This window comes from Falco peregrinus, chromosome 4 (assembly GCF_023634155.1).
Source record: "Falco peregrinus isolate bFalPer1 chromosome 4, bFalPer1.pri, whole genome shotgun sequence".
In the NCBI taxonomy this organism is placed as follows: Eukaryota; Metazoa; Chordata; class Aves; order Falconiformes; family Falconidae; genus Falco; species Falco peregrinus.
The window spans coordinates 46,363,315-46,416,021 of record NC_073724.1 but is presented as its reverse complement, the minus strand read 5'-3'; the positions used below and the strand labels follow the sequence as shown (position 1 = coordinate 46,416,021).

At 39.4% G+C, this 52,707-nt stretch overlaps 1 protein-coding gene and 1 long non-coding RNA gene across 4 annotated transcripts; both read right to left on the bottom strand.

The window, feature by feature from the left end:
* Positions 1-8,981: 8,981 nt before the first annotated feature.
* Positions 8,982-51,628, bottom strand: RCAN1 (regulator of calcineurin 1). Of its 3 annotated transcripts, XM_055802466.1 has the most exons (5): positions 51,294-51,431; positions 18,244-18,435; positions 15,935-16,108; positions 14,785-14,944; positions 8,982-11,764 (listed from the first exon to the last, which is right to left on the bottom strand). In XM_055802466.1, exons 2-5 carry the CDS (start codon positions 18,328-18,330, stop codon positions 11,601-11,603), a joined length of 585 nt encoding a protein of 194 aa, XP_055658441.1. In that variant the 5' UTR covers positions 18,331-18,435; positions 51,294-51,431; the 3' UTR covers positions 8,982-11,600. The 3 variants fall into 3 exon arrangements, with proteins under 3 accessions (XP_055658441.1, XP_055658440.1, XP_013154394.1); XM_055802465.1 differs by lacking the exon at positions 18,244-18,435 and having other exon boundaries at positions 51,294-51,628; XM_013298940.3 differs by lacking the exons at positions 18,244-18,435; positions 51,294-51,431 and adding an exon at positions 16,776-18,206.
* On the bottom strand, positions 23,825-30,128 carry LOC129784320 (uncharacterized). The gene is made up of 2 exons (XR_008746898.1): positions 29,975-30,128; positions 23,825-26,907 (listed from the first exon to the last, which is right to left on the bottom strand). It is a non-coding gene; the product is annotated as an uncharacterized LOC129784320 (long non-coding RNA).
* Positions 51,629-52,707: the final 1,079 nt, after the last annotated feature.

Here is a 52,707-nt window from a genome sequence, read left to right as displayed (position 1 = left end):
ATGTGTTCTGGGGGAGGAAGGTGAAGTGCTGGGGCACAGGTCCAGCTGCTGGATCAGAGCTATTATTACAAACAGGATCAGTATGACAGTTCCTACAGCAGTACATTATATTGCCAGTGGGTATGAAGAACCTGGAAGACTCCTGCGTCCACTGTGAGGAGGCATGCGTGAGGGCACAGAGTGGTGGGAGAAGAAACGTGAGCCGAGCTTGCTTTAGTGCCTATGTCAAACTCCCCGTTTTGGTTCTTTCCTATATGCAGACTCCTCACCTCCACCTGCGGAATCTTTTGCCTCTCCTTTTCCTAATGAATTCATACAGGCCTGGCATAAGCCAAGGAGGCAGTGCAGGCATCCAGCTGCCTCGCGCTCCAAGCTGTGAGGTGACCCTCTCATGACCAAGAACAAGCGCAGTTTCTACTGGCCATCCCAGTTAGGACAATGGCAGAGTGAGAGTGTAGCAGAAGCCAATGTGTGACCTGAGACGCTTGACACTTGGCCACCCTGCTGAGCAGCCCGGTCAGTGGAAATGATGGTGGCAGAGTCCCAGGTGTGGTCTGGTGAGGCCATCTTCTCACCTGGGAACCACAGACTAGACAGAGGGACAGTGCACCTGCTGTGCTCACCCACTTCTTCCCCACACACCTGCTTTGCAGTTCTTGAAGTAGCTTGGATCTAGTCATGGATCAGGTCACAGATCACACAACCAACTCAAGTACAGCAGCAAACCAGCAAAAGACACTAGTGACACCTGCCAATGACACAAAACTGGGAGGAGTGACCGACACACCAGGAGGCTGTGCTGTCACTCAGCAAGTCCTGGACAGGCTGGAGAGCTGGGCGAAGAGGAAACTAAAGAAGTTCAACAAAGGCAAGTGTAAGGTCCTGCACCAGGGAGGAACAACCCCACGCACCAGCACAGGCTGGGGGTGACCGGCTGGGAGGTGGCTCTGCGGAGAAGGACCTGGGAATCCTGGAGAACAAGCAGCTGCCCCTGAGCCAGCAGTGTGCACTGGTGGCCAAGAAGGCCAGTGGGATCCTGGGGGGCATTAGGAGCAGCGTGGCCAGCAGGTCGAGGGAGGTGATCCTGCCCCTCTGCTCTGCCCTGGTGGGGCCCCATCTGGAGTGCTGGGCCCAGTACTGGGTGCCCCAGTTCAAGAGGGACAGGGAACTGCTGGAGAGAGTCCAGTGAAGGACTACAAAGATGATGAGGGGACTGGGGCCATCTCCCTTATGAGGAAAGGCTGGGAGAGCTGGGCCTGTTTAGCCTGGAGAAGACTGAGAAGGGGTCTTCTCAATGCATACAAATATCTTAAGGGTGGGTGCCAAGAGGATGGGGCCAGGCTCTTTTCAGTGGTGCCCAGAGACAGGACAAGGGGCAATGGGCACAAACTGCAACACAGGAGGTTCCATCTGAATATGAGGAAGAACTTGTTTACCTTGAGGGCGACTGAGCACTGGCACAGGCTGCCCAGAGAGGGTGTGGAGTCTCCTTCTCTGAAGATATTCAAAACCCACCTGGACATGATCCTGTGCAACCTGCTGTAGGTGAACCTGTAGGGTTGGACTAGATCAGGGGTCCTCAAACTTTTTAACCAGGGGGCCGGCACGTGGATGAAGTGGCAGGCAGTCATCTGCGGCTGCTTGGCTTCCCCCCCAACCCCCAGCGAGGGGGGACGGGACGGGGGGGATCTGTAAACACCGGGGGCCGGATTGAGGACCCTGGGGGGCTGTATCCAGCCCGCGGGCCGTGGTTTGAGGACCCCTGGACTAGATGATCTCCAGAGGCCCCTTCCAACCTTGACTGTTCTGTGATTCTGTGACAGCTAGTCTGTGTTCATGCTTCCTCCCAGTATCCTAATTCCAAATCAGTTCACCTGCTCCTAGGATATCCTTCTGCCCTCCCTCTGCCTCTTACCACCTTTTCCCATTACAGCATGCCACAGCATCTTCTGTGTTCTGCCTCAGTCTGACTGCCCCTTGCTCTTCCTTAAAATCTCAAAATAGAAAATTTAATGACAAAACCCACAGCTGGAGCAATGGGCTTCCTCATATAAAAGCTCTTCTTGAAAGCCTCTTCCATCTCTTTGAATGAAATCCTGTGCATGGCTGAGGAAATACAAGCCTGACCCTTTCAGCCTTTAGAATAACTCCAGTATAAGTGTATGTTAAGACAGTTTGGGCAGCTACCTTGTTTCAGACGGAGCCACCTTACACAGACTGGAAAAGAAATTACAGGCAAGGCTTTTCCTTGCAGCTTTTCTTTCTTTTTCCTGCCCCCCCCGCCCCCCCCGCCCCCCCCCCCCCCCCCGCAGAAAAAAGTCCTTCCAGGTGTCCTTTATCACAAAGTAGCCCATTTGCCTTCAGCCAGAATACTGCAGGTTATGACATGCAACTGTTTCCACCTTCAGTATCAGAACAAGGATGATGCTGCAATTCCCTCTCAAGACCTATATTAGCATGTGTATTCTCTTTGCAGACTCTCCCTCCTTTGAAGGAGGTACAGAGTACACACAACGAATCCAAAATACATGTTTGAGAAATAATTACTTGGCTGAACGGAAATTTCCTTGTAGCCTTTAGCATTCACTGGCTGTCTGTTTCTGCAATTCTCGAGAGACCAGAAACAGCATTTTTAGAAACATTTGAACAGGACATAAGATACCAGAGGGAAATTAAGAAGATACTAACAAACACTGAAAGATCTGATGCTTTCTAGAGAAATAAACACACACAAAATCTCCACAAACTTGCCCTGGTAAAGTGCCAGCTGACTGCTGATTTTTTTGTCCTTACAGTGCAGGGGATGAGCCAAAACAGGGGTGAGTCCCCCTGCCTTACCACACAGAAGCGTTTCAGCACCTGAACCATTTCAGTCAGTGCTGAGTGTAACAAGTGCCTCAGCACCTTGCTGCTTCAAGCCATGCCAGGCAAGCATGATTAAACCACTTCACAGAATGCACAAAATCTTAAAGAGTGGAAAACAAGAGGTACAAAGGGCTGTGCAACTGCTTTTTATGTCGTCATATGTGTCCCCAGTTCAAATAACCTAAATACATCGACTGTTATTTTACTTACCATAACAAAGGCTCAAACCAACACTGTTCAGCTCCAATTCTGGAAAAGGCCAAGAAAATTCCATACTGCAGTTAAAGGCACTTTACGTAGCTGCTCCTCCCTGTATTTGCCTGACTAACTTACAATTAAGAGATGCCTTTGGATGAATTTGCCTGTTTAAGTCAAATATACCCTGTGAATTAGCATCACTTTATATACTGGCCACAAAGAGCTGGGCATCTGAACTTCACCTTTTAAATTTGTAACCAGCTACTGTTCACTGTGCATCCTACACACCCTTTTAAAGCAAATGGTTTTAAGAAGAAATGTTGACAAAAATATTTTTAAAGTATTATGAGAAAAATTTCAAAGTATCTAATGGCTAGCAATTTTTACTCGCATTTATGTGGCACAAAGCTAGTCCAAGGCAGCTGGTAGAGTGAATGATAATGCCATACCAACAGGACATCCCAGATAGTTTCTGTCCTCTGGCATAAAATCATACCCCACTTTTAACACATAGCTTACTGCTGGTTATGCTTTGAGCTGGTGTGCTTAAATAGGAGGGTCGGATTAACACTGGTTTGAAAAGGTATGATATAAAGATATCTTCAAAATTACGAGCATTAACCATCACTGCAAGCCTGCAACGCATACCAGCCTTTTATAACTTGCTTTCCCTGTTACGTGAGCACCGCAGCGATGACTTTTTTCAGTGATGAAAAACTTCTCTCCACTGCACTCCAGCATCAACAGCCCACATACAAAATGCTTTATCATCTGGATTAACCCCATGTTACAGTATGCATGCTCAGTTGCATACAGGGATAGCCACAAAGTTACTCAAGTATTGGAAGCAACATTGCTGTGAAATACTGGCTACACTTTCCATGTCCTTTTTAGAGGTTATACAGCGCAAACAGAAACAAAAGTCTTTAAAACCTGTACTGCATCCTTGTGGCCTTCTAACAGGTTGAGCTGTGAAACTAACTGCTAGCTATCTTCCAGTAGTTAACCTGCCCTGAACATGAAGATTTCTTAGCGGGCACATTTTGCATATATGAACTTTTTCTCATGAGTGATATCAATGAAATTAAGCAGAGCACAGTGTGCCACACCACAACTCACAGCTCATGATTACCTTTTAATAGGATTTCACGACAAAATTTCCTATACACCACAGATATGTTTCAAATCAACTACATTCAAAGGGATCAGAGACAAGGAATACCATACTTTCACAATCTAATAGTGAAATTATTTCTTTTCCACATCTGCTGTTGCGATGGAAGCCTCAGCTGGAGGCTGCGTTTTCAGTTTTACTCAGTAGTATGCAATGACATTGCTTGATATTTAGCTCCACCTACGGGCACCTCCATGTACCTCTTCCATTCATTGAAATCAAACAAGTTAGTTGTGCCTTAAGGCTGTAATCATGCAAGTCTCCCCTATCCTCCACCCCCAAAGAAAGAAAAAAGTAGCTGCACAATTCCGTTGAGAACTGCATTCAGGTTAGGACGTAAGTTATTACTGAAAACATACAGTACACAGACTGGTTAATGGAAAGGATGGGAACAAGGGAAAACGGGGAAAAGAAAGCAACCCATAAATCTGCACCTTAGAAATGAAACAAAGATTCAGGATCTCATTTTAGACAATATACAAGATTACTTCCTTATTTTCCAAGGCATTCCTACTGACTGACTCTTTTAAACCAAGTTCTAGTATATTAAGCAGTGTTTTGACTTTTTAAAGTCACAATTCTGATCGCTTTCTCAAACAAAAGTTGACTTGCAAGCTATAACCTAATTCAAGATCTCCAGCTTACAGAACTTCTCCAGACCTCCTAGAACAGTTCGATATGAATTAGCAGCTCAGAGAACCATATACAATTTCACTTCTGCAGTGAATCACAAAATACAAAGCATGAAAGTCTCTAAAGCTTAAAAACTAAGTTCCTGTGAAAGTTACCCGAAGACTTGTAACACTGTAACAACGGCCACTCACTATGAGATGGTCATCTTTTAGTTTTTTAATAGGACAGATGCACTTTGTGAGAAAATCAGACCATTTTATTTCATTTTGCAGACAAGAGACACTATAAGGAAACAACACTAAGATGACTTCACCAAAACCCATTTAAAAGGCTGTCAGGTTTTGAAAGACGCGTTTTAAAGCTTTAGAAGAACTGTTACAGAAAAGGTTGAAAAGATCTTAAGGATCAGGGGACATAAGTGTATGATGTAATGGAGAGGGGAGAGTAACGACAGGATTTTGGCAGATCACAGCATAAACTTTCAATCACTGAAATGCAGAGAGCTCCAAGGGGAACTTCGCAACATGCCTAGATCTAGCCGCACCCCTAGGCACCCCAAAAAGCACAACACATTCCCACAAAAGAAATCAAAATAAAATAATGGTAACATCTACCTGAAAGACATCTCAAGGAGCTCTTTAGCACTTTTATAGGCTTGGTATTGGAGTAATTCCAAATATTCAGTCAGTCAAGAGATATAATGATACAGTGGCACAAAAAGACTCAAAGACAGATACTGAGGTACTGCAAAAAAAGTGGAGTAAGAGGTAGAAAACGTAAGCCCTATTCTGTCAAAACTTTAACTTGAATAGTGAGGCTTCAGATATGAAACTGAAGAAATCTGATTTGGAGAGAACGGAGTTGTAAGCAAAACACCAGCTACCCACCAAAATCCTCATTATCAAATGCAAGGACTCTGAGGTATAAGGAGTCTATCCTGACTAACAAGTTGAAAAGTAATTAATAAATGATACACATTAAAAAAAAAAAAAAAAAGAAAAAAAGAAAAAGAGAGAGATACAAGTCAAACTCGTTCCAGTACTCTAAGGCTCTTTGTATATTTGTCCTTGAACGAGCTTCTCCTCACTGGACTTGGGAAATGGTAGAGTACTACAGACACCACCAAAATTTCTGGAGATTTGGACAATAGTAGATAGCAGACAGCACTGCACTGAGTCTGACTTGTTCCCAAGCCTACAGAAGGTATCACAACACACCCTGTAAAATAGGGAATTGATTATGGCTTGGCCAGAGTTACAGATGCACGGCATCAGAACACAGTACAAAATCTGCATCAGTAAAATAAATGAAGTATAATCATGTATATGTGACAGTAGGAGACATGCAACACAGAGCAAACAGAAAATCAGATATAATTTCATTAGGATTACTAAGGAACACACCTTGGGCATTAGGTGGATATAGGAAAAGTCCTTAGTTGCACTTAGAGGTTTTGTTCAAGCAGGATGTGGTAGTAATGAAACTGCAACCAGAACAAATTCCTGGTACAATTTCAATGGCAAGAAAACATGCAGACACTCAAAGTGTAGGCAGGTCCACACAAAGTTAAAAATAAAAGTTAAGGACATAAAGGACCTGCTTGGTAGATGGCACACAACAAACTCCAATATGTAGGAAGAAGGACAAAAAAAAAGGTAAAGTGGAAGAAAGATTTCAAGATGGGACAAAAATATAAACTACCAAAAAACCCCACCTCAACAAATTCATTCTTTGAAAAGGATTGAGACTATGAGGTGCAAGCTATAAATACATAATCACTCTAAATACGGAAGTGGTTATTGACAGACTCTAAATCTAGCAGAAGGAGCAGCACCAGACTGAAAACTACTGAAAAATTTCCCATCGGTGCTCCACCCCGCCCCCCCCATGCTGTGCTACCAGCATACAAGACCTTTACAAAACCTTTGTAAAGCATGTAGCAACGTTCTGAAGCCACACACACTGAGCTGTGCCTACCCTTGGATAACAGAAAAAGTTATTTCAGAAAGCAGATCTAGGAAATGCTTGGAAACCTCGGACTTTCGATCTTCTGGAAACATGGAATAACATACGGAAGAAGGGCAGGGTGAGAGCAGGAAGCAACATTAGGAAGAACTGGAGCTTCCTGAGCTGGTCTTTGAGAACCAGAAAGTCCAAAACTGAACAGGTGACATGATTGCATGAAGTGACGAAGTGCCACTTGGAGCCTATGTCTCTTCCTCCACCTGTTCAACATTTCACCTTAAACTCCCATCATTTTCTTTCTTTTCATACCTCAGATGGAGTGTACCACAGTAAAATGCAACCGGCGGTTACTTAAAAAATAAAGGCGAGATGACAGAGATGCTATAATTTTAGGTATATAAATACAGACCAGGTAAGTGTCAAAAAAGCTTCAAGTGTAATAGTCACTACTTTATCAATGGAAATTTTGTCAGAGAAGATAAATTCAATCCTGCCAGATTCATCCTGTCACCTACTCATTAATCAACTCACCTTTAAGCAACTAAAGCAAGACCACAATGTACAGTACCTTGGGGGGTGTCTTATCTGTTTTTACTGGTGTTTTCTTCTTTTTAGACAGCCAATTATGAATTACTAAAAGCATTAAGCAGGAGTAATTTTCTGCTAAATGCTTCTAAAGTGTGTCGGGTAAGCCAGGATAAAAGCCATGATGATACAAATGCAACAACTGAACCCAAGACCTAGTGAGTTTCTGAACTTGGTCTATGTTTATAGAGTAAAGGTCCACCTCTTGCTAACATTTTGCATGTTTGGAACTGGGAATGTGTTTGGGACATACCAGAACAAGCAAGCAAGCTTTATAGATATAAATCACAATTTCAAGTTAAAGAACTTGTCTTCCCCAAGACATTCCTTCTAGTGTGACAAAGCAAACTTGACTAGGCAGATGATTATGCCTAGGGCAAAATCTGTGTGCTGTAACTGTTAAAATGGTATGAGAGAGAGTTGCTGGAGTTCATTACTTCCCCACCCTTGACAAGTCTGGACTAGACAAGAAGAACAACTAATACACTTGTCCAGTATTTCAAATATCAAAGTTACTACACTTGTTGCTGCTCTGAAAAATAAAACCCTGATTAGAAACAAACTTTAGTCTTTCATGTTGTTAATTCCCCTTAGTAACAAGTAAGGTCCTTAACGTACTAATGCACGCACAAACATGTAATGCAATGATAGAAACATGTATTACTAAGCTGGCAACAAGTCTTGCAAAATGACAAATACTAGTGATCACTTACAGATTTATGGAGATTGTGCATGCTATATTTATGCAGAGGGCAAATAATAGAACATGAGCCATACTTCCAAAAAGAAGAAGAAATTAAGTCTTCCACGTAAAGCAGGATGGCTCAGCTGGAATTGCTATTTCACCTTCTATCTGTTGTTAGGTCACTTAAGGACTAAGCTATTTCTATTACTCTGTGCAGGAATTCCCCTGGAGGGGCCTGCTATTGAAGAGCAGCAACACTTTGTTATTTCAAACCACTTCTGTATATAGAACAATTTCTTACAAACATCAATACCTCCAAGTCATAAGTAAAGAAGAATGATAAGCATGAATACCAGTAACTCCTTTCTGCCATGGAAGGACTTCTATCCTTAGCAAGGGTGAAACCTATGCATTTTTGCACAACATGTTTTGCAAGCCAAAGATGCTGTTACTACGTAAAGCCACTTAAATGCTGATAGATTTTCATATTTCAGAAGTTTTTAAAATAGAATTATTCATGTTGTAGAAGAAAACTGGTTAGAATATTATGAACGCACAGGGATTTCTATAGAATAGTAAGATGTTGATATCTTTATTAGGAAGCACATTAACTTCAGGCACAGAAGAATCAGTTTTTAACTGGAATATTCTGGACTATGTTTTATTCATTAGTAGATTCTCATACTTTGATTGAGATCATGCAAGTCTCTTAAGCAGAAAGCTGGAAAGGTTTTCTCTGAATAAATTCATTTGGTTGGCAAGGATATGACCTGGGACAATATTCTTACCTTTTTCAAATCAGAAATGTTTGGAAGCTTAAAGTTCAGATTTTGGCGCAAAATCTTCAAAGAGTTTCATGCATGAAATACCACAACATTTACAAGAAGACAACAAAATATTTTAATTTAAATATGCCCCATACTATACAACTGTATAAAATATTGACTAAGCATTCATTTGAACATTAAAAAAAAAACAAAAAACCCAAACAAACAGAAAAAGCAAGCAGCACACTGTAGTAATGATAACAGAAGGTGGCACAGGCCAGGATGTACAACCAGAAACACAGGCAAGTTACTGTCTCACAACCTTTGTTTATAATTACCACCAGAAGGGGAAAACACACTGTAACCATCCCAAGACTTCCCTGGTTTCTAGTGCCCACCTTATTAGGCAGATGTCAGTGTACTAAAATGATGAAAACCATATTGGTATTTAACATTCTGTTCCTTTTAATTGAAAGGTAGCACTGCTTTCTTAGGATTGCTAGGAAACAGAACAGCAGCTACCTAGGTTTCTAATGCAAAACTAATGCTTCAATTGGTAATGATAGAAAGACGTAAAAAGGACAGAACAGGAATTATTCCAACAATTTCAAACTGAATGAAATGAAACACTACATCCAGCAGTAATTTGAGAAGCATGGAAAAATACCTTGGAAAAGCTTAAAGGCAGTTGTGGCAAACCTACGAAGTTTCTCTCAGTTTTACTTATTGTGTGTTAATAAGCAGTACACACATCCAGCTGATTGTTACACCTCAGTAATACAAAATAACCTCATACACTCCCATGTCCATAAAACACAGCTCCAGCAATATATGGTATTAGCTCTTCTTGACACTGTTAACACTGAGATAGTGCCGCTTGAGTTAGGTCCAAGACAGACACCAAATACCAGTGTTTCTTTCAGTTCACAGGGCATACCAATCAAAACAAGATCATAACTGCAAGTGTCACTAAAAGTTCAATACATTCCTGCTCTCTGTAGACACAGGATATCAATTTCTACTTTGCTTTGTATAATGATGGGCCTTCAATAACACCACTTCTACACTGCGCCACAGCTTGGAATGGCCTCATTATACATCTTACTTCTTAAAATATGTATTTTTTATTTAAAAAACAAGGTGTGAGCCTGGGAATTTAAAGTCAATGTTTGCTTCAAATGGCACAGAATGAGTTTCTTTGTATTAATTCCAGCTACAAACTCATTCTAAGACCAACTGTGGCAAAAGCAAATCAACAGAGAACCATGCTTTGATTTCTAAAAACACACTGAGAAGCTTCAGACACCCCCCTTCTAAAACTGTAAGTGATATTTTCCCACAGATATCAGTTACTGTCTCTTAAAAAAAATACTGCAACTGTTTCAAAGTGAGGATCTCCATTTTAAAAAACAAGTAATAAAATACAATTCTGTCATCTTTCTTCCTCTAAACTTGCACGTCATGAGCTGTTGTCTTTAAACACTGACATATAAAAAACCCTAAAGCTTCTCCCACATAAACCCATTACTTAAGTATGCATCACTACTTGGCATTAAGCATTTCTAAATACCAGCTTAATTTGGAAGCAAAGCTAGCAAAGTTTATATCTATGGACAAAGCCGGTAGAAAAAGATACAAGTGTGCAGCTTGTAGAACAGTTCACGTCAGGAATGAATGAGGAAAAGGCACTCCATCCCTCTTCGCTGTTCTACACACTGCGTACAATTTTTCAATCACTGTAAAACCTCTGCTCGTAACAATGCAGATTCACATACTGAGTTGAGTTCACATCTCCCCATTACCATTTTTTTCATTGAAAAATTAACATTTCTGTGAATAAGAAACATTAGCTTTATTTATACATTTGAGTACTTTTTTTTTTCCAAATGAGAAAGTCAAAGCTACCAAACAAATACTATTGAAGATATAAATTATCTGAACTTAAATAATTTAAAATCGACTTATTTAAACAACTTTCCTATTGCACATTTTTCCATTACTTTGCCAGATAAAACCCTATATAGTCATTCAAAAGGTTAAAATTTTAAAAGCACGAGTTACACAGCACCAAAATAAGGTGCCGAAAAAACTGTAAGCCTGCTGGAAAAATGAGTGCCAATAAAACCAAATATAAATATATATGTATATACACATCTAGTAGTAAGTCCAGGATGATGAGATAATAAATACTTTAAACAATTTCCCAGATTTCCAGAAACATGTCAGAAACTATAGAAAATAATGCAAAGTTACTTTAGGAGACCAAGAATACACATGCACAAAATCTATAATAAGAAAAAGTTTTATAATTCCCATACTTTAATCTTCAAAACCACCTCCGTTATCGCTATGTACTCCACACAATGACTAGCCTATTATCTTGAGGATTTACATCAGTCAGAACAAAGCAAGCTTCCCCCATTTGCTTTATAATGGAACAGCCTACAGTACCCCCAAAAAAGTAAACCTAGTTTGTCCTGTTATGTCTCAAAAGGTCATCTTCTGCCTATCTTTTGTTCCTAGTGATCTGGGAATGCACTCATGACATCCATCAACCTGCAGCATGAAAAATAAGGATGAAAATTCCTTTATATTTTTCTGAGCAAACATATTGGAATTCCTCCTACTATAACTGCTGCTGTTGCCACCAAACCTATGACCTGCTGTTTCCACAGTAAATGTTTCCCTTGCATATGTCTACTTGTAACCTTGGAAAAACAACAGCAGTTCAACTTAAATGGGTAGGAGTATAATCTGGCCTTCTTGTCTGAATAATTTTTGGTTTGGGTTTCTTTGTTTCTTCTTCCACATCATTTTCCTGGTCACTCTCACACACGTGGACGACAACACTAGGAGTAGTGTCAGTTGCAGCATGTAGTTCATACTTTTCTCCTGTAAGTTAAAATATTAGCAAACCTGGTTAAAAAGGATCTATTCTATAGAAAAAGTATAAAAGGAATTAATAAAAATAAAAGAATATGTAAAAATGTGCAAGTAATACACTGACAAAAGCCTAATTTCCACAACACTTCAGACTGTGCAGGCAGCTGCATTGCCAAGTCATGTTCACCACCCTCAAGTATTTAGGTTCTGTTTTCAAAGCAACATAGCTCAGCTGCTCACTTGAAAGCAAGTTTACATAAATCACCCTAGGCATTCAAGAAAGCATTCTGCATGAGCAGGCATAAATTTTCTTGGTGGGTTTTTGTCATTTTAAAGCATAAAACATTTTCTATACACTGTACCATATTCAGGAAGACTTTGTTTTCCTGAATGATGGCAAAACTACAGGACCTTCCTTCCCCCAAAATCCTTTTACTGTTAAGAAAGCTGGATGCAGTTCTTCCCACCTCAGAGGTGCTCTAAGACTGTTCTAGCATTCAGCAGAGCTAGACAGCAAGCTTCATACCTATATAATGTGAAACACAATACAATCAGTGTGTAGAAGTGCTATGACACAAATTTTATTAACCACTGATCTGAAATCTGTTTTTTCCATAACAAAGAATTCGTTTTAAATCTAACTAGGTGTTAAATAATTTAATCTTCCATTAGATCAGGGAAAGGGCAAACTATTTCTTTTTACCCCTTCTCTGGTCAGCTACCTTGAATTTTGTTTCTTGTTACTTTATACTCATTACCTCTCTGTGGAAAGAACAGTCTCCATTAAGACCATTACGGTTATCTGTACATCAGCTGCTCAAAAGAGCTAACACCCATGGCAAGCAGCACACACTAGTGTGTCAAGGCTCTAAAGTGGTCTCTGCTCTGTTTCCCCAAGAACTTTAGGAAAGGTAACTGGCACAAAGGGCAGTTCCATAGAAGAAAAGGCTTTTGCCTCCAGTTCTTCAGAAACACACAAGCCACTGGGATAAAGTAACCACTGCCTTGCTCCTTGGTACCAAGTCATTAACTCCATGTTCCAATGGACATCACAGTCAAGAGGCAGAGCTTTACAGGGCTCAACGTTTCACAATATAAATGAAAAATCTCATGGAAAAACAGGATCACAGATCTTCCAATGACCTTACTGCAGGGCATCTCCATAACAGAACTTTCAGGGGAAAAAAGGACCAGCTTTTACTGCTTAGTAAATGCTTATGTATTTATTTTAAGACTTGCAGGGTGGGGTTTTTTTGTACTGCTAAAACTTAAAAGAAATGCCTGTAGTAAAGAAAGCAGCACTCACGGGGCAAGCTCTGAACTTTCATAAAAATCAGTAAGCTGCAACATTATTTATTTATTCATTCCATGTGCTCCGTCAAAAAACTTTTATTCCAGTGAGCAGAGTCTTATGGGACTTCTCTTTCAAAAACTGATTTCAGGAAAACAAAATCTTTGAAAAAACATTCAGTATGTCAGCTGTAATCTTGACGGATGGTTTTAAAGACCTACATGCAGGCTCATCTGCTTAGTTTACATATTTCTGGATAAACAAATTATTTGTGGCAGCATTTTATACCTCCACTTCTAACTGTAGTATCTTTCCTATAAATTGTTCTTGCCGTTATAATTCACCCACCATTTAAAAGATGGTATTTATTAAAAACTGGCAATAATCTACCCCATTTTTTATGCCAGCATAAGCATAGATTTTTTGTCCCTCCACAAACTGCAAAGGGCTGAATTTTCACAGGTAAAAATAATTCCCCAGCGGTTTGTGAGATGCCCGTTACTTTCACTAGAATCTTTGGGTATCACCAGCGTACAGTCAACCATAAACTGCTACATAGAAAGCTGATGCATGAGGAATAAAAGTCCTGCCCTACCCTCTTCTCCATCCTTTACTACTGACATAATAAGACGCATTCCCCAAACTGGTAGGTAAACAGCTATATAAAAATACTACAGTAAAATGATTTAGACTATAGTTTTTATTCTCTTTGGTACTGCTACTAAATTTGGCCATTTTTTCTCTCCCCTAAACTTAATAGTACAGTTGCAAACAAGTTAAATCAGAGTTATAGAACTTGGGAAATATAATTTGCACCAATTCTCATTAAGAAGGTTGTCTTAACAGAGATCTAAAATGACATGAAGGAACGCAATCATTAATCACTGAAAAGTGGAACCATATTTAAAATAAAAACTTCAATTTAGTGAAATTTTACATCCATTTCTGAAAGCAGTACTTGGTTTAAAACACAAGTAGCAGGTAGAACTGTTTCTCCTATCTGTTGTGCTATCTATTTTTAATAAATAGACCTATAAACATGGTTAGATGAAATGACAAACAACTTAGGGAACAGCACTAGAAATAAGTGGCAAGTGTACATCCTTAATATCTCCTTTACTTTGGACAATGGGGGGGGGGGGGGGGAAGAGGAACCTGATATAAACTTTATTGCTTTCATAGGGTAAAGCTATCACAGAGTTTCCAATAAATGAATGAATTGCAGCAGATGATAATTAGAAGGAGCAAGGAGTGGCAGAAACTTCTCCCTCTTAACTCCAAAAGAAGATTGAGTTGATACTGATCATTTCCCCTCCTACACATACTATATCTCAGATGCAGAGGTAATTCTAGCACAGAGCCACCCAGCTGTTACTGGTTGATTGAGACAATCTGAAACAGGACTTTCCCATCCCTTCTAAACTTACACAACTACACAATTGCCTCTTCATTTTTAGGAAGCTGCTTCTTGAAAAGTCTGATTAACAAGCTAATATATTACTGAAACAACATTCATACTCTCTACAAGCCCCAAAACAGAGCACATTGTGGAGGTCTGGGCCTTCCAAGTGATCCTGGGGAATTACAGTGTGCACAAGAAACCACCATTTACTAACACTTTTTCTGATATCACGTATTTAATTGGTAGGTAGCAATTCATTTAAGAAGTTCTAGAAATTCAGAAAGTTTTAAAGGTGTTTTACTCAACCAAAATTCTAGTGTTTCTACTCCTCCTTACCTGGTCCTAACTTGGAGATGGCATATAAAAGGTCATAGTTAATAACTGGAGTAGCATCTTCTACTTGCTTCCAATCAACAGGTGGAGAGGCAGGAGGTGAAATCAAGAACTGTTTATCTGGATTTGGTGGTGCCAAATGTGAACTTCCAATGTGCAGAGTCTGAAAAAAGCATAAAAGCAAAAGCTGTTTCACTATTATCAATGAAACCATCATTCATGAGGAGTTTTAAGGTTTGGAGAGATGTTATGCTGTAACAGGCACTCAAGGTGGCAGCATGTAACTATACTATTGAAGAGAGCTATATGAAAGACCCAGTATACAAAATACAGACAAGCCACCACATTCATTAACTCTGATGAAACATGCAATGAAGTATGCACATCCGCATCTTCTCATTATGGAGCTTTACAAAAATTTCACCAGAAAATATCTGCCCTTAAAATACTGAAATAGGAGGAAGCTGGATATGGGCTTTAAGGCCTAATGACAAATGGTGTTGAAACTCATTACCACAAGTGAGAGTGGTGAGAATTCTAGAAGGTATATAAATAAACTGGCTCCTTCAGGACTGTCCCTAGGGACATCTGAAACAGACACACATAGATTAATTTTCCCATTAAATTTACGGAGGAAAATACACAGCAGCTACCAAAACGTACCCAGATTACCAGAACCTGAGAGTTTTGCATCTTTAGCAGTGGATGCTAGTCAGCTATGTTGCTGCACTGATGCTGATCTGCAAGTACAAATATGTGCTAAACAAACGATTTGCAGTAACAAGAGTAGGATCAACAGGCAGAATCCTGAATGTGCAGCTCTCTACACTTTGGATTCCCTCAGATACTACCTGAGCACACGTGTGTGTGTGTGTGTGTACTGTTGGCAGAGCACACTTGGCTTCCCCCACCCCACTAAACTCTATTCCTATTACTATCGTCTATTCCCTTTCCCCAAGGTTATCAAAACAATACAGGAGACAAATGCAAAACTATGCAACAGTGTCCAAATACTTGTAGGTTTGGAACAATCTGTGATTCTCTAATCAAATAAAAAAAATTAACAGTGTTTATTAGCATGATTGAAGACCTGTGGAAGCTTATCGTGAGTTATGCTTTAGTACCTTGTAAGGATAATCACAAAAACACTTACCTGAGCAAAATACAGTTTTATTTCCTTTCCAAGGAACTCTGTCTTGTGCAACTGGATCCTAGCATCTGCTGCAGATAAAGGGTTACTGAAATTTATTCGTACTCTTTTGAAGCTCTTAAAATACTGAAAGGTGGTATCTCTGTCATACGTTCTAAACAGCGACTCAAATTTGGCCTGAAAAGAAGGGAGCAGAGAAGAAAGTGAATAGACAAACTATACATTTTCTCTAAAAAAATACAGAAATAAATTGCAGTTACTAGTAGGGGCATACTACCACTCTTGAATATTGATGTATTTATAACAGCTTAGATTTAGTTTTTTTCTCTTTTATAATGAATTTTTCTAACCTATCATTGTTTCTCTACAGCAGCTTTTTTCTTCCTTATTAAAAAATAGATTATTATCATTAATGATGTGTTGGACGTCATAATCTGAGATAGCAACATACTAGAAACAGTAGTATTAGTAAGATATTGAAAACAAATGCTTGTCTTATAAAATTAATATCCAAAGGCCTTGAAAAAAGTCTGCCAAGCATGCCTTTGTCTATGTGTGCAACTTTCAAGGAAGCCAACACAACAGTTTTAATAGAGAAAAAAATAAAGCATATTGCAAGGTAAATTTAATTTTCTTCAGTGACTCAGCATGCATAATGAAGTTCATGAACATCTGGTTTAATAGCTGCTACTTTCATTTAGGAAAATGAACATATTACTGAACTCTAGTTTAATAGCCTCTTCTATTTCTGGAACCAAATTCTCAAAAGGCTCCCACTATGTTTAAAAAATAATAACAATCTTAAAGTACTAACTATACAGCTCCTGAAGGGTCTTTGACACACCTTCTGTTTTGACTGTGTGGTAAGAGTAGGAACTGGACCAAAACCTCCTATCTTCATAGATCTTCAGTTGAGTTACTTTGCTGTCCTTTTGGCATGAAAAGACTGAAGCACCTTTACCAACAGCTGGCTATCTCCATTTTGCACTTCAGGTTTGTGCTCCTAGGGCATCTATACAAACCCAACTTGCCTATATTTCATATCTTTTTTATGACAACTGCTTACACTCTTACTTCAGGACGCCGGACCAAAGGAGGAGGAGAAAGAAACAGGAGGTTCTGAAGCGGCCATGCTCTTGCCAAGTGAGCTTTCAGGCTCACACTGAGAACACAGTAACCAGTCACAAACCTTATTTCAACAATGGCATGAGATCAAGCATTCAGATTTCAGATACTTTCAAGTATCTTCTCTTCATAAAAGCTTACTAGAAGTTCAATACAAAGCCAAAATAAACAACTATGTAAAATCACATTGCTTCATTTTTTTTTACTGTTAGAATTTGACTTAGTAAGGAAAAAAGCAACAAAGATTACATAAGAAGGCAGCAATTACTCCAAAATTTCATTTTCCTTCCTGAAAAGCTCTGCTTCACAGACTCACCACAGCTGTACAGAACCACTATATTTCAAAGATATTTTAAAATATCAAGGCTGTCCTGCCCCTGTCTGCTGAGCCACACTTAAGCTTCTTCAAAATGAGCTCTAAAACAAGACCAGGACCCTCTGCACACATAGCTTGTATTTGTTAACCTCCTCTACTCCAGAAAGAGCTGGATGCAACCACGAGAAGTAAGTCAAACCCACGCTAATTGCATTTTGAAGTTCACATTCAACATTTAAATTCAGGGAGTACCTGCAAGATTTGTGCAATATATATAGTTTTTAAAATATGTGTGATTATAGAGGTCATAAATGTCATTCTATCAACACAACACTAAGCAAAATGTTATTTTTGTCCTTAAGGTATCTTAGCAGTCAACATTCCGCTGTACCAGGACTGGATTACTCTACATTATATTAAGTCTAATCAGTTAAATATAAATCCAAAAGGACTTCTTATAGTGTTAACATTATGCTCTTAACTACATTGCCAGCCAAAAAAACCCATGAAAAGTGTAAATTGTACTAAAAGTTATGTGACTCTTACTACCAAAACTACTATTTAAACGCTTGCTGAAAACACATATGCAAGAGAAGAATACACTATACAGATAGTCAAGACAGGCTGGAGGTAAACTTCTGATCGTTTGCAAAAACACATAGCTTAAGATCTAATAATTTCCAGAATAGTCATTTATATCAGAGCATATTGTTGCAGACTTGTATGACCCAAGACCCTTACATCAAACTGAAGTTTTCTTACAAGTCAAAAAGCTATCAAGGCATCTATATTTTAAACAGTGTGAATCAGCACCTATATACTTCAGTATTCCAATAGTTTGCAAAAATAAAACACAAAAGATAAAGCATACCCTTGTTTCTGCTTGATTGAAGACATCGCTATCTGCCACACAGGCAATCAGAGAACTAAAACTGTAGTTAAAATTTCTAAAATGCATTTTGTGCTTTGCCAAAGCGATGCTTGCTGTTCCACAGAAACCAATGACTTTTAAGGAAGCCGTTGGTCCTGCAGGCAGCGTTTATAAGGGAAACAAGTCCAGCCCCTTAAAAAAAAAAAAAAAAAAAAAAAAAAAAGGGAAGGCTTCAGAGCATCCTGTATGTGACAGCGAATTCCTGAACAAAGTCCTGCATGCTTTAAGGCAGTCAGGAACAAAATGTAAGCTGGGACTGGAAAGAGGTGACGTCAGCACATTAGTCAGCTTCCCTATGCTAATTACCAGTGCTCGGGAGGATGGAAAAAACAGCTGAGGTTTGCACAGCAGCTGCTTTATCAAGCCTCTTGCAGCATAGTTTCCACTGGTAGTAATTCCATTCAGTGCTCAGACAACATGCTCTTCACTGGAATGGGACAAACCATCTTAAGATGGAAAATGTTACTGCTAAAGGACCAAAGTCTAGAGTAATAGGCTGTAATTAGCCAGGAGGGAAATTTCAAGACTTTGGAACGGAAAACAAATCCCTCAGGTCAATAGCTTTTGGTAATTTTGTGGAAAAAATACACAGACTGAAATGTAGAGATTAGGAGGAATTGATTTTGGAAAATACTTTTTCCCCCCATTACAGTGAGAATTCATTTTGAAGATTTCTTCAAAGCAACTATGTGAACTAATTACCATTCTCACTTTATTAAAAACTCATTCTGTGCCTCAAACTGTTGAGGTGTTTTGTTTGGGGATGGTTTGGGGTTGGGTTGGTTTTTTCCCCCTTTTTTATTTAATAACAGGAGCTTCATCAGAATTCTGCTGGCAGAGTTTTAAGAGGCAACCTGAACTACTGACAGCAGTGATGAGGTATGAAGCCTACATTTCTGACATTTTATGGTTTATTTGTATCCCAGTTACACAACATTTCCCAAAAAGTAGCACAGGAACAGGTTTTTTGGGTGCTGGGTTTTGGTTTTGCTTTTGTGGGGATTTTTGTTTCTTTGTTTTTGTGGTTTGCTTTTAAATCAAGAACCATTTAAAAAAAATCATTAACACTTAAAGTAATTCATTAAGTTTAAACAGAAGCTTTTGCAAGCTATTTGGAACTCTCCTATGCAACATCCAATCAAAATTTACAATTAAGTCAAAATCCTAAGTGTAGTTCATTTTACTATAACATAGGGCTACAACAGAAGCATCAAGTTTTATGAAATACTACAAACAAGAGGCAGCCATAAGATTACAAATCTTATTTCATAAATATTTCATCAGGTATAACTATTCACATGAATAGCCTTCCCTATTTACATGGGCTCTACTTACTTGCTTAAGTTAAGGACGTTTACTGTTCCACAGGCTAAAATCCCCATTTAGTAGTCAAAATCTCTGCTATTGTAAAGTTACCTTAGCATGAAAGACTACTCAAGACCAACTTCCTAGCACCATTTTTCAGAAGCCCTCACTTAAGCATAAGCTCAGCTCAGTCAAACAGAAGGTGCTCTCTGAAGGACAACTCAACAACAAGTATAGATGCTGTCAGTGAGATTAAAATAAACTCTGAAAAAAAGAAAGAGATTACAAGCCTCCAGTACTCCAGGAGCACCTAACATACTGGGTACCTGACAAAGATAGGAAGAAACAGCAGCTCCTTTCCTCTCCCCAAGCTCACAGGAACACTGTCCAGATCTGGACTGGGCACACATACAGTGAGAACAGGTCTGAGTTCCCAAGCCCATGACCTGTACCCAGAAACACAGATACTTAAGAAGAGGATTCATAAACATCCATCACGTCAAATCACCTGAGCTCACACTGAAAATCACGCCGAGTATGTCTCGAATCCTGCCCTTGCCCTGGAATTAGGTTTGTTGAGTATCTTAAAGACTTCAGAAGTGGAAGCACTAAGCATGACTCCATAGACCAGCGGTCAGGATGCTCATCTGGAAAATATGGCCGTGAATCACCTGAGCGTAAAACAAAAACAAGCTTTCCACATACTAGATGAATGTCATAGCTACTGATAAGAAAGTAAAGAAGGTTCCCCCCTTAACCTACTACTGAGTCAGTCATTTGGCACACTCTGAGGCTACAGAGGTGACTGCAGCATCTCTGTGGGTGACAGGTGGAAAGAATACCTCTTTTGTAGAGCATCATTTGGCCTACACAGGAGGCAGTTTGAGCTGCTCAACAGAACGAAGCTTTCGGCAGCCTAGCTGCAGACCTTTATACAGCTAAGTGTGTCAAAGCTTCCTAGCAGTCCAGTGATTGTATAAGTCTTCAAAAGCCTTATTTTGGACTTCACAGTTGAAAGTAGGACAGGTAGATCCTAGGCACTTGTAACTCTTTAACTCTAGACTTACATTTTTATGCCCAGATCCCATGAAGAGTAAGACATTAAAAATACCTCTGATTGCTATCCTCAAGGCCACCAACACATTACTGAGACTCAAGGAAAATGACCTTTCAAGGCTTACTACAGCCATCTTTCAAATATAACTTTATTACTGAAAACAGGACAACAGCCTGCTGTATTACTGTTAGCTGTAAACAAACCATTTTTGAGAACATTTAACACCTCACAAAACAGGTTTTTCACGGTGTTCTCCAGATTTAAAATATACATTGGGTTTTCTACTGATACACAGTAGCTTTTTACTTTGCCCATTTAAAAAGACCAAGAAAAGAAACTAGTTCTACTCTGTTTCATTTTATCATTATCAACATTATTTTTTTGGTAAGGTGCCGTCACCAATAACTCTTAAAAGAAACAGGGGGCGGGGAGGTTGCATACTAAAAATCCATTTGCAACACAGAATAAACCAGGAACTAGGTGGGGGTGGGTTTTTTGGGTTTGGTTTTTTTTTTTTGGTGGGGAGTTTACAAAATTCATGTTGAAGTGGTCTAATATCCTTACTGATATGCTTGATTAGAAAAAAACCCGCAGTCTACAGTGTCTTGATTACTGGATTAAATAAACTACCTTGAATTATTAAAAAACAAACATAAGGACATACTTTCTCAAAATAAAATAAAAAAAATATCACTACCCCTGCTTCATTTATTGAAGTGCTATTTCGGGTAGCAGCATTATGTTGAGGGCCCTGAGATCTACTGTAGAAATCAAGAATCAAAGTTACAAAACCACCATTACAAAATCCTGAACAGTGTTGCAATGTTTCTTCTGGCATGTTCAGGTCCTGTAACATTTGCTAACCACATGCTAACGAACTGTCTGGAACAAGAACATGGCAAGACTATCAGAACTTCTAGATTAGACATTCTGATACTATCAGAGTGCAGTTTTTCATCCCAGAGACTGCTGCTTTCTGTCTTCTCTTTGAGACTCCCTAGTGACCTACACAAAGAGAACAAGGGCATGGAGACCACCTGCGTAGATATTTGCTGTCATCTAGACACCAAATAATGTCTGATATTAAAGAACACAAACTTCATCAGTGCAACAGAATGCTGCTGTACTTTGGGCAACAAGAATCAGGGAAAGCAAATGGGTAAGAATAGTATGACGTGGGTCAGCCCTGCTTCCTCAGGTTTCACCTTTCCCTTGAAAGGTACAGACTCTGGAGCTCAAGTTTTAAAAGCTGAGTTTTAAAAATTGCAGACAAGATGCTCAATGAAGACCTAAATTACTCCGTAACATCAATAGCACCTGACAGATTCTCCACTAGTAAGACTTCCCAGGCAGAGAAATTTAACACAGACCATTTTTTGATTACTTTTGGGGGTGAAAGGAGAAACAAGGAGTCAAATAAGCGTATGGAAGAGGGGGAATACAAAACGATCGAATGCCATAAATAGTTCTATATTTTAATCTCCACATGCAGTAAAATAGGTAAGGCACAGAAAAGGAGGAAATTAAATGAGACCACAGAAGGAGAAAAAAGGCAACTCACAAAAATTACTTTCATTGCTGATAACTACATTAGCAAAGCTGACAATCTGAGGAAGCAAATTAACATGGATGTAAGCATGTTGGCAATTCTGTAAGCTAATAAAATGGTTGCCTACAAGCTATACATTAGAAAAATACAGTCCATTCTTCTCTCATATCCCTGGCAGACTTTTACAATTGCCCTTGGAGGGTGCTCTTTATGTAATCCCTGTACTCCCGCTATATATTCTTGCTGACCTTTTGCTATCAACATATAGTTTCTATTCCTGTTTTCATGTTAATTATCTTGCCTTAGCCCTTACAACAGGGACAAACATCTTGAAGTCAGCTAGAATGAATAATCATACTTACTAGTTTCATCTTCCTAGCGGTTGGAAGAGGGAAGGGCAGACAGTATGGTATAAAGAGCTCGCAGAACTATCCATGCATGCCTAGGGCTCAGTAAGCTCTGCTCTGTGTACACTAGCACACACTTGAATTCAGGCAACCTTCTAGTCTGCACTGCTCTGTTGGTACAGGGTGCTATGTGTCTGCTTGTTTTAGCTTGCACACTAAAAGAGAGAATGGGAAAAGCTAATAAATGTTCCTTTTAGAACTTAACACTCATCTAGAGCATGGCTTCAGTGTGCATCCAGGTAAAACCAAAAAATCCCCAGAACTCAGACCCACTGAAAAAGTAAGGAAGTTTAACATACGAACGTCTAAGGAGCACATGTCCTTGACAGTGTATTTTTCCCTACTGCCTTTAACTAACACTGCCATCAGGAAACAGTAACTTTCTCCATCATTGGAAAACCTTCTTTTCCCTGCCCTTGGGATCCAAAACATGAGTTGTTTTCATGTGGAGGTTTGTGTTGTGGGGTTTGCTTTGTTTTGAAACTTACCTGATGAGCGAGAGAAGTCACATCAATGCCGGCTGGCTCAATCAAAGAGCCAGGAGCAAGAGCAGCGAGTTAAGTCACTTGCCTTAAAATGTCTGCACAGTTCATTTGTGGCTGGTAAAATGAGACTAAGAATCAACATCCCTGCCATCCACCTCCACCCCCCAAAAAAAAAAAAACCCAAAACAAAGACAACCTGGACATGATTCCTTTTTGCAAGTCTAACAGGATCTGTTAGGAAGTAAAATTCACAGCAGACCAATCACACTTTAGTATGCTTTTCTCCTAAAAATCCTTACAATCGCATAAGCACTGGGAGACTGGCAACCTTCATGTCTAATCCAGAACACTGGAATGGCTATACACCTACTCATGCAGTCAGGCAGTAACACACAGCCCCTAACTTAGCAGTACAAATTCTTCTCATGCCAGTCAAAACCAGATCAAAAACAGGCAGAAGAAGGGAGTCAGAATTATCATACAACTGAAAGCATTAATGGACAGTTTCTTCTGATTTGTGATAATGAAAAACAAAGTTTTTCAAACTTGTGTACTCATTGATTATATAATCTATACATTCATCAGATCATCAGAAAGATACTACTAACTCAATGTATATATTTATTTCACTTGTACCTCAGCAGAGAAATTATCTGCAGCAAAACACCTTTTTAACAAGCAAAAAGAGTCTTCAGTATTACAGAATAAACTGCACAAATAATATTTGCAAATTTATTTACAGTAAAGAAATCACAGAGCACAGCACTATAAGTACACAAACTGGTTTTACAAATTACACAGTGCTACGTGCAGCGTATTAAGTCAAGGTAACACCCACACAATGACAAAATGGAAAAAGGGGCATGAAGCATGGAGTTAAGACTGTCATCACCAGCTCCTCTCATTAACTTTGTTTATAATGTGGAACAGCAAACACATGACCATTCACTATTTCATATGCTTACAAGTATTTTAGTCACTGAATTTCCAGTCATAAAAATAGAGACAAAAATTTGTGCAGTTCTAACAAAATTTAAGCATCTGATTCCATGTAATAGGACACACAAAAGAAAAACCTATCTATCTGTACTACATCATCATGCCGAGTACTATATAGGAGCACTATTTGAAAAAAGTATTCAATGGCTATAAACCTTTGAACTGTTGGATGTTATTTTCAGATGTAAAAAGAAATGTTTCAAAACTGAAGCTCAAATATTTGTCAACAATATTTATCAAAACATTAGTCCTGCACTATTATCACTAGCATATTTTGTATATTAGTGTAGATACTTATTGCAGATAGACATGGCTAGACTCAGTTTATGCTAAAAATTGAAGACCACAGTCCTGGTGTGCAGTTGCCACCTCCATTTTTAAAGTTTTAGCTGTTCCAGGAAAATCTTTTCCTCTTCCAAACAGAAAACAGAGCAGAGAAATGAGTGACCATCTTCTAAGAAGTCAGGGAAAAAAATGTAAAAGCAAAGCAGAAAAGCTATGAAGATTGTGCATCTTTACTAAGATAATACACATCTTAGTCATCTTAAGATGCAAGACTCAAATACCTTTATATACCTAAAATTACAGAATAAATGCCAATCAAAACAAGTTTTTCCAAAAAACTCTACCCATTTCTCCTGTATTTATTTCTATTTAAATTCATTAACTGATTCACTTTAATTACAAAATTATCTACAGGCAATATATTTACAATAGAAAGAATATATCATAAAAAACAAAGTCTTTTTGCAGTATTTGGGTAGAGGGACTGAAAAAGGGAAGGAGAAAGTTCCTGCAAGGTCAGTCATAAACATTCCTCCACCCCCATCACAGAGAGAGAATTTGGTTTCAAATGATCAAAACAACCTTCAAGAAGATGCTTCTTAGAAGTATACAAAAATACCTAAAAAAGACTGTCCAGCAATACTGTAGTTCAATCCATTACAAGATTATAATCTTTAACCAAGACAAATGTAAATAAGATCATTCCCATGGCCGGATACAGTTGCAGTGTTGATTATCTATTTCTATTTAAGGCAGAAAGGAGAAAGAAAAGGCAACAGGGACAATAGTACAGTGTATACACTAACTCATCATGGAAGCAGTGCACATGCAACACTAGAAAAGGCTAACTATGGAAAGGGAAGGGCAGGAAATCCTTAAACAACTCTTCTAACTTAAACTCGTTGAAGGCTTCTATAAATATAGGTGTCTATATAAATCCTTTCCTCCGAGTGGAGATTAAAAAAGGGGAAAGAGGAAAATTCTCCAAAGATCATCTATATTTATTATGAACTAAAAAAGAACAAGGGCTTTTAAACCAAAATGTGTTAATAGGCCATTTTTGCATACTATAGAAAAAGCATCTGTAAACTACTTACAGCAGAACTGAAGGAAGTTATTTGTTTAAAAAATGTTCCCACACCCCCCAAGATATAAAGTAATGTCTCATAAGCACTGTGTAACTATGAAATAAAGGAAGCATGAGGTATTCTTCCTACCACTATAACTAGGAAAAATCAGCAGCAGCCTGACCTTTTCAAGGTTATTTATTTGAATGCCAGCGTGGGGAAAAAAAAAAAACCCACCACCTAGACAGTAATTAACAGATAGACTTGTATGATGAAACAATTTAAGAAAGAAGGGACATGCTACACACATCAGCTACTAAAACAAAAACAGCCCTTCCGACAGTTATTTCTTTAGTGAGGGGCCACCTTCTGAAGATGAAGAACACTTTGTTTTGTAAAGAGGGAACAGCTGTAAAGTTATTTATAAGTTAGATTCAGCAGAGGGAGAGGTCCAGGGGATAGGGCACATGCTTAGAGTTGGATTCATGCATTCTTTAAGCACGTCATACATATTCTGACACTTACCACAGCTGGAGCATTGCACTCCAATGCTGCCTCTGCACACTGCCCATGCATTAGGGTGAACTAAGGGGCACTAAAGAAATGTTGCTGCTGGACTTGTACACTGGCATCTAAAAGATACCATGTTTCAAGACTGAAAAGGGACCAGATTTCAGAGAAATGGGCCTTTTAAGTGTTGACAGTGACATAACTAGAACTATCTTCAGCAGCCAAAGCAAGAAGTGATGAGGAATGGAAGTTCTTGCATAAAGACAAACACATCACGACAGTTTACAAAAGAGGATGTTAAGTGAAAGACACAGAAACCAAGTTCTGTAAATCTCTCTCATGGTCAGAAGGAAAAAGACCCCAGAAAGTGATCCAGCAGTACATCACATCCAGTCCCAAAACTGATACTATTTTATTCAAACCCTATCAAATCGAAGCCAGTGTGGTCACAGCTCCCCAATACCCAGATGTTCCAGTAGCAAGCACGCACTTTCAAAATGTCTGCCTTCCACCCTGGAGCTAGAAGCAGGATATACAACACAAATCAAAAACACTAACAGAACACCGAACCTAGATTTGATTTATGAAATAAAAAACCCAAGCCACTAAACTATGATCTGTTTCGATATATTCATATACAAGTACAGAGATGAAGACATGATAGATTTTACAAAATGGGAGTTTTTTAAAACTAAACTTTGAGATGACTGGGTAAGGTTATGATCCAGATTCATATATTAAAGACTGTCTTCTAAATATACATATATATTATAATATGTCAGAGTAAAAGCTTGATGTCAGCATCCTAGTCTCTTAAATCACTTGAGAAAAAAAAAATACTTTGCTTTCTGGCTATGAGAGACACACTGATCATCACAGCAGGATTAAAAGGCAGGTGGCATTTTTGGTTCAATATGCTTCCATATCCATTGAAACTTTTCTGAAAAGACAAAGTAAAGATATTTTTATCTCACTTTGTACATTCTAGATAATGAAGGAGATAATGATAAAAGGTCAGTACAGAGGAAAAAAGCAGAAGGAATGAATCTATGTCAGCTTATCTTTATTCCCTACTCAACATCTAAATCAAGAGTTACCATTATAAAGCATGAATCATTGCATATCAAAGCTTCAGATAAACCAGTTTAAGATGGCCAACTATTTTTTCATTGAGCAGCCAAGGTTTTGTTTTCAAATCTTTTCTGAAACAGTCAGCATTTTAGTGGTTTCCAGACCTATGACCAAGGATCTCTGATGGGTATTTTGGATCAGCTGGTTAGACAAGGACTTCCAAAGTTTTGTAGTGCCAGAAAACTCTGAAGCCAGCCATCATTTCTACTGATGATTTTGGAGGCTGCTAGGAGCATTCCACCAACCCGTGTTTTGGTATGACTCTACTCCTCAATTCCACAGAGTGAACTGCCATATGACATGTCTAGAATACGTTAAGCAAAAATTTCAAAACAAGTTAAGTGACAACTGATGGTGGAAACCAAAACCCAGCCATTCCTATCTGACGGCACTCAAATAGAATCAGAGCTTTTGAGCTGCAAAGAATCTTCCATGATCACATTTGAGAATCAAATCAGTTCACCATGGCTAGTTAAACAAAACAGTAATAAACAGGGAAGCATACAGCTGTATTCACTCCTCAGTTCCACGTTTATTTTCCTATTGGAAGGCCTTGCAATTCTGCAGTCGTAGTTTCTCCAGAACAGATGCAGGCTCCTCAAGGCTAATGAAAGTAAAAAAAGGCAGCCTGGCCCATCACTGCAATAAACACTTTATTTATTCCCTCAACATAACAGCAAGGTGCTACCTTTATTCAAACCAGTGGTCTTGGTGGTTCTTCCTCACAGAAGCGGTTTCTCAATATTACTCTGGTAGACTTTTTAGAATTTGGGTATAGTCTTACACCCAAAGATAATACACAGGAGTTATCCTGTGGACTACTCCCCCTCACAGATGGAGTACAGCTGATTCAAAACCTTCAAGAGCTATTATTACTCTTTGATGATATTTGCTGAAGTAGCATAACATCTTGTCTACAGTCCCATAACTTCATAGCAACTTTGAAGCACTTTCCTTTTGGAAAAAAAAAAAAAAGACAGAGAATGGTTTGGAGCAATCAGTCTTTCCTCATAGGATCTCCAAAACGTGTGAGAGAATTTTGTTTACCGTTTAATCAGTACTTCTTGAAAGTTTCAACTTTATTTCTTCTCCCTTCACTTAATTTCATCTATTTAAGACATGTGAATTGCAACCTGGGCTTGCTCCAATGAATGCCAGTTAACTTACTAATTTTCCTGATCTTAATTCAACAGCATTTCACATGACACAAGAAAAAAACTTTCAGAATATTACCTGCATCTATTGCTATTATTTCAAAAGGAGAATAAAGAAGAAATCCTACTCAGATTAGTTCTCTACGCAATTACAAACATTTATTTGAAGGCTGAAACTACAGACTGTACCCTGAAGCTGTGTGTCCTTTCAGCAGAAAGCCATAATGCCATGGGATCCAGAGTTTTTAACCACAGAAGTATGCATCACCTATGGACATCACTAAGGTTTCTATGAAGCCAAGCAATGAATTCAGCCATTTCTCTGCAGACAGAAGCTATCCACTCCACAATTACTCCACCAAGGGATTAAAAAAAAAAAACAACAAAACAAACCCCCCCCACACACACACACCAAAAACAAAAAAAGATTCAAAACAAAAACAAGAAAAAGATTCAAATAACCCACTGATTATTTTTTTTAAACACAGATTTCAAAAGCACTGCCAAGAAGGAAAGTAGCTGTTTACTGAATAGACCCTTACAAGATTTTTTAATAGAAGCTTAAAATACATGAACTGTTGTCAAGTTTGCATTATGTAGCCTACATATGTTCAAACAGAATATAGAGCTGTGCTCTATCACAGAAGGACTATTTACAGATTCAGTGTGTGACAGATTTCCAGCCAACCATCTGAAAAATAAATACCTACAGTGTGCTTATTCCTTCCTTGGAAAAATCCATGACTTACACTTCCATTTCCAAGCATTAAACACTAAATTCCTGTTCACTGACTGGTAACATAAAAGTGGTAGTTTGGAAATTCCACTACAGAATATTTGAGTAACCAACTGAGACTCACTTAGAAGACTTTTTAATATGGCAAATCAAAATTTAAAGTCTTTTTTTGACATGTTTCCACTCCTGCAACAAATTTACTCAAATGATCCATAGTAAATTGATTACAATTCTGCCCTCATTAAAATATTCTGGAAGGAAATAAACATTTTCACCCAGTATATTTACTGGCAGGTATTTTTCTATTCATATTTAAACACCATTCCCCCTGGAAAAACAACTTGTGAGTGCTAAAAACTAGCATACAAAAGTTTGCAAAATTGCGGTGACTAAATAGAACAGTGAACTATTGGGGAAAAAGTATTTTAGGATTTTATATGCTGAGAGCATTTTAGATAAGATAAACAACTTCTGTTTAATTAAGTTTGTTTCATTGAGAAAAACATTTTTAGTAAGAGGCAAAACCAAAACAAGTAAATAAGAGCTGCATAGCATTCCATCAGTCCATACGGACAGATTACAAAAACAGAGGCTATTCAAATACTCTAACACTTGTGCAATCCAGCATCTTAAACTGATAATAAACCTCCTGAGGAAAGAACAGTACCCTCTACAGAAAAGTCTCCAAGAAACCTACCTACTTTGTTCAAAAGGTGACATTTTGGAACAAAGGTGATAACCCAAACTCAGCAACCATGATGCTCAGTGATCACAATTCACATCATGCCACCTGAAAGCCTGATGAGCACTAGAACTCCTTCCCATTCACTTATGCCTCAAAGCCAGAATCCTACATTTGGGAGCTACAAACCATTCAGTCCAGAATAGCTGGTGTCTCTTTGGAAAACACAAGAACAGAGCAAAGAATATTTATGACTGCTGCATACCTAAGAATGTGTTAGAAAGCCTATAAAGTTTATTCTCACCTGGAAAGCAGAAAACAGTCATGAGCAAATAGCATCTTAAAAGGAAATTCTGAAGACCATGCCACATTCGCTCAGAGGATTATCAAGAGCCTATAACCCTATATTCAGACATCATTCAGGGATAATCTCCTCAAGACATTACTTAATCCTTTAAAGCATGATCTGGAAAAAAAAAGAAAAAAAAAAAAGGCATTGTGTTTTACTTTGAAAGAGCTCCTTCATACAAGTATAAATCCACAGAAGAAAAATGTCCCTTAAAGTGATAGCAAAGTTTTCTCAAAGTCATCAGAAAACAGCAAGAAATGGACCGTCTTGAGCCTCTTATCAATTTTCAATCAAGTATGATACTGGGATAAAGGGTTACAGGATAGCATTTGTGATAAAGAGTTGCATAAAAATATCAGATACTGGGCAGAGTAGGAAGACCAAAGAAGCAGCATGCAGAACACTGCTCTCAGCTATTTCACTTGGCAGAAGCCAGCCAGGCAACTTATGTGGGCCTCCAGAAAAGCTAGAACAAGGCTCTAAAGAAGGGATAATTCAGAACTTTTATAGAAGGTGATGGCCAAGGACACAAATGCAAACACAGACAGACATTTGTTCAACCATCTGAAATATGCTCATTGTACAAAGGAATCTGCAAGCTTTAGGGGCTCACTTAATCCACACACTATAATAAAAATTTTAAAATAAAAATCACTGAAGTTATCTTAGGAAAAAAATTGTCTTTGTTTTCCAGGAGTTTCCAGAGGTTAAAACAAGAGTTAAGAATGAGTGAGAGCTAAGGATAATTTAGAAGAACCACCTTCTAACCCGTACATAAAGGCTGAAACGCATACTGAGCAAGCAATGTGAATCTGAAAAGTATATCTGGCACAGTATGCACACTTTTGGGTTTGGAATTAGAGCGCAAAGGCCAGAGGTGACAAAGAATTAGAAGTGGCTATCTGGGGCATGGTAAAATGGAAAAAAATAAGGAGAAAAAAAGAATCCAAATGGATGGAGAACTACAGTGATAGGTTCAAGCTTGGTTCTGTATAAGGAGCAGGGAGGACAGTGTTCAGCTTAACAGTATCTTGTATGGCTAAGAATTAACTTTTAAAAGTCCTTCCCTGTAATTAAATTTCTTCAGATATATTTAACTGAAAATGAAGCACCCATCCACTTTCGAAAGAAACCGGAAGTTAAAGTTGCCTAAGCACCATTCCTTTATATTGCCCTCTCAGAAATAGCCCAGTAAGTTAGCAAGACACAGTTCAGTACATCTGAACAGGAAAGTGAATGCAGCAGCCATCACTGACCTAACTGGTCTAATCAAGACTATATGAGTGCACAAGCTGTTGCCCACAAAAATACTCAACATACCAAAAACACAACAATAAATAAACAAACAAACAAAAAAAAATCAAACCACAAACCAATTTCCTATGTAGCCACCTGAAGGAACTTGTATGCAATCATCTTGGCAGAACCAGCTCTCGTCAAGGAAGAGGAAGCATCAAAAAGTGAGACTTGTCAGTCATCCAATACTCACAGCTTCATATCTAAGAAAGGATGTCAGTAAGTCCCCATTCCAAACACCAAGAGCTCCCCTAGGCTTTTGGATCAACAGCCTGTGTCACAAAAACTACTGCAGGATTCACACCAATGAAGACTGAAAGCTGTACTCCCTCACCCATGCACTTTTCTCTGATACACCAGATATATTTCTGATATACCCTTTTAGTCTTACAATGCCATAATTATTAACACCATTCAGATCACACTTGCCAGTGCAAAAAGCATGAAAGTTTACACACTTCAATGTATTTTAATCAGTGAGACACACAACAGACTGTAGAACTTGGCCGATAAATTGGAAAAAAAATTATCATCCAGTAAGGACATATTTGGCCAATTTACTGCATATGAGGATACCATTTTCCACCAGTTCTCTGAACAACAGCAATCAATACTGCAGTGGATGTACATTATCAAATACATAACTTGGCTTCTGCATTGGTACCCGACTTCATTTCTACAGTTAAGTTGTTCCAATTATGCATTTTTTGACTTTGCTTAGTTGTTACCTAAAAGTAAAAGCCTGACAAAGGAAAGACGACAAGTAACAGTTTCAGAAGAGAGAGTAAGAACACCCCCCCTTTTTATGTTATACAAACAGGAAAACACAGGAGAGGCAAGTTCAGGGAAGAAAGCAGGGAAATTCCCTGAGCATCTTAAAAACTTGGAAGATTTCCCCCCAAATACCCACACCTTTTGCCCAATATTAAATTTCCTATTTATTTCAAAATAAGCATCTTGAGAAAGCTATGAGAAAGTCAAAAAGCAGAAGCTGTAATTGCTTGCTATTCTAACTATAGCTTTTTTTACTTCTGCCACATGATTTGTATAAAATCATGGAAAGCTGCACTATTTCCTGATAGCAAAATGCACAGAGTGGTCACTCAAATATTATTTGACTAATTCATTCCACTGGGTTTTCCATAAGTGATTCATGGCTGTAGTCAGCTTTCCTGGAAAACATTTCACAAAGTCTGCACAGTATGTAAAGTAGTGAACTCTCATTGTCTAGTTTCTAATTGTGAATCTTGGAGACTCTCTCTTTAAAAGCAAACAGCATATTTTAGTAACTTCATTCTATCAAATATGATTTTGTTAACTCAGGCACTCCCATATCCAGAATAACTGCCATCACAGCAAACATGCACACACTTGTTTTCCTAAACAAGTTACTCCAGGCTTACACACAGTTGTACTTCGAAATATAACTAGACTTAGTACATCCTCTAATAGTCCATTTCATCCTCTCACCCGTCCTGATCCTGAAATCACTATTTTGTATCTTGATTCTGTTCCCAGTTAAAGTTAATGCCTTAACATTGCCACTTTCCTAAATGAAAGGAGGATCAAGTCCTTACCTGTAAGCTCTTCTTACAAGGGATTTATCACTGTTTAGATGTTGCTGCCAAAATGATACAACAAACCCCCTGAAACTATCAATAAATACAAAGTTACCTGCTCCATTCAACTGAAGACAAGACTATGAGGACAAGTTACAACAATTTGACTTCACAGCAACCTGGACAGCCAGAGACTGTTAGGCTCCTGCAAAAATACGAACAGTTCCTGCAAAAAGAAGCCTCAGAGAGCAGAGCTGTCAGCAGATCTAATGCCCTTCCCATTAACCCAGAAAATGCTACTGTGTTTAAACAGCAGGACACTTAGCCTCTGAGTGTGTATGTGGGAAGAGAAACCAGTTAAGTATACGCATTTGAGTCCCAAATCTAGACACACTCACAAACAGAACTGGAGTTTCCCAAACAATTCTTCTTGCTTCTTTATAGAAAGGTGGTAATTATAAACACTGGCCTGATTCAAGATTTAGGTGAAAATGATATTCCACACTGTGAGAAATTTACTCAGCCTCTTAAAAGGAGCATCTAAAAGGAAACCTCTGACAAATCCTATGAGACAGAGGTCTTGAGAAACTGGAAGGGGGGGGGGGGGGGGGGAGTGTAATGTGACTTTCTTTTTAAAAATTTTGAAAAGAAATCTAAATGCTTATTTTCAATGTTTATTTTCCCCAAAAATATTAGGAAATAACCAATTATTTATGCATAGTTTTCACTCCATTTACTATATATCCCCATTTACTATAACTCCAGCCTTAGATGCCCTAGAAAACGGGAATTTTTTGGGGGGTGGTCAGGAAATTTAGAAAGAGGCTCTCCGAATACTTGCATCTTCTATTAGAAGTTTGTTCTTTTCTTGGAAGTCACAACACTACAATGAGTTTGTTTACATAGAGGGACTGCAAAATAATTACAAGTTCTCTGAAACTACTTGCCCAACTGGTTTCTAAATTCCCTTGTGGCGTCAATTCAACACAGCACACACCAGTGAGGCTGACTTCAGTGATGAAAGTTCTGGTTACACTCTGTCTAATCAAGCCTGAGTCAGGAGGGTACTACTCAAACAAATGAGTCTTCAAAGTAGTTCCCTGGACCCTCATCTCCTCCTATTTTCATTAATAAACTTAAGGGAACTTAATTTTGTTTAATATGCAGATAAACTCTGGGTATGGTGAAAGATAATGTAACATCATTTCACATTATTTATATCTGGGCTGCTGCCTATGTGCAATTCAAAGGGTAACAGGTTGATTTCTCTCACCAGACATTCTTTCCTGCTTGAAAGGGCAATTGATTACCCAATTCCTCCCTGGGAAGACAGTCTGTCAAAGCACTGCTCACATTCCTCATGGCTAGAATATGACTTAAAAAATTAATTTTGATCAGAGCTTTACTTGCCTTAGGCAAGTTCTGCTGGACTTCCATTAAGCCCCCATGTGAAACTACTTAAGAGTGTTTACACTCCGTGCTCTATTCCTTTTTACCAATTTTAGAAACACAGGCTATCACACATGTAGGTAAAACAGTGCTATCAAAATAAGTTTTTGGTGTTATAAAATTGTTCGTATTTCCCAGTGAAGGTTAAATAATAAAGAAATTTCAGTGCAATGTTAAACATGACTGTAATTCCTCAGGTTACCCTAGTGCTTTCAAATTTCTTGTTTACTTGTTCTCATAATCCCCCAAAACCTGATTTGGAAAATACAACCACGAAATCTTTACTGCAGCCAAGGAAGAAAGGCAGACAGCTCCCTTCAGGGCGCTGCCCTGAGCTATTCTTAGTCTGTTTGCTATTAATGCCACTCTCCAAGGTATTTCTGAGGAACTTCATTAAGTTACTGCAACAATAATGTCCTAGTCAAAGGAAAGACTACTATTGTATACTTAGCCTTTAAGTAAATACAGAAATAAAGACATCTTTTCCATGTGAGCAGTTAAGGCTGATAATTCTTTCCAGATGAATTAGGTTTTGATTGAACCACTTCTGTAAAAAGCTTGGAGATAAAGTGCTTTGTTTCACAAGTTTGACTATGATGAAAACACACTAATGTGCTCAGGTGTTCTTTATAAAAACAGTTTGTGCATGATTAACAGATACTGTTTTAGGAGCCAGAGTTTCATAAACACTGTATTTTTAACCACCACAGACTGGTTACTTCTCAAAGTCACTTGATTCTGACAGCCTCTAAGAAAAGCACTACCTTGATTGCTTCTAAAGTCAACTCAGAAAATTTTAGCTGACATTTCAAACCTGCCAAGCAGAGCAAAAAACAGCTTACAACAGGCATTTCCAGTTCTACATTATGCAACCTAAATGTTACAACAAGGTTTTTGCAGATTCAGATGCAAAAGAATTAGTCTTCAAGTAAGACAATATGCAATGCAAAGTACTAACCAGAACAGTCAGCAAAAAAAGGGATACTTAAAACAAGTCAAGGGAGTTGTGGCAGGTGGGAAAGGAGGCAAAGAGAAATTAAACCATAATGTGTAAATACATGAAAAGATTGTGTGTTGGAAAAAAAAAAAGGGAGGGGACAGGCAGGAATTTTAGCAGCAGTACCCTTAAGAAACCAGAGTCTTGTGAATTTAATACTTTGTAAACTACGAGAAAGAGGCAGCTGCCTGTTTTTGAGGGTCAGAAGCTACCAGTTATATTAAAGATAAATCAATTTGCAATAAAAAAAATTTCCTGGGTATGTTCTTCCTTATAGGGGAAAGGGCGAAGAAAAAAACCACAAACAAACCACCCCACACTGCTAAACTAGGAACAATTCTCTTCTAAATTGCTCTGCTGCACACCGTTTCGTCTGTAATTAAACACAACTGCAGGATGTAGCAATTACAGTAATTCCTTTTCTGTCAGATATGAGGCTGCAATATACTATAAAATAAATACAATCAGATTTGTCCAGTAGTAAACTTTGGTGTCCCACATCCAATCTATTAACAAAAATAAGATTATTCACGTCAAGATTTGAGGTGAGCTGGTTGGGTTGACACATAAGACTTTCCAGCACTTACTTGCTTATGGTCATTCTTTGGTTTTAGATTTAGAGAACCAACCATTATTTCCCCCCCAAACCCTCAGCCTGCAACACAGCTAACTTCTCGGCCTTCCTAGCCTTTACTCCTATTAGCTACATCCAGCTGTGTAGACAGAACATGGCTGACCTTCCAAGCTAACAGCACCACTCAGCATAACTGTTGCCAGCGCTGTGCCAATTCCTCAGTGCCACAAGCAGCAGGCTCTCCTGCACAAGAGCTGCCCTGGTGTGTGGGGGCCTGAAAGGCAGCTTGGCTCCTCCACCAGCACCCCCTCAGCTTTTAGACTACGTTAGCACAAACTGCCGGCAGCTTATCTGGAAGTGGATGTACTGCATCGCAGTACTGAAGGACTCAAGTGTTGCAGCCAGCTTTTGTTTTCCTGTTACTTGGGTTTCCCAGGATCCTTTACCTCATACTTTCAGCTTATGCTTGGGCAATTTTTAAGGATAAGAAGATGGGGCAACTGCCCCCCTAATAATTTGGTTAAACTATAGGTCCCAAAAACTGAGCTGCAGGAGTTGAAGCCAGGTTTAGTCTAGGAAAGGGAGACACAAAAGCAAAGACAGCACAGATGTAAGTACCCTCTACTTTCTAATTTATAATCAACCGCTAAGTGATCAAAGGGTAACTTATCATTCTGTCTCGTTCTCCTATAATCTAAGATTTTTTAAAAAATATTTATTTAGAAGTCATATTGGAGTTTACTATTTAAAGCATCACGTGCCTTCTGTTTCATTACTCACTATGGCATTTAAAAGAATGGATCTACTACAAATAACTTTAATAGCTGATGAACTGTGGGAAAGAAACACTCCTCAAAAAATAGACAACAGTGTCATCATCTGATTCCCAGACCAAAAGGCTCTCTAAACAGCATCAGTTCAGGTCCCAGCTATGTCATACAATACTCTTCATCACCCCTGTATTGCAAATTACAGTGGGGCTTGACTGTTCAGTATTTCTGTTTACTTCCTGCACTGACTCCTTCTACAGCAATCTACCATAAGACAGCCACTAAAATATTCTTAATTTAATGAAAGTCCACTATTAAATAAAAAGCTAATTCAGAACATTTTCAGAGATAAAAGATTCAAAATCAGTGTGGTATTCTGTAACACCAGAACTTCAGCTTATTATGGAGAGGAAAAATGGACTCACAGCAATGCATAAGAATTAGCCAGCTGCACATGATTTTATACTTGTTAATTCTCATTGACCAGCAAACATTTTGTATATCTCTTATGTTTCAAACACATCTTCAGGACTGCATCATCTATGGGGTCAGAGGTTTATTATAATAGGCAGTACAGCAGGCGGTATTATTTTCAGCTGGCAAATTAAAATTTGCTGTCATTTACAGTATATAGACGGCAGCTCTTCAGAGGTTCTCAAGAAAGAAGCTAGCAATTTCAAGTTTGTTTCCATTGAACATGCACAGATCTCAGAATTGTCACCAGCTTTAAGAGTATGCTTGGCATTTTCAGAAGGGAAGGAGCAAACACAAGAGACAAAGGGGGAATGCTCTCACACCAAACCCAGTTCATGCACACCAGATTGCGATGACAGCTTGACAACACTGGACAAGCTCATGCACACATATAACCTAATGCTGGGAATGAGCAAAATCTGATGACAATTCTAAGGTGAATGTCTTAGAAACTGAACTGTGCTATTAGAAGCAACTCACAACCCGCTGCAGCTACCCAGCTGCAGCCTTGCTATCTGCTTGGCCCACTTGAGAGCCTTTGAAAGGCCTGCAAGTCCCTGCCTTAGTGATAAGGGCACTGGAGTGCAAGGCAGCTTTATTGGAAAGAATAGCCACAATTGCAAGGCCAGCGTTGCCAGGATGCTTCCACAGAAGCCTAACTCATCAACACTTCCCTCATCACACAACAGGAGGAACCTCCTCCTCTCACTTTCAGTTCTGCTGCTTCTGTTTTCTAAAAGCAAACTGGGAGCTTGGGACATTTCTGCTCATCCAAATATCCTTTGCTGCATGATGTCAGCGCTCATTCTGGTACACTTAGTAAAGCTTGTATTTAAAATTCAGCCTCCATTTATGTGCCAAATTTTACCTAAGATACCCAGACTATCCTTTAAATGACAAAGATGGTTAACAGGTGAAACTAATATCTAATATATTACCTTGGCTTTTTTTTTTTTTAAACATGCAGCTTGAACATGTATTTTAATGATTTTTTTTCCCTTTTGAGCTTTAGTTGTCATTTCCAAGAAGTAAAGCAGGAGCTGTCCCCAAAACATTTTTCTAAATTGCCATGGTGTTTCTTCAGCTATGATAGGTACATGAGCTGTCATACTGAGTGAAGATATGGCCATAATCCTGAAAAAACTTAATAGAAAATACTTCTACGATTAGCTGTTCACTACTGTTTAAAAATGCAACTGTATTATGCCAAAACTACTGCCTGAGGGAGTACAAAGTTAGAAGGAAGATAAGGACTAAACTGTATGAAAACAGCATGTGTCTGCGGGCTTTTTTAATGACTAGCTCTTTATAGTATGACAACAGTATTTAACTTATGTCTGAAAGATATTCTCACAGGCAAGTAAAAGTTACAGTGTTCATCTTCTGACCACTCTTCTCACATGTTCTCTGTGACAAAGGGAAAAACAAAAGTCAGCATATAATTATTTTTTTTCCCCTTAACACAGGGGTCCTCAGAAAACCACAGCAGTTGTTCAGAAGCAGCCTGGTATTTTTGTGAACTTTAAAGAATGACATTTTCCACTGGAGTCAGGGAAGGAAGAATGGAAGACAGTTTCAAAATATTTTTAAAGAATTTGCTGGGTGTGTAGCAGAAGAACAATATAGTGGCAATTAGTTATTGTACTTCTAAGAATATACTAAGCACACTTACAAATTTCAAAAGCTTTTTAAAAATATACTAATAAAGATAATAAAAGGAGCCACAGAAAAGTCTGGATTTTAACCTAAATCATATTCATTTTTGTTAAAGTTAACATCTAATACACTGTAATTTTCTCAGGCATGTTAAGTCAGTGACATACTAGTGATAAAATATATAACCTGTATTTGCAAATATATTACAATATAATAAATTACAGCTTTTTAATAGTCAAATAGCCTAATTGTCTGCAAAGTCTGACAAGCTTCCTATGCAACTAACCCTTCTGTTGCAGCAGTCACACCATAGCAAAACAAGGGCTGAATTACTTCAACTGCTAATGGCAATATCTTGGCATTAAAAAAACCTCACAAAACAAACACATGACCATCTGACCTAATCAGAGATGCCTCAGGGAAATTGTGCTCTTGACACACTACTGCTAACAAAAAACACTGGCATTCAAAGCTTTTGAGGTACTTAACAGTAGAGCTTTCAGGATGTATTTAATGTCTTTGTTTATATGGCAAGAAAACATCTGTTTTGATTGAAGAGGAAAAAAGACCAGTATTAGGACATAACTCCTGAAACCATTATAACTTCCTGAATATTCAAGGCAATGTTTTTTTCTTTATGAACTTACACTTCAATTAACATTTCTGAGAACCATACAGTTCTACATTTCATTCAATCTTCTGCTTCCCCCACCCTCCCTACAGAAAATTTTGGGTTTCGCTTTTCAGCAGGGGACGTGAACACTTCATCAGTGCAGTCTAATAATGGTAAGAACAGAATTTTATTTTGACAACTTACTAAGGAAGAAACAAGAGATACAGCTGTATCTCAAGTAGTTAAGGAACAATCTCTCCTGAAACTGTCTCCTGTGAAGACTTACTGCACTTAATCTGCCATGGGCTACGTTACTGAAATTGCTTTTAAAGTTTGCTTGGCACATACCAAAGAAAAAAAAAACAACTTCTAAGATGTGTTCAATGTTATTATACACCTCTCAGGCAAATGACCTTTTCCCCCACTCCTTTCTCAAGAGAAAAATACCTGACTCCTGATGTGAAGGCTTTATCTATTCATGTCTAATAGGTGGGCTTTATTTAGTGTCCTTAAATTATATGCTGTAATGAGGCGTGAACACATGGGCTAACAGCGTTTTTAATAGAAGTCACAATGATTTAACCTAGTCTCTGATCCGATTATTCTTTTGGTTATACAACCCCAGGCAAGAGTTATTCATACTTTCCACTGCCTGCAACAGCAGCTGTTTCCCTATCACCCTGGAGCCTCAGGAAAATTCAAGCCCTTAATCACTGTTTCCATTAGCCAACCGATCTTTGCTATCAGCTTGATGTGATATGGCCAGAGTGCCAAGTAGCCTAACTACAGGAAATTGATTAAAAAAACAAACATCCATCCTGCAAAGAAGCATCCACATACATCAGAAGTTGGACAAATACCACTCATGAGCTCCCATTAATTCCCTCTTCCTACACAAGCCACAAACATAAGCTTTCCCACAATATTTTACAAGTATGTATGTTCTGCTTAGCACAAGAAAATAACTCCTATTATTTAACAACCTGCAAGACATATACATTTTAGTTCTTACTGTTCCTTCTTTTGCTCATATTTAATTTCATCCTCCTCCCTGAACTGGGCAAGCCAGTCTGCGACATATGTATTCCCACAAGTAGCCGCAGCTTTCTATAGTAAAGGACATTAGTACTGCAGCTTCCTAGCAAAGCCACCAGCTCTGAATAATTATCAAAATTCTATGAAGAAAGATCAGAGATGCAAGTTGTGTTTAACACATTTCATAATGTACTATCTACATTTGTTGTTATACCCTCCCTTCCTCATATTTGCACTAGAAGCCCACAGATCTATTTTATTTAACTATACAGATTATAAATGGCTTCTTCACCTACAAAAACTGGAAAGAGGAAATAATTTATAACAATAAAGCTTGCATCTGCTGGCAGTTCACTAGCTTAGTTACCCTGGCTTCCTATCTCTACAGAGAAAGGGAACAGTACCTCTAGGGAAAAGAAATAATTCTCCATGCCTTTCATCCAGTTTTTACTTGGAAGGCATACTGATTTTTAAGAGGCCTTTTCATCCAGGCAGTCCCTTGCTTTGAAAGAAGGCCCAACCCCTCACGGATGCTTCCAGAAATGGTATTCTGTCAATGAAAAAATAAAGTGATTTTGTTTTACTTGCCTATACAGCATCTAAAAGTCAAAGTCTAACTTTTCTTTTTTTAAAGTATGTGATATAGACACACGTATATATCAATCCATTTATCAAACAATCCTCATCTCACCATAATCTTCACTCAAAGCCACCATGCAATCCATCATATTTACAGCTAAAAGACTGGACATAGACTTGCCAGTTGTCTGCCAAACAACTCAAGTTTATCCCATCAGAAACAGCCTTCAGTCAGGCTGAATATAGACAAGAAAAATTAATCACAATACTTCAACTCACTCCTACTTCACTCTCATTATAGGACAGTTTCGTCGTTTACCACCCCTAAAAGCACTGTTGCAAAAAGATATACTGTCTCAAAGCTTATGGTGTTCAAATGTATGTGTGTGTTGCATTTTCATAATACCTTTAGTACTTCAGGAACAACAAGTAACCAAAATCCAACTCATTAGGCTCGCGATGTACTCTCAGCTTAATAGCCAAGAGTGTGTTTCCCTTCCAGGAAGTCAGCCAACAACAAAATAACTCCAAAAAAAGAACACCGCAAAAAGGAAAAACGGTTCAAATCTAACTATTCATTTCTGAACTATCTGAAAATCTGACAAGTGAAGAGGAAAGTTCATTTCGAACAATGAGAATACATTTTAATAAATGAAATCCACTGTACACACTGAGTATCGATAACTCTGCTTTTATGAGTGGGACCAGTAATAAATAATGACTCACATAGTTAATGATAAGAAGAAACTCATTCTAGTTATCTCTGGGAGTAACAAAATGCTTGGAGGAAGAAACAAAAGGCATAAAGTTCAGTACGTCTAGGCTACTCTTCTTCCACCTAAACCTGGCAATAGCACTTCATAAGCTTCACAAACCCTGAGAATTACGTTATACCCTAATCACTGTGCTTGACAGACACCACTCATGAATCAGTCCCACCCCTTTTTTAATATTAGCCTCCTAAACTCCCAAACATTCTAGGACAATGACTTCCACAGTGTAATTATGAATTACACACATGCAAAAAAAAAAAATAATCGTATTTTAAACCTCAGTCCCAACTTCTGGTTCATATTTCAGTTTCACTAATGCATTTCCAGCATATTCGCACCTTCTATGAGAAAAATAAAAGTACAAACATTCTACCCAGTGGCTCACTCCCACACCTCCCCTCTCTCATAAAAATGACAATCCTTTATGTTTCAAAATGTTTTGGTAGAATTTGATGGAGCCCGAGTTGTTGGTTTTGTTCTGGGTTTTTTTTAGAAAAAAATCCCGAGCCTGAAAATCCTTCATAAATATCGCATTACAATAATTCATAGTGCAAGAATAACCTCTTCAGCCTTAAAAAATACAGTTTCCCTTGAGATGTAGGGGCAGGTTCTGGCTATCTGAATGGAAAAGACTTTAACTAATTATAAAGTCATTCCTAGTTGCTTTTAGGCCAGAGGTGTCTAGAAACCTCTCATCACAGATGAAGTGAAGTCCTTACGTTACTGACAAGAGTCTCAGTTGGGTCCATCCTTCAGATACTTACATAGTCAGCTATATCAACCCCTGAGGGCAAAAAAGAAAGCTTAAAAAACCACCCACAGTCTCTATGCCATGGTTGCAGGACTTCTGTTTCACCAAGTTGAAGTTTTGATGAAAAGCATGGCTTCTTATATTTTTTTATAAATTAGCACACAGAAAATGTTAACTAGCTTCACCAATTCTTTTTTCGCATTCAGTTTTACCTGCCACATTGGTGTCAAAACAGCTCTTGTATTATTTTCCAGAAGATACAGTGACAGTAATAACAAACTTAATTTTTCCTCACTAACTTGAGAAGCATCTCCATGAAAAGCCTGAAGTATATAACCATGATTTGGACCTGGTCATACTTAGAGCAAGAGGAAAAAACCAGAAATGAACCACAATTAAAACTACCTAACATCCCAGTTGAGGAAGGTGGCACATATTTGTTAATATGCCATTTAAAAAACAAACAAACCACCAAACAAAAAAACCCAACCCACATCCAAGATGAGGTTAATAATTTTATTAATGCTTATGTTATTGAAAGGCATTTGGGTATCACATCTAATAGTCTGTAGTTATTGTCATATTTTTATATGGGTATGTATGTGCCAGTATTCCTGAAGAACAAAGCTAAATTTGTTCCTAAATAGAGATAGATAGCAAATAGAAGGAAATGTACTCCATAGTGTTCTAACATATACTAGACTTGGTGTGTCCAGAGCCCAGTGATGTAAACCAGATAAAGTTCTTCAGAGTTTCCATTTGATTCTCCAGGAAGATTAAAGCTCTTAATCTCATTGTAGCACAGATCTTGTCTATGATCTTTTTTCATTACTTGAGATAATGATTAGAGCATTGGATCATATGAAAATATTTTTTGTTAGTTTCTCCAACATCTATGCCATTAATAACAATTTTACAATATTTGGGTTTATTTCTAGGTATTTTTAAGCCACCCAACAACCATCTTGTGCAGCATTACCAAAATTGTTTCTAAACAACGATAAATCTGATTGTTGCTTACTCTTATTTTCACCCCATGTCTGACTTAAGTTAACTTATTATCCAAACATTAAATATTTCCGTTTTATTTCTACTTACAAAGGTATTTGCATTGTTTGATTGAAGAACAAAATGATCAGCACACTTCAAGGACTCAACTAGCAATGGATTTTTGACATAGAAATAAGTATTTTGTTATTTTCACCTGACCTAGAAGACCTACAGAGGGTCCAAGTGTGATATAAACCTGAAGCTGCTCTCAAACACCTCCCTTTAACAAGACCAATATACTCAGAACTGCAGCGTGAGGATTCTCTATTAGCACCTTATCAGGCTTCAACCGGTTATGATGCACTCCAAAATGCCTTAAGAACAACAAAGAGCTACAGAAATGAAAACAATTCTCCCTCCCCTTGTGAAATCAGCATTTCTACTTCATTTCCATGGTATTATCTGTACTCTTGCAAGAAGTATAACTAAATAGAGCAGAAAAATAGAATCGTTTAGGTTGGAAAAGTCCTTTAAGATTATTGAGTCCAACCATTAACATAGCACTGCCAAGTCCCTAAAGCAGGAGTCTAAACCATGCCCTCAAGCGCCACATCCACATACCTTTTAAATACCTCCAGGAATGGTGACTCAACCACTTCCCTGGGCAGTCTGGTCCAACGCTTGACCACACTTGCAGTGAAGAAAGTTTTCCTAATACCCAATCTAAACCTTCCCTGGCACAACTTGAGGCTGTTTCCTCTTGTTCCATCACTTGTTGGGAGAAGCTACCAACACCCACCTTGCTACAGCCTCCTGCCAGGCAGTTGTAGGGAGCGGTAAGGTCCCCCCTGAGCCTCCTTGTCTCCAGGCTAAACAACCCCAGTTCCCTCAGCCGCTCCTCATAAGCCTTGTGCTCCAGACCCTCCACCAGCCCCGTTGCCCATCTCTGGACACGCTCCAGCACCTCAATGCCTTTCCTGCAGTGAGGGGCCCAACACTGAACACGCCATGCCAGGTGCGGCCTCACCAGTGCTGAGTGCAGGGGCACGATCCCTTCCCTAGTCCTGCTGGCCACGCTGTTTCTGATACAAGCCAGGATGCTGTTGGCCTTCTGGGCCACCTGGGCACGCTGCTGGCTCGTGTTCAGCCAGTTGTTGACCAGCACCCCCAGGTCCTTTTCCCCCAGGCAGCCTCCCAGCCACCCTTCCCCAGCCTGTAGTGCTGCATGGGGTTGTTGCGACTCAGATGCAGGACCTGGCACTGAGCCTGGTTGAACCTCATACAATTGGCCTCAGCCCATCAATCCAGCCTGTCCAGACCCCTCTGTAAAGCCTTCCTACTCTCAAGCAGATCAACACTCCCACCCAGCCTGGTGTCATCTGAAAGCTTAATGAGGGTACACTAGATTCCCTCATCCAGATTGATAAAGAAAATAAATGGGACTGGCCCCAGTACTGGACCCTGGGGGACACCACTTGCAACCAGCCACCAACTGGATGTAGCTCCACTCACCACCACTCTTCGGGCTCGCCCATCCAGCCAGTGTTTTCCCAGCAAACAGTGCACCCATCCAAGTCATAAGCAGCCAGTTTCTCCAGGAGAATGCTGTGGGGAACTGTGTCAAAGGCTTTACTTTACATGTGGACAACAGTTAAAGGAAGCCACCTAAATCACTATTCAATGCCTCAAAGCCCAAGTATATAAGAAAAAGCAGTCAAGCACTTTGCTTAACGAAGAAATTTTATACTGTACAGTTTCTCTTCAAATCCCTCTACTCCCGCTGAAAATAGTGTATTCAGCTCAAAACTTATTCAAATCACCTTTGTGATTTGAATTTTACTGAATTATTTATTTGAAGTTAATTCAAATCACCTCTCAGCATCCCACATGAGAACTGGAAAGGAACAATTAGAAAACCTACTCCGGGCTCAAAGGCCAAAAAAAAGCTACTCAAGAAGACTGAAGACACTATCCTTATACTAAACAGACACACTAAGATTGAATATAACTTTAATACCTGATAATATGTAGAATAGTATTCATATTTTAATTCCATTTTCTTATTAAGGCATAGGATAGAAAGAATGGACAAAAAAACAAGAGAGCATCATCACCAAGCAAACTACAAGCATTAAAATCTCTATTTACTTTGAGTCTATAAAGCTTTTGTCTTCAAAGTGAGGAATACTCTAACTTCACTCTCTCTGGATATTTCACGTCTTCATGACTATGTTAAGGTTTCCATACAGAATAAATACATAGTATAAAGAGTGAGAACTCTTCCTATTATTCATAAAGTGTGTCATCTTTTTAGGCAAAAAAGATTTTTTTCCAAAGACCCTTAAAAGCTGAGGAGGTTAGGCATCCCAGGAGTCCATGTTTATCCTCAGATGCAGAGATATGAACAAGTTCTGCTTGTGCACTTGGCAGACTGGATGCATCCCAGGACCCATAAAACTGCACTAGCATGGTATTATGCTCTACTATAATGTCAAAGATTATTACATCAGCCACAGCATAATATTTATATGGCTTCCAGACTTCAAGTCACTCAAAAGTCTACCTTAACCTGTTAACACCTGCAGAATATATCTGCACCATCTGAAAGGACCGGAGCTAAATGTTTCCAGAAGTTTTATTGCAAAAATTTTCACAATGGAAGATTTTATTTTTTAAATCATCCTTAATTGTTTTACTGTTCAGTGTAAAAACAGGTTATTGGGATATGATTTTGACCCATAATCTTAACCCTGGGGTTCTCTGGAAAGCAACAGCATAGAAAGAACTATGAACATTGTCAAAAAAACAATTTGAGAAAAAAAGATTGCAAGAGAGAGAATGAAAACCTTCAAAATATAAGCAGAAAAGTATAAATGCTATTAAGTAATTTTTACATTCCCATTAGGGAATATTTTGCCAAAAGCTGAGCTGTGGTCACAAAAAAATAAACACCTAAAACCACTCACCTTTGTGAAATTTACTTTTAAAATATTTTTTTTAATGTGATCTAAGAGGATTAAAAAACTGTAAGTAAAAGGATTAATGAGGCATGCGACTGAGACAGGAAGAGATTACCAGAAAACCCTAGTATTATTTTGTAAAGAAAGTTTTGTAAATACTCCTGAGAAATTTTACAAACTTCCCCTAAAGCAGAAGTAATCCCCTAAGTATTTAAAAAACACAAAATACATTCAACATCTCACAATTACTCCAGCAGTTTTTTTCTAAAAGCATGGCTCATTTAACAATGGCTTTATTTTCAGACCAGTTCACAAACAAGTTTTTCCGTACCGAAACTATATAAAGCTAAAGGAAAAGTAGAATTTTAAAGCTATGATAATCATTAACAAGATTTAATACACTTGACAATCCTGCTTTTCTTGGTTATACTACTGCAGAGATTTCTGACATTACTTAGGCCTTATCTTCAAACACAATTATAACTTTTTTTTTTTTTTTAAATAAGTAACCACAGACAGTTTCACAGCCAGTTTTACTTTTGCTTGCCACTGGAGGTTATATCAGGACACAGACTACTGTAGGAGACTGGCTCACTCCTCCTTCTAGTGCACTTAAAAACAATCAAGCTAAGTTTCTTCAAAAATCCAGTTTTCAGTGAAGTTCTCCTTTAACAAGCTCCACAGAAAAAACATTATTGTGATATAACAGCCTGTTTTTGAGAGTTATCTATGAATGCAAGTTTTCATTACTTACAGGAAACCTGCAACATTCATTAGTTTGCAGTAACTTGCAAGATTAAGATATCTGTAACTGCCTTAATATGCTTAAAGTAATTTAAAGAACTCCACTCATTCTAAGGAAAATTGGCTGCATCAAAAATCTTTAATCTCTTAGCCCTAAAACCCAATTATTTTCTCAGTAGCCCAAAGTTTAATTCTTTCTATGTACTCTTTATGGTCGTCTTTTCACAAATTAAATGAGTGATACTTGTCTACAGTTAAGCTGAAATGGAAACCTGACAGTTAGAACAGGCCTAGGTAACCTACTTAGCAAGAGACTACCAGGGCATAAATGAAGTTATTTAGCCCCCCTGTGGCTGTACTCAGAACTTTAAAGTCATCAGTGAAGTATGCCACATCCCTTCAGGATTACAAGATACAAGACAAGCGTTATTACCTAGTGGAGTTGTCATTTGACAGTACAAGTTCTATTAAAAAAAAAGTGTCCTCTACTGTCACAAAAAGGTTCTTAAAAATTGAATACTAGTTGAAGAGGATGGAAATATGCAAAAGTATAATTGCTGGCTCTGTTAATTAGCTACTGACACTTTTTTTTTTACATGAGTGCACAGGAATACAGTTACAATAGATCAAACTCATCTGCATGTTGCATGAAGAAACACTGCTTGTCTCTAAGAAAGAACTACAATCCTTGAGCACTGAGTCAACATTAAAAATACCAAAGGCTGGGGGTTAGAGGCAGAAGACATTTCAGGAATCAGAACAGCATTTTTCCAAGGTAGCCAACTTGAAGATCAGATAAATGGTTTTCATTTAGGATAATTTCTTGTACTTCAGTGAAAATAAAAAAAGGATGGAGAATCTACAGGTAACACTCCAGCTGTGCTTTAGAAAAACTTGAGAGTAAGAATTTAAGCATTCTCTGGAAGGTTTTGGAACCGACACTGAAAAACTAGCCACGAGGGCTTAAAGCAAGTCAGAATCATTCTTATGAGAATAAAGCAGAGAAAAAAATGTTATTTACTAGAACTATCACCTTACTTGATAGGATGGTCCATTTTTAAGACATTGATCGCAAAAAAAAAATTCTCAACTGTGACATCAATACAATAAAATAAATTTAAAATTAAAATAAAAAAAGGAAGAGCAAGAACATACAACCAGCATTTCAAGTACAAATCAGTGTTTGGGAAGGGGGAGGGTAAAACAGAAATAGTTGCTGTCAACTATGCCTAGCTGTCCTATCTTACCTTTGATTGGATCAACCCTCCTCAAATAGGGCAATCCAGGATTATTAAGGGGCCTACTGAAGAGAAAAACACTAACTCTGTAGACAAAGTATTTTAGGAGTGTTGCATGCACGGGAAAAAGTAGGAAGTTCACAAAACAGAAGGAAACAAAATGCACACACCAAAATTCATAGAATATTTATAAAACACTGTCTGACGATACCTTTTTAGGATACCTTTACTCATTTCTTTATCCTCATGGAAACAAAGTTCCACACAACTGTTTGCTATACTGATAAGAGCAAGTTAGATTTTTCTGTATACATTCTATAATGAACTAAGTGAATTTTCTTAAAATTAACTCTCTATAATTATGAAGTGTAGCCCTTTAAAATTATTATCTTGGAAACATTTTCAGATGCTAGGTTGTCACTCTAGAACCAAAACACCTTTTTCTTGGATACCAGAATCAATAAGCACTAAGGTAAAAATGGCTGCACACAAGGAAGACTCAGTAATCTTTTCCCCACTTCTAATAACCTTATTCTTTTCATACCATCCAACAGCAGTATGCTGAAGCACCTTTCACATCCAGTCTGAGATCCAGCCTCAGTGCCTCATCCCACATTTATCTCTTTGCAACTGCCTGTCATTTGGCCAACAGAACACGTTAAAAATTTATCCAATCCATGAATCTGCTGTTTTCCTACAGAGCAGTCATACATTTCCAGCTTTAAAGAGTTAGCTCTTGCCATCTCCATAACTGTATTAACTGAATCTAAATTATGTTTTTCAGTGGCTGAGATTCAGTTAGCAAAAATCCTAAGTTGTTATTTCAATCTATTAAAAGTCTGTGTACCACATTTACAAAACACCAGGTCCCAAACACCTCAACTTTTTTTTATATTTTGCATTGCTTATAAAACACCAAGACAGACTTTTCTTCCCTCTTGAATAAGCATATCTATTCAGGTTCAAGGTAAATCTTCCATTCTTTGCTTTAGGAGTTTAAATTTTAAAAGCAACAGCTATGCTGCAGTAACTGCACATGCTGCCATCCATGGTTAAGATAACACAGTTTATGCTGAGATGATTAACCTCAAATTAATGTTATTATTTTAGTAATCTGCATTCTTTCCTGCTGCAGATCTTGTCAAGAAAAAAAAAAGTATTTAAAAATTTTTTATTGTAGCGTTAAGGATACATAAGACTTTGTGCAGATCTAAATTAGGTGTGTGAAGACAAGATTCTTTGGAGTCAAACCAGGAAAACAGAAAAACGGTTTAAGTGTTCAGATACCTCCTGGTCTTGCGTGGGATCTTGTGTCTATGTTGTATTCCATCTAACTGAAATTTCAAAACATGCACTTCAAGGTCACACGAATCCATGTGAGAAAACACTACTACTACGCACAGCTGTTGACACTACACAATTGATTATAGGTCTTTTCCTAAGCATACTTGGGAGTAACTTGAATTTAAGTAAATAAGGTAAAACGCAGTGAAGCTGTCATACCCATCACACCTGCAGGTGCCCCAAGCGATACAAAAGTATACTTACATTAGAAGTTATATAACCTTAGAAAGTAACTGGAATACAATGTAGCTGCGTGTCCTATTTCCAGATCATTTTTAACACATACCTGTTAGCAGTTGGACTACTACAACAACTCTAAGCTGTTCTTCCACATAGACAGCTAATTACTTTAATAGGATTTTAAACCAGTGCAATTATTGCCTAATTTTTCAAGTCCATTTCATTTAATTTCAGTCTGTTTAAAACAGAAATATCTCCTTCAGTATCAAAGTCACTAGAAAATAAGAGCTCCAAAGCAAAGCCAACTATAAAAGCCAAAAGAAAAGTTAGCTTCACTCATTCTTTAATTCTCACCAGGGCTGAGGCAAGTAAAATAAGGGTAAAAAATTAAGACTGATTTGAATTCCTTCTTCATCAAGAAGGCCACAGATAACATGAGAAGCAATTCTGAAATATTTATGTACACTTATTACCTAGAGCTGCCGTTTACTTTGTACAGCGCACAGTATTCCTCTGACAGCTGCTGGTACCTTTCTCTCCCCTGCAACAACGGTTGGCAATTTTGAGTATTTTTTTAAACAAAGCGGTCCTCAACTCAGACATGCCTTACAGATCTGCGTATTTCACCCAGCAACTCCCTTTGCCTGCAGGCAGGCGGCTTCTGCGCCCACCGGACCCCTGGCCGCCGCGGGCCTGCCACGCCGCCCTGCCTCCCAACGCTGCCTTCGGCCTCGTGTCTCACCGAGCGCCTTGGTGTGCGCCAACAAACCGCAGTTCCTCGCTAAAGCACGACCGCAACACTCTGAACAGGGTGGTCGAGGGCAGGGGGATATTCTTTCCCTTCTGGTCTGTGCAGCTCTTCGCCCTGACCTAGGGGTGCGGGTCAGTGGCCGTGCCGGAGGGCTGTGGATCAGGCCCGCGGACAGGGGTCTCCGAGGAGACTTCGCGCCGCGGCGGGGCCGGGCCACCGCGCCAACCCAGCTTCGCGTCGTGCTGGCAGCGCGGCCGGGGACGCGGCGCCGCAGCCCCGGGCCCCCCGGCCCGGGGGAGGGGGCGGCCGCGGAGACCGAGGCGCCCGCCGAGACCCGGGCGGAGGCGGGCCGCCCCTGCCTCTCACCCCCTCCCCCGCCGCCGGCCCGCAGCGCCCGCCCCCGCCGCTCCCCCCACGGACGGCCTGAGGCGGCGGGAGCCGGCCGAGCCGAGCGGCGGCGGCTCCTCGCCGGCAGAGGGAGCCGGCCCGCGGCCCTGCCCGCGGTCCCCCGGCGTGGGGCGGGCCCGCCCGCCGCGCTCACCCGGCACGGACCGTCCTGGAAGACTCGCGGGTCTAGGTTGCAGGCGATGGTGGCGGTGGGCAGGTCCCGCAGCGCCACCGCCTCCATCTCGCCGCCAACGAAGCTCCAGTCCGTCTCGTCCTCGGGCGGCAGCAGCAGCGCCTGCGCCTCCGCCTCCTCCCCTGCTCCCCCGGCCGGCGGCAGCTGCCGGAGCGGCGGCTCCTCCTGCCCCGCCGAGCCCCTCCCGCCGCCGCCGCTCTCCATGGCCGGGAGCGAGCGGAGCCCCCGCGGGGCGGGGTCCGGCGGCCGCTGAGGCAACGCGGTGCGCCTCGCGCCGGCGGCTGCTCCTCCTCGCCCCCCCGCCCCGCGCGCGCGCCGCCACAGCAACAGGTGGCCGGCCCGAGCGAGTCGCCGCGTCCGCCATCTTGAGTGAGGGCAGAGGGCGGGCTGCGGGCCTGAGGGAGCCCGCGGGACCGGGGGCGGCCGCCCGTGGGGCCGCGGCAGGGGCACGCGGGGCACGAGTGGCGGCCCGGGCGAGGTGACCCAGCAGCTGAGGTTGAGGCACACCATGCCTGGTGAGCGTGGCCACCCGGGGCCAAGGTGACTGGCCGAGGCCTGCTGCAGCCGCACACTTGTGTTTGGCGGCTGACTGGAGCAGGGAACAACGCATCGCGATTTGAAGGACAAGGAATATTATGCAGCAAGCAGATGATTAACCCCCCCCCTTATTCATGCCCTTGTAAATCAGCCAAAGGTCACTGTCGTGTCCATCTTAATTCTCTCACCTTCCTCGAGGGCAACCCTTGCAGTTCTGCAAATGGTTCACTGAACATTTAGCAGAAAGGAAGCATAAAAGAAAAAAGAAAAGGCCCTAACATAATTTATACAGCTGCATCTCCTCATGCTGGCAATTGATGCAGCTCATCCTTTCATTGTACTTTTTCCAGAAGTTGGGCCAAGGCCAAAAGTCTTTTGACTTTAAAATTTGTGGAAGCTGGCATATACAGCCATGTCTGCACTTTTCTCCTTACTGTGGGCGTGAAGGAGACGTTTTCTTACAACGTTTCTTCTTTACCTGTGTCAATAAGGCCATAAAAGACAACTGCACCTTCCCCAGCTACCTCAAGGAACTGCTTGTGTCAGACATTTCCTACATACAAGAATGAGGTTTACCTGGTGTTCTGAGCTGGTTAGTCCAACCTAACTGACCTAGACAAACAGTTCTCTTACGTACATATACGTAGCATCCCCTTCCAGGGGAAGGCCCAAAAGTAAGCTTCAGAGGTCACCGTTTCTTTTAAAGTTATAGTGACATTCATGTATATCTCAAATGTCCTATACTAGCACAAGGAAAACGTGGAATGGTACAAGGCAGTAAGGAGTGAGAGGATGCAGGGCAGTAGCTGGCAAAGTACTAACTTAATATTCTACCCCT

Bases quoted from the DNA above. Each gene is read 5' to 3' on its own strand.
- RCAN1 (XM_055802465.1), bottom strand. From the start codon at position 51,536: ATGGAGAGCGGCGGCGGCGGGAGGGGCTCGGCGGGGCAGGAGGAGCCG. The intron at 14,945-15,934 runs GTAAGTGTTTTT...TGCTTTTTTCAG, and splicing joins TAAAACTGTATTTTGCTCAG to ACTCTGCACATTGGAAGTTC. The intron at 11,765-14,784 runs GTAAGGAGGAGT...TTTAACTTACAG, and splicing joins CATCTCCAAGTTAGGACCAG to GAGAAAAGTATGAACTACAT.